This window comes from Euphorbia lathyris, chromosome 9 (assembly GCF_963576675.1).
Source record: "Euphorbia lathyris chromosome 9, ddEupLath1.1, whole genome shotgun sequence".
Classification (NCBI taxonomy): Eukaryota; Viridiplantae; Streptophyta; class Magnoliopsida; order Malpighiales; family Euphorbiaceae; genus Euphorbia; species Euphorbia lathyris.
The window spans coordinates 28,256,616-28,328,704 of record NC_088918.1 but is presented as its reverse complement, the minus strand read 5'-3'; the positions used below and the strand labels follow the sequence as shown (position 1 = coordinate 28,328,704).

The 72,089-nt window shown below is 36.5% G+C and overlaps 3 protein-coding genes across 6 annotated transcripts; all 3 read left to right on the top strand.

Moving 5' to 3' along the window:
* The first annotated feature begins 29,737 nt into the window (after nucleotides 1–29,737).
* Nucleotides 29,738–37,310, top strand: LOC136206475 (uncharacterized). 4 transcript variants are annotated; one of them, XM_065997534.1, is made up of 13 exons: nucleotides 29,738–29,816; nucleotides 30,648–30,786; nucleotides 30,885–31,090; nucleotides 31,191–31,280; nucleotides 31,520–31,608; nucleotides 31,685–31,821; nucleotides 32,042–32,176; nucleotides 35,043–35,186; nucleotides 35,902–35,969; nucleotides 36,080–36,130; nucleotides 36,228–36,287; nucleotides 36,379–36,810; nucleotides 36,941–37,310. In XM_065997534.1, the coding sequence occupies exons 1-13, from the start codon at nucleotides 29,814–29,816 to the stop codon at nucleotides 36,950–36,952; spliced, it is 1,566 nt and encodes a 521-aa protein (XP_065853606.1). In that variant the 5' UTR covers nucleotides 29,738–29,813; the 3' UTR covers nucleotides 36,953–37,310. The 4 variants fall into 4 exon arrangements, with proteins under 4 accessions (XP_065853606.1, XP_065853605.1, XP_065853608.1 ...); XM_065997533.1 differs by having other exon boundaries at nucleotides 36,925–37,310; XM_065997536.1 differs by lacking the exon at nucleotides 29,738–29,816 and adding an exon at nucleotides 30,409–30,482 and having other exon boundaries at nucleotides 36,925–37,310.
* Nucleotides 37,311–41,559: 4,249 nt separating this feature from the next.
* LOC136207313 (myosin-9-like) lies at nucleotides 41,560–57,926 on the top strand. The gene is made up of 8 exons (XM_065998593.1): nucleotides 41,560–41,610; nucleotides 56,121–56,243; nucleotides 56,343–56,484; nucleotides 56,580–56,785; nucleotides 56,873–56,961; nucleotides 57,038–57,174; nucleotides 57,406–57,540; nucleotides 57,781–57,926. Exons 1-8 carry the CDS (start codon nucleotides 41,560–41,562, stop codon nucleotides 57,924–57,926), a joined length of 1,029 nt encoding a protein of 342 aa, XP_065854665.1.
* Nucleotides 57,927–69,617: 11,691 nt separating this feature from the next.
* On the top strand, nucleotides 69,618–70,419 carry LOC136206692 (uncharacterized). The gene is made up of 3 exons (XM_065997837.1): nucleotides 69,618–69,656; nucleotides 69,748–70,179; nucleotides 70,297–70,419. The coding sequence occupies exons 1-2, from the start codon at nucleotides 69,618–69,620 to the stop codon at nucleotides 70,108–70,110; spliced, it is 402 nt and encodes a 133-aa protein (XP_065853909.1). The 3' UTR covers nucleotides 70,111–70,179; nucleotides 70,297–70,419.
* Nucleotides 70,420–72,089: the final 1,670 nt, after the last annotated feature.

Genomic DNA, 72,089 nt, shown 5'->3' with positions numbered 1-72,089 from the left:
AAGGCTTGATCTAAAAGCATAAGTAATACAGTAGGCACATCAGGTCAACGTACCTCTACCGTAACCACAAACAGAAAATGTGGCAGAATTACACGGTTCAAGACTGAAGTTGTGGACATGTGGCAGACCTTTCCACCTATCGGACAAGACAATCTCCATTCTATCAGAACGGTAACTTCAATTTCAAACGGATCTCTTGATTCCTATGCCTATAAATAGAAGCTCGCAAGCTCCACTTGAAGTTGATGAAATCCAAAAGCTCTCAAGCAAAATCAATCTTCACAAACAATTTACCTAGGTTGTAAAAGACGCTGGGCGCTAGTCGGGCGGACAAGGCCCTTATTGATTAATCAGGAATTAATTGGAGATTAATCGGATTTGTATTTTTCGTATTTATTTATTTATTATTAAATAAAATATTATATAAATACAATTAATATATGATTTATACTATGTAAAAATAACAATATAAAATATTTAGGATAGAAAATATACATATTTTAATATTATTTATATTAATGTCCTTAAAAAAATAACAAATAGATCAATAAAATAACATTTATAACAAAATGTGTCAAAGTAAAATAAAATTAATATTTTTAAAAATACATTTGATAGTTTTAGGTTTTTTCAGTTTTTTAGTTATTTAATATTTTTTAAAAAATTTAAAAAATTGACATAAAACTTAAGGGCAAATTTTTTCAAAAAGGCCGCCTAAGAGCCGCCTGGGACCGCCTAGGAGCCGCCTAGACTCGCCGAGAACCGTCTAGGAAGTAAAAAATCGGTCAACCGATTTATACCGCATGATTAGTGGAAATCGGGACGGTGTTCCAAAAATCACTGCCTAGGCGGCCGCCTTGGCCAATTTTTAGAATACTGCAATTCACAATATTCAACCATTCAACCATTATTCTTATTTTTATTCGTCCAAGGATATTGTTTAGATCTTCATTGCATTTCTTGCAAAAGAAAAATCATTGTTCATAATATTTTTCATCGGAAGCTCTGTTGTTTGCTTCGGTAATAGGCAAGCAATAGAAGTATAAATAGTTGAGTGATTGTAGAGGAAAGTACTTTACAAAGGCTTTATCTATTTGTATAAGGTTTGTGCTCTACTTGTGAAAGAGCGCACTAGTGGATTAAAGCCCAGAAGAAGGTATTTTGGGGACTGGATGTAGGTTGGAGGCCGAACCAGGATAAGTCTGCTGAGTAACTATTTTCTAATCTCTGACCTACTGCTTCTCATCATTTACATGCTATAACTGATCTTGCATAAAGCCGTATTACTACTTCTGTCTCGTCATTTATTTATCTAAGTAGTGCATTGTGTTCTGTCACTTGATAAATTTAACAACAAGCTCAGAAGGCAATAACGAAGATCAGAACTGTAAGGCTAAACAGTTTCCTGCCTACCTTAAGCCATCTTCTTATTCCAATTATTGTGCATTCTACGAATCTTATGCTAACTAAGTGAGAATCCCTTTGGAAATAATACTATCTCACTAGGGACCAACAGTAAGTACAAGAATTTGCATCCAGGAAAATAATTAATTAGGAATACAACATATAGTAAAAGAATAAGTTAATATATGGAAAAAAAATTGTTCTTGAATTCTTCTCCTCCTGTTCTAGAATCAAAATCCCCATTTCCACTTCCATTTTCTTCAACAAAATCATAATACCACAGCAAAAAAGCAAGAGTCAAAGAACCCATTCCAAACAGAATATCATCAAACCAAATCTCCGCCCAACTTCAAAATCACCTATCCATCTTCTTCCTTAACATATGAATTCAGATACCCTAGAAAATCTCCTGCTTATGTGAATATAAGAAAAAAAGTCGAACCCTAAAATATGGCCGACAAGGAAGTAGCCACCATAGGAGCTGTGTACCACCTGCTCGACGTCTTAACCGTAGAGACGGAGCAGCAGTCAGAGACAATGCATATTGATAAGCATTTTATGCCTTCCCTTGTGAGATTTTGCTGGTGGGCATGATTTGCTGTGATTATGAAAACTAGAGAAAGGGAAAGTGAGAGTTAAAGAGAGGAGAAAGAGAGAAAGTGAAAGCTAGAGAGAGTAGTATCAGAAAATGATGGAAGAAGATAAGGTCATTTTAGAGATTGTATAAGAATAAAGGTATTTTGACAATTAAATAAGGGTGAGTCCCACTTTTTTAAATTAGTAAAAATGGTGATGTGGTGCGTTGACTTCAGGTTGACCGGTCACAATTACCGGTTGTACACTTTAGTAGTAGGTCACCAAAAACTTATACACTTTTCTATGTAAAATTAAAAAGTTGTACGCCAAAGTGTGATAGAGGGAAAAAGTTGTACATCACATATGTAATTTACTCATACACATTGCATCAAACCTAGTTGTTGGTCACATAGTACGAACCCATCCTTTAACCTCCTTTCTAAGCCTATTAATAGAAATTCCCAGATAATCCTCATTTGGTGGAGTTTGAAGTTGAGATACAATAAGTTCAAAGGCATTAATGTATTCAGAAATCATACTAGTTTGCTATAGTTAGGATATTCCAAATATCCACAGAAGAAAATCCACATTAGAACTTCTCAGTATTGTTTTGGACCATAGTAGGATTTTTTTTATTATTGTTCTAGGCCACAATAGAATTTCTCATTGTATAGATTTTGAATTTTTTCAATTCACAGATTTGAGTAGAAGAAAATGCGTTGTTTCTCATTTTGAATTGTTTCAGACGCAAAGGTTGTAGTCGATGCCATTTCTTCCACTAAAGATGATTATTCGAAGTTCAAACTTTGTCGATAGATTCTTCAGCAACACGACAATTACTCAGTCCAATTTATTAAGAGACCAGCGAACAAGCTGGCACATGCTTTTGCACCGTCATCACTGTTTGAGTCGTATCAAATTTTATCAATCTATTCTGAGTGTTTATTTCGCCTATAATTTTACATTTTTGCCCTTGAGTGGCACATTAATTGAAAGCTCGATTTAATTCCAAAAAAAGAACAATGTATTTTGTGAAAATTATAATAGCATAATCTTATCAAAATAATAAAATAAATATAAAAAACTTTATGTAAAAACCTTCAAAAAAAATATACCGGATAAGGTACCAAAATAGGTCTAAAGTTTTTGGAAAAGTATCAATATGGGCTGCACGTACAAAATAGCACCAATGTAGTCTTAACGTTTAAAAAAGAGTACCAACTTAGGTCTCGATAACGAAATGTGATATGTCATTCATATTACTCCATTAAGTTATGATTTCTCTATCCTTATACAATTGACAGAACTTAACATAGTAATATGAATGACGTGTCATGTTCCGTTATCAAGGCCTAAATCGATACTCTTTTTAAACGTTAAACCTATATTAGTGCTATTTTGTACGTAGAGCCTAAATTGGAACTTATCCAAAATCCATAGACATATTTTGGTACCTTATCTTAAAATATATTTGTATTGTTTTTATATAAAAACAACTAAAATTTGTTGATTCATGAAGTCTAACCAAACACTATATTATATCTTGCTTAGGGTCTGTTTATTTTACCTACTGTTTGTTGTTTTTATTTGCTGTTACAGTATGTTGTTTGCTATTGGGAAAAGCTGTTTTTCGAAAAAGCACAGATTCCAAATATATTCAGAAATCATACTAGTTTGCTATAGTGAGGATATTCCAAATATCCACAGAAGAAAATCCACATTAGAGCTTCTCAGTATTGTTTTGGACCATAGTAGGATTTTTTTATTATTTTTTTACGCCACAATAGAATTTTGAATTGTATAGATTTTGAATTGTTTCAATTCACAGATTTGAGCAGAAGAAAATAAGCTGTTTCTCATTTTGAATTGTTTCAGACGCAAAGGTCGTAGTTGAAGCCATTTCTTCCACTGAAGATGATTATTCGAAGTTCAAACTTTATCGACAGATTCTTCAGCAACACGACAATTACTGAGTCCAATTTATTAAGAGACAAGCGAACAAGCTGGCACATGCTTTTGCACGGTCATCACTGTTTGAGTCGTCTCAAATTTTATCAATCTATTCCGAGTTTTTATTTCGCGTGTATGTTACATTTTTGCCCTTGAGTGGCCCATTAATTGAAAGTTCGATTTAATTCCAAAAAAAAGAACAATGTATTTTGTTAAAATTATAATAGCATAATCTTATCAAAATAATAAAATAAATATAAAAAACTTTATGTAAAAACCTTAAAAAAAAATATACGGGATAAGGTACCCAAATAGGTCTAAGGTTTTTGGAAAAGTATCAATATAGGGTGCACGTACAAAATAGCACCAATTCAGTCTTAACGTTTAAAAAAGAGTACCAACTTAGGTCTCGATAACGAAATGTGATATGTCATTCATATTACTCCATTAAGTTATGATTTCTCTATCCTTGTACAATTGACAGAACTTAACGTAGTAATATGAATGACGTGTCATGTTCCGTTATCAAGGCCTAAATCTATACTCTTTTTAAACGTTAAATGTATATTAGAGCTATTTTGTACGTAGAACCTAAATTGGAACTTACCCAAAAACCATAGACTTATTTTGGTACCTTATCTTAAAATATATTTGTATTGTTTTTATATAAAAAGAACTAAAATTTGTTGATTCATGAAGTCTAACCAAACACTATATTATATCTTGCTTAGGGTCCGTTTATTTTACCTACTGTTTGTTGTTTTTGTTTGTTGTTACAGTTTGTTGTTTGCTGTTGGGAAAAGCTGTTTTTCAAAAAGCAGAGATTCCAAATATATTCAGAAATCATACTAGTTTGCTATAGTGAGGATATTCCAAATATCCACATAAGAAAATCCACATTAGAACTTCTCAGTATTGTTTTGGACCATAGTAGGATTTTTTATTATTGTTCTAGGCCAGAATAAAATTTCTCATTGTATAGATTTTGAATTGTTTCAATTCAAAGATTTGAGCAGAAGAAAATACGATGTTTCTCATTTTGAATTGTTTCAGACGCAAAGGTCATAGTCGATGCCATTTCTTCCACTGAAGATGATTATTCGAAGTTCAAACTTTGTCGACAGATTCTTCAGCAACACGACAATTACTCAGTCCAATTTATTAAGAGACAAGCGAACAAGCTAACACATGCTTTTGCACGGTCATCACTGTTTGAGTCGTCTCAAATTTTATCAATCTATTCCGAGTTTTTATTTCGCCTGTAATGTTACATTTTTGCCCTTTAGTGGCCCATTAATTGAAAGTTCGATTTAATTCCAAAAAAAAGAACAATGTATTTTGTGAAAATTATAATAGCATAATCTTATCAAAATAATAAAATAAATATAAAAAACTTTATGTAAAAATCTTCAAAAAAAATACGGGATAAGGTACTAAAATAAGTCTAAAGTTTTTGGAAAAGTATCAATATGGGCTGCACGTACAAAATAGCACCAATGCAGTCTTAACGTTAAAAAAAGAGTACCAACTTAGGTCTCGATAACGAAATATGATATGTCATTCATATTACTCCATTAAGTTATGATTTCTCTATCCTTGTACAATTGACAGAACTTAACGTAGTAATATGAATGACGTGTCATGTTCCGTTATCAAGGCCTAAATCTATACTCTTTTTAAACGTTAAATGTATATTAGAGCTATTTTGTACGTAGAACCTAAATTGGAACTTACCCATAAACCATAGACCTATTTTGGTACCTTATCTTAAAATATATTTGTATTGTTTTTATATAAAAAGAACTAAAATTTGTTGATTCATGAAGTCTAATCAAACACTATATTATATCTTGCTTAGGGTCCGTTTATTTTACCCACTGTTTGTTGTTTTTGTTTGCTGTTACAGCTTGTTGTTTGCTGTTGGGAAAAGCTGTTTTTCCAAAAAGCAGATATTCCAAATATATTCAGAAATCATACTAGTTTGCTATAGTGAGGATATTCCAAATATCCACATAACAAAATCCACATTAGAACTTCTCAGTATTATTTTGGATCATAGTAGGATTTTTTTATTATTGTTCTAGGCCAGAATAAAATTTCTCATTGTATAGATTTTGAATTGTTTCAATTCACAGATTTGAACACAAGAAAATACGATGTTTCTCATTTTGAATTGTTTCAGACGCAAAGGTCGTAGTCGATGCCATTTCTTCCACTGAAGATGATTATTCGAAGTTCAAACTTTGTCGACAGATTCTTCAGCAACACGACAATTACTCAGTCCAATTTATTAAGAGACAAGCGAACAAGCTGACACATGCTTTTGCACGGTCATCACTGTTTGAGTCGTCTCAAATTTTATCAATCTATTTCGAGTTTTTATTTCGCCTGTAATGTTACATTTTTGCCCTTTAGTGGCCCATTAATTGAAAGTTCGATTTAATTCCAAAAAAAAAGAACAATGTATTTTGTGAAAATTATAATAGCATAATCTTATCAAAATAATAAAATAAATATAAAAAACTTTATGTAAAAATCTTCAAAAAAAAAAAAAATAGGGGATAAGGTACTAAAATAGGTCTAAGGTTTTTGGAAAAGTATCAATATGGGCTGCACGTACAAAATAGCACCAATGCAGTCTTAACGTTTAAAAAAGAGTACCAACTTAGGTCTCGCTAACGAAATGTGATATGTCATTTATATTATTCCATTAAGTTTTGATTTCTCTATCCTTGTACAATTGACAGAACTTAACGTAGTAATATGAATGACGTGTCATGTTCCGTTATCAAGGCCTAAATCGATACTCTTTTTAAATGTTAAACCTATATTAGTGCGAGCCTAAATTGGAACTTATCGAAAAATCATAGACCTATTTTGGTACCTTATCTTAAAATATATTTGTATTGTTTTTATATAAAAAGAACTAAAATTTGTTGATTCATGAAGTCTAACCAAACACTATATTATATCTTGCTTAGGGTCCGTTTATTTTACCTACTGTTTGTTGTTTTTGTTTGCTGTTACAATTTGTTGTTTGCTGTTGGAAAAAGCTGTTTTTCCAAAAAGCAGAGATTCCAAATATATTCAGAAATCATACTAGTTTGCTGTAGTGAGGATATTCCAAATATCCACATAAGAAAATCCACATTAGAACTTCTCAGTATTGTTTTGGACCATAGTAGGATTTTTTTATTATTGTTCTAGGCCACAATAAAATTGGCAGGGGAAGGCTTGCCCCCAGTACACACTTGTGGTGGGACCGGGCCGCCCTTTTTTTTGTTCTAGGCCACAATAAAAAAAATTCATTGTATAGATTTTGAATTGTTTCAATTCACAGATTTGAGCAGAAGAAAATATGTTGTTTCTCATTTTGAATTGTTTCAGACGCAAAGGTCGTAGTCGATGCCATTTCTTCCACTGAAGATGATTATTCGAAGTTCAAACTTTGTCGACAGATTCTTCAGCAACACCACAATTACTCAGTCCAATTTATTAAGAGACAAGCGAACAAGCTGGCCCTTGCTTTTGCACGGTCATCACTGTTTAAGTCGTCTCAAATTTTATCAATCTATTCCGAGTTTTTATTTCGCATGTATGTTACATTTTTGCCCTTGAGTGGCCCATTAATTGAAAGCTCGATTTAATTCCAAAAAAAAGAACAATGTTTTTTGTGAAATTTTTTTTTTATTCAAAGAAGGCCTTGAGAGCAAATGATCGCCAGACATCCCAACCAGGTTGGCACCCCTGACAAGCCACCTGAACCTGAGACCCAAATATATTAAAAAGAATAAAAAAGGAGAGTAACAAAGTTAAGCAAATCGGTAGATACACCGACCGCTGAGATTACAGCTGAAAGCAGAATTGCAAAAACTTGGGACTGAGTCCCACCAAGTGAATTGGGTAGCGTTTCTCCCAAAGTTCGCTAAGAGATCCGCCATTTGGTTGCCTTCACGATAGATATGAGAGACAGCCAGTGAAAAATTATCCACCTTAGCTAAGCACCGCAACCATTGCTATCTCACAGCCCAAGGGACCTCTGTCGATCGACTTCTAAGCAAGTGCACAACGTAAAGCGAATCGCTTTCAAGCCAAATACGAGACCATCCTCTGTCGATGGCAATGCTAATTGCGGTAACCGCATCAGAAATTTCCGCCTCAAAAGCAAACACAGACGACAAAGGATAAGCGAAGGCTCCGAGACAAGAGCCATCACTCGCACAGAAGATACCAGCACAACCCGCTGCCCCAGGGGTTCCAAAAACAGAGGTGTCAGTGTTTTTTTAATCTAAGCACATGGGGGATGCTGCCAAGTGACGGGAATAATCTGAGGAGCACGATGCAAGCGTCTTTCAATACCAAGCTCAATAAGGACATTGCATTCCGTATCCGAATTCCACATACTACCTTCAGCAAGCTAGCCAGCTTCTCTAATCAATTGCCAAAGCCGTCTTAGAGTGCGAAAGATACACGGATCCTCATTGTCAAAAAGTGCCCTGTTTTTGACATACCAGATGAGCGAAACACCATTAATGATCGCTGCCGACCAAAGAGCCCAAATTTGAGAACTGATCTGCTGACGAGCTGCCTCCATAACTAGCTCTGGTAACGAAGACTCCGATAGAATTCTCCTGCCAAACAGCGAGCTGATGCCTCATCAAATTTCTTTAGAGAAAGGACATTGGGTGAACAGATGCTCCGCAGTCTCAAAATCTTCTTTGCAGAGACCGCACCTGGACACAATAATCATACCCCGACGACGCAGGCGGTCTTGGGTAGGTAGAGCCCTGCGCAATTCCTTCCAACAGACCAAGGAGTGAGAAGGGGGAATGAAGGGCTTCTAGATAAAGCAACACCACTAGGGCTTTTCTACAGTCGGACGAAGCCAATTATAGAACAACTTTGGAGAAAAATAACCACTCACCGCTGGCCCCCAAATACACAAGTCCGTCGGATCATGCCCTCTAACCACTTCCTCGATATCCTCTCGAACAGCCGTGGGAAGCTACGGAAGATTCATCCAAACCCTCTCAGTAAGAAAATTCTCAACACTATAGAAGCATTTGCGTCTCTCCTTCGCCGTCAAATCCAAACGATCCGTAATAGACGGCTTGATCCAGCCACCATTCCAAAAATTAAGCTTAGAGTGTTCCTCGATCCACCAGAAGCAGTGATTATTAAGCTTCTCAAAGACCCATTTGATCGACCCCCAAATCGAAGAGTTTATCACCACACACGGCAGTCCCACTGGAGAGATAAACCTGGACCGAAGCAGATTAAAACCATAAGAATCCCCTTGTAGCACACCCCAAGCCATCTTACCCAGAAGAGCGGAGTTCATGAGGTTAAAGTCTTTAACCCCAAGCCCACCCTCTTTGATCGGATGACAACAATCCTCCCACGCAACAGTGATTGGCTTACGCTTGTCAATTAAACATGACCATATAAAGTTCCCGATTGCTTTTGACATGTGCTTCAGCAGTGCCGCCGGCCATTTGTAGACAATAAAAGAGTGAATAAAACTGCTTGTAATCACCGAATTAACCAGGGTTACACGACCGGCCATCGAGAGGCAACTACCCTTCCAACGCGCAAACTGACTAAGGATTTTATCCATTAATCCCCGCAAGTGCCTGCTGCGCGGGATACCAACAAAGAGGGGCACACCAAGGTACCGAAACGGGAGGTGACCCAAATTTATCCCAATTAAGCTTGCCAGCGCACATCTCCTTCTCTGATTCATGTTGGAGCTGGTGAACATTTCGAATTTATCCCAATTTACCTGCTGCCCAGAGCTAGCGCCATACCGGGTGAAGACATCATTGAGAGCATGAATGTTTCGGGAAGTAGCCCTACAGAAGACGAGCATGTCGTCCGCATAAAGGATATGTGACGGGAAGTTGCTAGAGAGAGAATAGCCCATGGCAGTCAGGCCCCCGGAATCCACCAACTGACTCAGCCATCTGCTTAGGAAGTCCTCTGCGATTCCAAAGAGCAACGGGGAAAGTGGGTCCCCTTACCGAACTCCTCTCGAGCATTTAATATAACTACCGATCCCAGCCTCTATCAGAAAGGAAATTCTCGCAGCATCCAGAAGGTTGTGAATCCAAGTGCGAAAACAGGTAGAGAAGCCAAAGGCCTCCAGTACAGTTAAAAGGAAATCCCAGTTTAAGGTGTCAAAGGCCTTCCTAATGTCTATCTTCAGTGCTAGATTCCCACCAAAACACCTCTTATTTAGGATGTTAATGCCTTCAGATGCAAGAGTTATCCCTTGATGAATGCTTCTCCCAGGGATAAACCCAAACTGATTGTCAGATATAATCCTAGGGACAATCAGAGCCAGCCTAGCTGCCAGGATCTTAGCGATTATTTTGTATCAAAAATTACTTAGGGCAAGAGGTCTATATTGCTTGATTGTAAGAGCGTTGTCAACCTTGGGTATTAGGACCATAAGGCTAGAGCTGAGCCCGGGGAGCATGAAACCCGAAGAGAAAAAGCCAGAAACCATAGCACAGACATCCTGTTCCACTATTTTCCAAAAAGCCTGATAGAAAGCCCATCCAAAACCATCTGGTCCTGGCGCACTGTCAGGGTTCATATCAAACACTGTTTTCCGAATTTCCTCCTTGCATGGGCACTCTGTTAGGCTCCTGTTCTCATTATCAGTAACTAAGCATGGAATAATATTGTTCACAAAAGTCAGCTCAGCGTCAGCGCGCGGCTCCTCACTAAACAGCCTCGTATAGAAGGAATCAATATGACTTGCAATTTGAGCGGCATCAGTGACCATCTCTCCTTCAATCTGAACAGCTGAGATACCAGGTGAAGCCATATGGATGGAGGCAACACGATGGAAGAAAGAGCTGTTGCGATCCCCGTCTTTGAGCCAGCGGATCCTACTTCTGTCCCTGAGATAAGTCTCTTTCCTCCGGAGAGCCAAGTCTAACTCGGCATGTGTAGCCAGTTCCTTGAGGTGGAGGTCGTTAGTTAACCCCCCTGAACTGATGTCCGCTTATATGAAAACCAAAGATGATTCAGCCGACGTTATGTTACAGTTCAGATCTCCGAAGACTTCACGGTTCCACTTCCGGAGGATAGGCCTCAGATGCTTCAGCTTATGGCAAAGCAATTGCATAGGCGGTAAGCGCGAGTGGTCCGCCTTCCAGAAATCATGAATGACCTCTTTAAGATTAGTATGAGTGAGCCACATCGACTGAAAACGGAAACGGGTCTGCTTTCGCGGATTATTCAAACAGCGGAAGATGAGAGGGCTATGGTCAGAGTGATGGCGGGGGAGGATAGTGCAGTTCGCGCTGGTCCAGAAATCCAAAACCTCCGGAGAGACTAAAACCTGATCAAGTCTACTTTCCACCCTTGCAGAACCTGCTCTGTCATTACTCCAAGTGAACAAGGGGCTATTGGTAGGGGCATCCAGAAAATTCCCCTCTTCAATAAATCCTCTGAAATCCCGATAGGGACGGTTCGCAGGTACCCTTCCTGTTTTCTCATGGGACCCAAGAACAACATTAAAATCCCCAAGCATGATCCAACAACCAAGCAGACTGTTGGGGTTTAGTGTCCTATAGTCAATTGTTGCGGGATACAAACTTATTGTAAATGAATTGTTCTTTATATCATTTGTTTTAATGAGATATATGTTTTATAACTATATAAAGGCAATCCCTTTTAAGCACTAAATAAAGTCTAATAAAAGGAAATCCGTAAGTTTGTTTAAAGTGATTATAAAGTGTTCATACAAGCATGAAGTGAGACAAAAATTTATAATAAACTAATAAACTTAAAACCACCCCAAGTCAAGTGATATATTTAGGATTGATATATCACAGTTGAGACTTGTATGTAACAATGTCTTCTGTCCGATAGAAAGCTGATCTCACAAGCTTCATATATACAGATATCTGGACAGTTACATAGATCCGATGAAACGTTGTTCATTAGGATTGGGGATCCGATTTGAGATAACAGGATGGGTAGATTCATCCTTGTCAACTGTTCATCTCATTGGTATTAATAGGTATAACTAATCCTCAGACTCAAAGGAATGTTAATTGGTCATCCTGAATTACTGAATGTGAGACTTTGATCCTGTGGTCCCACGATCCTTAACAGAGATGACTCTGGGGTGTGAACTGCAAAGGTTGGGTGTCACAGGAAGTAATTTCAGGGTAGTTATACATTGGATTGAGCATTTATCACTCCCGATTAATGGGAGATACATCCAAGGATCGCTTGTGGAAGACTTGACTCTAAACCCTTGCAAGGTGATAGCTTAAGAGTAGAAATTCGGATTTCACTTAACCTATCTTTTTGAGTTGACTCGGCCAATAACAAGTAAAATGAACGTCTCGCTATATGTGACTTGACATTACCCATAGTCATAAGATTCAGTTCAAGGATGTAGTTGATAAAGGATCGTATTATACCGTAACTAATACGGAAGGGTTAATGACAGAATCAACCTGTCTTCTTAACGGACTCTGGGGGAATGATTACGGACTTGCCAATAACATACTCTGTACATCATTCCGTTATGCAAGGGATTAAATATAATTCTTGAAGAAATTAATTTAATAGGTTGCATACGGCCAGAAGTAGTAAGGACCTAATGGATCACACATAAGACTTGGAACCAAAAGAGAGATGGATATGATTAATAGATGGAAGCCCAATTAAGCCCAGTAAGGCCCGAATACTAGGAGGGGGCCGAAATTTATATGTATTAGTAAGGAATTAATTTTATTCCATTAATCCTAATTAGATTAGGATTGTGAATTAAATTAATTAAGAGATAATTTAATTAGGAGTTTTAATTAGATTAATATACTCTTATTGTTATCCAATTAGGTTATTTATTATTATCCTAAATGTATTTGATATATTATAAGATAATAATTAGGAATCCTATTCCGAATGAAATTCCTATTAAGTAACCTATTCCTATCTAACTAGGGTTTAGATACAAGCTAATATATATACCCCCCTATAGTGAATTTTGACCAAGCCTAAATTCCTCCCCTTTGGTGATTTTCGAAATTGTTATATTAGTGAGAGAAAAGAATTCTATTCCTAAGTTCGTGAACTAGAATTCATACGGCATTCCATCGATTGATTAATCTTATTCATCCCTCTTTCTCTTTGATCTTGTGTTGGTTTGTTAGAGGCAATCTATTTTGGTTGCATCTCATAAGGGTTGATTTCATCTTAGCCTCACCGTATTAATCTTTGTGTTTGGAATCTCAGAGAAGAATTGTGGGCGCTTCTTTAACAACGGTAGATTGTTCATCGAAAGGTATTCCTTCTTATCCCTCTTTATATGAAATAACGATTAACGGATCCTATGGTTAAAAGGAAGTAGGCTAAAATTTTTATATTTCCGCTGCTATACCTTAGCCTTAATTTTCTTCAGTGGTATCAGAGCCATCGTTAAATCCGTTATTTCATATATGAAAATATAGAAGTTTTCAATAGGATTGAATAAATATTTATGGTTAGGATTAATTGACAAATAGTATTGATTGATTAATTCTAAAGATAAATAAAGTTTTGATTAATTGTTAATTAAAACTGATTATGCTTATGTTCCTAATTATTTCGGTTGATAATCATTATAACAAAATCTATTAGTTTTATAGTTAGATTGATAAAATTAGTTTTATTAATTCTAAATGATAAAACGGAAATCTATTGTAGTTTTTCCTATTTCTGAAAATCGTTTTAAAATTGTTTTAGAACTGATATATGTATATATATTTAATATTAAAAAAAAATATGACAGCAGCCCGAGTCGCGCCTCACGGCGCGACTGGCCGCTGTCACGCGGCTGCTGCCTCGCGGCAGCGGCCGCGTGCGACGCAGGGCGCCGCTGCGGCAGCGCCCCACGTGGCCAAAGGGGCTGCCGCCAATCGGCAGCAGCCCGCCCTCGGGCCCGGCCCGATACCCACTTGTTTTTTAAATATGTTTAAAATCGTTTTATGTTAAATGTAAATATATGTTTCAGAAATTAATAGTTTTCTGTTTTGACTATCGAATGAATAATTCGTTTAAATGTTTGTTTTTACCAATATGTAAATCAAAGTGTTAAATGAATTAAAATCAAAATAAATGGGACGAGCATAATCAACGTTTTATATGGTTATATTAATCTAAGGATTAATATAAAGATACAAAACGATTAGAAGTAAAATTGGATGAAAGTTAATTTGACGAGTTAATGTGATTAACCTAAATATTACATAAGCCGGTTATGTAATCAACCAATTAAATTTATTTAATTGAGTCTATGCATGTTTGGAGTTATGGACATATTTGGACCCTCTTTTAGTCTTTTGGTATTTTTGAAATAGGGCCTGCGTGTCCTGCCTTTCTACTATCTATTGTAATTTCTCCTCTCATCTAATTCCCTTCAATTCAGTTGAAGTTTTCTTATAGTAGTATAGAAATTAATATGTAATTTCAAGGCGCCAATGAGAAGACGGAGGACCTAAAGAGAAATATGTAATAGTTAGTATTTCCTTAGGTTTGGCCTTTTATTCCGTCTCTGGCTCGACGGAATAATTTAGATGATATGTCCATAACGCCAATGTATGTGAATGTATGTATGTCTGATGTATGCTAAAGCAAATCAAGACTAAGTTAGATTATGAGACTTAAATAAAATCCCTCATTAAAAAGTTAAGTAAATAAGTAAGTTATTAAAATCGGTTGCCCCTCCCTAATATTATAATTCAGCCGGTAGTACTGGGGGCCTTTGGGTTGTTGAGTAAACTCAAGCTCGGGGTCTTATGGTAACACCTGAATTATCGAAAATCATTTTTCATGAATATGGGGTAATACTTAAATTAGATTATGATAATTGGATGAGTAAACTCATATTGTCATAAACTAATGGGCAAAACGGTTGGGATTAATATGAATAGCATATTAGTTACTAATGTGGTTAGTAACCCAATAACCTAGGAATCACATTAAAGATGTGATTGATTGTATGAATCTACCTAATGAATGAGACTAGCTTGTTGAGTAAACTCAAGGCGAAATCTCAGGAGTTAGGATCCTAGCTCACTAAAGGATTTGTGAAATTCTTCGAATTAATATGGAGGGTTATTAATTTGGCAAAATAGTGGGAGCAATCTGAAATAAATTAAAAGGCCTATAATTTTAGATTGTTAAACTTTAAAGCAAATGAATGACATACGTTTACTCTTTCTCACTCTCAGGTTTTGTTTAAACACACACTCTTAAAATCATGACTAAAACCAATCTGCAAAACATCCTTACCGATAACAAATTGAATGGTTCAAACTTCACCGACTGGTTTCGTAACCTCAAAATTGTTTTGAAGTTCGAGAAAATTGGGTATGTACTTGATACATCGATACCCCCTGTCCCTGAAGATGATGCTCCCATCGAGGAAATTGATGCTTATCAGAAGCACAAGGCTGATGATGATCATGCCGCTTGCAATCATACTTGCATCGATGACATCGGAATTACAAAGGCAACATGAGGAGATGAATGCCTATTCCATCATCATGCACCTAAAGGAATTGTTTGGGAAACAAACCAGGTGCGAATGCTATGAGATATCAAAACTGTTATATCGTTGTAGGATGCAAGAGGGCACGTCTGTCATGACACATTGTGTCAAGATGATAGGCTATATTACCAAACTTTCTAGTATTGGATTTGTGATGGACAACGAATTAAGTACTGACTTGGTTCTTCAGTCCCTCCCAGAGAGTTATTCACAGTTCATCATGAACTACCAAATGAATGACTTACAAACCTCTCTTGAAGAGCTTGCAAACATGCTCAAATCAGTTGAGCCCAATATGAAGAAAGACAAGGCCATACCGGCTCTTGTAATCGAGGGATCGAGGAAAAGAAAAGGGAAATTTCCCAATTCTAAACATCCCAAGAAAGGTAAGAAAGATGTGTCAAAGGGAAAGGAAGTTAAGAAGCCCAAAGGAGAGTGCCACTTCTGTGGTAAAGACGGGCATTGGAAGAGAAACTGCAAGGAGTATCTAGCCACCCTCAAGAAGGGAAAAGGCGGTGCTTCTTCATCTCGTATGTTTTATATTGAAATAAATACGGTTTCATTGTCTGAATCTTGGGTACTTGATACCGGATGTGGATCTCATATTTGTACAAATATGCAGGAGCTAAAACAGACTAAGAAACTAAAGAAAGGAAGAATTAAACTTGCGAGTGGGAAATGGAGCAAGAGTTGCCGCCCTCGCAATTGGAGATTATGTTTTACTTTTGCCCTCTGGGCTTGTAATAGAATTAAGGAATTGTTTGTACGTTCCTGAGATGTCTCGTAACATTATTTCTATTAGCCGTCTCGTTGACGACGGTTTTCATATTTCAATAAAGAACAATAGTTGCAATTTTTATAAAGATTCGATCTTTTATTTTTCAGGAATATCACAAAATGGGATTTATGTGTTAGATGATAAAACTCCTATTTTTGCAATTGATACCAAAAGACATAAGCTAGATAATTCAACTTACTTGTGGCATTGTCGTTTAGGCCATATAAACAAGAGACGCATGCTAAAGCTACATTCAGATGGGCTTATAGATCCAATCGATTCTGAATCATTGGAAACATGCGAATCATGTTTAAAAGGTAAAATGACAAAGACACCCTTTAGCAATAAAGGTTAGCGTGTATCAGACACTCTAGGACTCATTCATTCAAATGTATGTGGCCCTATGTCAGTCCAAGCAAGAGGAGGATTCAGATACTTCATTAGCTTCATAGATGACCATACTCGCTATGGTTATATCTACTTGATGAGGCACAAATCAGAAGCTTTTGACAAGTTCAAATGCTTCAAGAATGAAGTGGAAAATCAATTAGGAAAGAAAATAAAGACACTTCGATCTGATCGAGGTGGCGAATATCTTTCTGATGATTTTCTGAATTATCTAACTGAATGTGGGATATGCTCACAATGGACACCTCCCTATACACCACAACACAATGGTGTATCCGAGAGGAGAAACCGTACCCTATTAGATATGGTACGATCCATGATGAGCATGGCCTTACTTCCAAAGACGTTATGTGGCTATGCCTTAGAAACTGCCCTCTTCACCCTGAACTGAGTACCAACTAAATCCGCTAGTTCCACGCCATATGAATTGTTCGTTGGTAGGAAACCCGTGTTCTCTTTCATGAGAGTATGGGGTTGTTCAGCATATGTCAAACGCGTTGCGTCCGACAAATTAGATTCTAAATCTGATAAATGTTTCTTCATTGGATACCCTAAGGAAACTATGGGATATTACTTCTATCATCCAGATGATCAGAAAGTAATCATATCCAAACACGCAACCTTCTTAGAGAAAGAGTTTCTCGAAGAAACACAAAAGGGAAGCGTGATTGAACTCGACGAAGTTCAAGAGGAAGAAACACCGACTGAAACAACGGAGGCGGTCGAGGTACCCGAAGAAGTCCCATTAGATGAGACTCCAGTGGCACCTATTCGTAGATCACGAAGAGTTCGTGAACTCCTAGTTAGATATGGTTTTCTAGTGGGAGATGATGACGAGGTTCCCGTGTTAGACGACGAACCCGAAAACTACGAAGAGGCTCTTACTAGTCCAGATTCTAAAGCATGGCTTGAAGCCATGGATTCTGAAATGGATTCCATGTATACTAACCAAGTTTGGACTTTGGTTGATCCACCCGAAGGGATAAAACCCATTGGGTGCAGGTGGATCTTCAAAAAGAAGACTGACATGGATGGAAAGGTTAGCACCTACAAGGCTAGGTTGGTAGCAAAAGGATATCGTCAAAAACAAGGTGTTGATTATGACAAAACCTTCTCTCCCGTTGCTATGTCCAAATCAATCAGAATCATGCTTGCAATTGCCGCTCATTTTGATTATGAGATTTGGCAAATGGATGTGAAAATAGCTTTCCTAAACGGAAACCTGCTTGAGGATGTATACATGATGCAACTTGAAGGTTTCATATCAAAGGATGCAAATAAAGTTTGCAAACTTTAGAGATCCATTTATGGACTCAAGAGCATCTAGAAGCTGGAACAAGCGTTTTGACGAAACCATAAAACAATTTGGTTTCGAACAAAATTGCGAAGAAGCTTGCATTTACAAGAAAGCAAGTGGGAGCTCTATAGCATTTCTCATACTATATGTGGACGATATACTGTTAATGGGAAATGACATTGCTCTTTTACAGTCAGTGAAAATATGGTTATCCGGTAACTTCTCAATGAAAGACCTCGGTGAAGCAGCCTATATACTTGGTATAAAGATCTACAGGGATAGATCACGTAGACTGCTTGGTCTTTCACAGGCTACATACATTGAAAAGGTGCTAAATTGGTTTAGCATGCTTGAATCGAAACGAGGTAACTTACCCATGGTACATGGAGTAAAGTTAAACAATCATCAATGTCCTAAAACTGATGATGACAAACGACGCATGGCTGTAGTCCCGTACGCCAGCGCGATCGGTTCGATTATGTATGCTATGCTATGCACTAGACCCGACGTAGCGTTCGCGTTATCTGTAACGAGTCGTTACCAAGGGAATCCGGGAGACGAGCATTGGATTGCCGTCAAGAACATTCTTAAGTACTTGAGAAGAACTAAAGATATGTTTCTAGTGTACGGAGAAGGAGATCTGAAAATACAAGGATTTTCAGACGCTAGTCATCTCACAGATGAGAATGATTTTAAATCCCAATCAGGATACCTGTTTATCCTAAATGGGGGCGCGGTCAGTTGGAAAAGTTCCAAGCAGGGAAGCGTAGCTTTCTCTACGACCGAGTCAGAGTACATCGCTGTTGCGGAAGCAGCAAAGGAAGCAGTTTGGATTAGAAAGTTCATTACAGAACTAGGTGTGGTGCCTGACATTGTCAATCCCATTACTCTGTACTGTGATAACAATGGAGCCATTGCGCAAGCAAAGGAACCACAGTCTCATAATGCATCCAAGCACTACCTAAAGCGATACCACATCATTAGAGAGATTGTGGCTAGAGGAGATGTGAGAATAGAAAGAGTACCTACAGAGGACAACGTTGCAGATCCGTTAACAAAGCCTTTAACCCAGAAAGTACATGATCGTCATTTAACTTCTACTGGGATAAGTTTTAGAAACAATTGGCTTTAGTCCAAGTGGGAGTATGTTGGGTTTTAGTGTCCTATAGTCAATTGTTGCGGGATACAAACTTATTGTAAATGAATTGTTCTTTATATCATTTGTTTTAATGAGATATATGTTTTATAACTATATAAAGGCAATCCCTTTTAAGCACTAAATAAAGTCTAATAAAAGGAAATCTGTAAGTTTGTTTAAAGTGATTATAAAGTGTTCATACAAGCATGAAGTGAGACAAAACTTTATAATAAACTAATAAACTTAAAACCACCCCAAGTCAAGTGATATATTTAGGATTGATATATCACAGTTGAGACTTGTATGTAACAATGTCTTCTGTCCGACAGAAAGCTGATCTCACAAGCTTCATATATACAGATATCTGGACAGTTACATAGATCCGATGAAACGTTGTTCATTAGGATTGGGGATCCGATTTGAGATAATAGGATGGGTAGATTCATCCTTGTCAACTGTTCATCTCATTGGTATTAATAGGTATAACTAATCCTCAGACTCAAAGTAATGTTAATTGGTCATCCTGAATTACTGAATGTGAGACTTTGATCCTGTGGTCCCACGATCCTTAACAGAGATGACTCTGGGGTGTGAACTGCAAAGGTTGGGTGTCACATGAAGTAATTTCAGGGTAGTTATACATTGGATTGAGCATTTATCACTCCCGATTAATGGGAGATACATCCAAGGATCGCTTGTGGAAGACTTGACTCTAAACCCTTGCAAGGTGATAGCTTAAGAGTAGAAATTCGGATTTCACTTAACCTATCTTTTTGAGTTGACTCGGCCAATAACAAGTAAAACGAACGTCTCGCTATATGTGACTTGACATTACCCATAGTCATAAGATTCAGTTCAAGGATGTAGTTGATAAAGGATCGTATTATACCGTAACTAATACGGAAGGGTTAACGACAGAATCAACCTGTCTTCTTAACGGACTCTGGGGGAATGATTACGGACTTGCCAATAACATACTCTGTACATCATTCCGTTATGCAAGGGATTAAATATAATTCTTGAAGAAATTAATTTAATAGGTTGCATACGGCCAGAAGTAGTAAGGACCTAATGGATCACACATAAGACTTGGAACCAAAAGAGAGATGGATATGATTAATAGATGGAAGCCCAATTAAGCCCAGTAAGGCCCGAATACTAGGAGGGGGCCGAAATTTATATGTATTAGTAAGGAATTAATTTTATTCCATTAATCCTAATTAGATTAGGATTGTGAATTAAATTAATTAAGAGATAATTTAATTAGGAGTTTTAATTAGATTAATATACTCCTATTATTATCCAATTAGGTTATTTATTATTATCTTAAATGTATTTGATATATTATAAGATAATAATTAGGAATCCTATTCCGAATGGAATTCCTATTAAGTAACCTATTCCTATCTAACTAGGGTTTAGATACAAGCTAATATATATACCCCCCTATAGTGAATTTTGACCAAGCCTAAATTCCTCCCCTTTGGTGATTTTCGAAATTGCTATATTAGTGAGAGAAAAGAATTCTATTCCCAAGTTCGTGAACTAGAATTCATACGGCATTCCATCGATTGATTAATCTTATTCATCCCTCTTTCTCTTTGATCTTGTGTTGGTTTGTTAGAGGCAATCTATTTTGGTTGCATCTCATAAGGGTTGATTTCATCTTAGCCTCACCGTATTAATCTTTGTGTTTGGAATCTCGGAGAAGAATTGTGGGCGCTTCTTTAACAACGGTAGATTGTTCATCGAAAGGTATTCCTTCTTATCCCTCTTTATATGAAATAACGATTAACGGATCATATGGTTAAAAGGAAGTAGGCTAAAATTTTTATATTTCCGCTGCTATACCTTAGCCTGAATTTCCTTCACAGACTTTCATGATGCTCATGAATACACCTAAACATGTCCACTCTCCTATTAGCCCAAATGCTACCGTAAACAACACAGATGTACGTAACATAAACTGATCATGAGTAAAGCTGACAGAAGTAGCATTAACTCTACGAGAATTGGCGAAAACCCAAAGTGAAGGCCTAGGCTTGTCATTACTACCCACCAACCGCATATCCAACCGATCCCAAAAGGAGGAGGGAATTGAATTGAAATTAACCATTGATTCAGATAGGCATAAAAAATCCGGTTTGTGCACTAAACATAAATTGGAGAGGTGTCTCTGAGTATCCAGGTTGAGAATACCCCTGCAGTTCCAGTAAAGCATATTCATTTAAATCGTTGGGGAATTTTACTGACCCTTTTGACGCGAGTCTTTGAAACACTTCCTTCTACTTTCCTGTCAACATGCTTTGCTCTCGTTACTGTTTCCCAGGTACCTTTCGACTCATCATCCACCATATCATCCCAAGATTGCAAGCTCGGCTGTTCCTCTGTAAGAGCCAGATTTTCATTACCCGGAGAAGGTTGTCTATCAATAGGATCAGTATCTTCCACAAAATGCCGAAGCTGAGGGCTCTCCATCGCCAACTGCACGCTTGGCTGCACCTCTGTCAGAGCAATATTTTCACTACCCGGCGAAGGTTGTCTATCAATAAGATCTGTGTCCTCCACATACTATCTAATCTGAGGGCTACCCATTGCAAAGCCATCCGGTTGTTCCTTCGCAGTGGCCGATTCCAATTCAGCACCCATATCAGATGTTGCCAACTACAATTCCCTTTGATCCTTATCAGTGATGAAATCCGTAACTAAATCAATAATAATGCGAGATGTTGCCTGTTTAACCGGGATCTCTAGCTGCATCTCAGCCCCAATAGTTTTCCTCTTAACATTAGTCGTCCCTGCAGACTCTGAGCGTTTCATTTCAACTGGGGGTTTCTTGTTTCTCCTGCAATCGTATGCCATATGCCCAATGCTTGAGCAGACCCTGCAAAAGCTAGGCAACCTTTCATACACAACCTCAATCCAGATTTGCTTTCCTTCCCTTTCAATTCCCAACTTAACAGGTAGTTCATAATTTAAATCAACATTTAATAGCATTCTAGCAAAATGCCCAAAATCCCCTTCCAAAGTGGCTTTATCAATTCTAATTAAACCCCCAATACATCTAGATATATCAGCTAGAATTTGAGTATCCCAGTATGTTGGTCCCGTGTGATTAGTTCCAAGGGGGGGTTAGGAACTAATATAACTTTTTCTCTAATTAGTCTTGCTGACTCAATTATTTTGATGAATTGATTAACTCAGCTTTGGTCAGCTTGGCCGAACTTAGCGTAAGACAGCTTTAGTCAGATGCTGACTAAGACTGTTTTACTTGAGAGTTGGGAATTAACACTTGTGTGGTCAGTTTCCAACTCAGCACTCCAATTTACTCAGTGTCAGCTTCTAACAGTTTATATGCTGAGTAAATATAACAATCAACACAAGCACATATATATATATATATATATATATATATATATATATATATATTTGAGAGAGTTAGAAATTACTCAGTATCACTTATCCTGGTTCGGCCTCTCTGCCTACGTCCAGTCCCTAAAGTCCTTCGGGCATTTAGAATCCAATACTAAGCTCTTTAAGGGTAGAGCACAACCCGATTACAGGCAGTTGAATATGCAAGAGTACCTTCCTCTATTCGTCTACTCAACTCCTACTAAGTGCTACAACCCAGCACCTAGATTTCTCTACTACTAAGTACTAAGTACCAAGTACTCAGCACACACGCTCTCAATATTACAATTGATCACACACTTGTTCCTTTTAAAACAAAGAACACTTTAGATGATTACAAACAATCAATCTAGCATTTACACAGAGAATGGAAGATTGGTGTAAGCTTTCTCTTTTGTTTTGAGTGCTTTGAATTTGTATCTTTCTCACTTGTAATTTTCTGTAAAATCGGCAATCTTCCAAATGAAACCTTTGTCCCTTTTATAGTTGAAATGTGAGGAACAAATCATTTGAATTTGATTTGTCTGTTGAGTCCAAAACGGCTCTTTTGGGGGGACAAACTTCTGGTCAGCTTCAAATGTGCAGCCCAATCCTGTCTTCTGAATTCTTCAGACGTCAGATTTGTCTTTTTCTTGCAGACTTTGTTTTCTTGCGGCAGTTGTCTTTTAGCAACGAACACTTGACCCATGCATCTTGGAATTTGGCTTTTGCGTAATTCAAAGCTACTATTATTGGTTCAGACAGTTTGTCGAATTTGTCTTTTAGGTAACGGATCATCCATGCTGTCTTGTTGATCATTCAGCTTTACTTTGATAGAAACTGTCATTGTTTGCTTGCCAAAGTTCATGCTGAGTCTTCTTTCACTCAGCTTCCTAGGTCAGCTTCGTTTTACAAGACTTTGTTCTGAAGCAGAGTTCTCTTCTTTGATGCTGAGTTCCAATCTTCACTCAGCTTTATCTTCGTACGTTTCTCTTGAAGATTATTTTCCTTCTATGATGCTGAGTACAACTTGTGTAGTATCATGCTGTCTTTTATCCTGTCTTTCTTTTTGATATATATATATTTAAACTCAACATTGAACAACCTGATTAGTACAATTAAATCAAAGCACTTAACTTTAATTTTTTTCTTAATCATGGATTAAACTTAAATGATTTTGTCAAATCAAAATCTTGTGGAAAGGTGTTTCAACACAGTATTCCCAAGGCAGAGAAATAAGACGAACCCATACCTGAGCATTTGATGATTTCTCTGTAGCTGGATCACAATCCGAAACCCATGGCGCCGAAATGTCCCAGGCTTCACATTCACAACACCTCTTGAGAGAACCGCCTCTCTCAATTTTTGAGATCCCAGCACAACGTGATAAAAACCTCTCCCAATAGAGATAAGCCGCCACGTACCCTGTAAACCCCAAACCTTCGCCAAGGCATGCTTCAAATTAGCCACTCGCCACGGGGAGTCACCCTCACTGTTTGAGTCGACTCAAATTTTATCAATCTATTTCAAGTTTTTATTTCGCCTGTATGTTACATTTTTGTCCTTGAGTGGCCCATTAATTGAAAGTCCGATTTAATTCCAAAAAAAAGAACAATGTATTTAGTGAAAATTATAATAGCATAATCTTATCAAAATAATAAAATAAATATAAAAAACTTTATGTAAAAACCTTAAAAAAATATACGGGATAAGATACCAAAATAGGTCTAAGGTTTTTGGAAAAGTATCAATATGGGCTCCCGTACAAAATAGCACCAATGCAGTCTTAACGTTTAAAAAAGAGTACCAACTTAGGTCTCGATAACGAAATGTGATATGTCATTCATATTACTCCATTAATTTATGATTTCTCTATCATTGTACAATTGACAGAACTTAACGTAGTAATATGAATGACGTGTCATGTTTCGTTATCAAGGCCTAAATCGATACTCTTTTTAAATGTTAAACCTATATTAGTGCGAGCCTAAATTGGAACTTACCCAAAAACTATAGACCTATTTTGGTACCTTATCTTAAAATATATTTGTATTGTTTTTATATAAAAAGAACTAAAATTTGTTGATTCATGAAGTCTAACCAAACACTATATTATATCTTGCTTAGGGTACGTTTATTTTACCTACTGTTTGTTGTTTTTGTTTGCTGTTACAGTTTGTTGTTTGCGGTTGGAAAAAGCTGTTTTTCCAAAAAGCAGAGATTCCAAATATATTCAGAAATCATACTAGTTTGCTATAGTGAGGATATTCCAAATATCCACGTAAGAAAATCCACATTAGAACTTCTCAGTATTATTTTGGACCATAGTAGGATTTTTTTTTATTGTTCTAGGCCACAATAAAATTTCTCATTGTATAGATTTTGAATTGTTTCAATTCACTGATTTGAGCAGAAGAAAATACGATGTTTATTATTTTGAATTATTTCAGACGCAAAGGTCGTAGTCGATGCCATTTCTTCCACTTAAGATGATTATTCGAAGTTCAAACTTTGTCGACAGATTCTTCAGCAACACGACAATTACTCAGTCCAATTTATTAAGCGACAAGCGAACAAGCTGGCATATGCTTTTGCACGGTCATCACTGTTTGAGTCGTCTCAAATTTTATCAATCTATTTCGAGTTTTTATTTCGCCTATATGTTACATTTTTGCCCTTGAGTGGCCCATTAATTGAAAGTTCGATTTAATTCCAAAAAAAAGAACAATGTATTTTGTGAAAATTATAATAGCATAATCTTATCAAAATAATAAAATAAATATAAAAAACTTTATGTAAAAATCTTCAAAAAAAAAGTAAATATACGGGATAAGGTACCAAAATAGGTCTAAAGTTTTTGGAAAAGTATCAATATGGGCTCCCGTACAAAATAGTACCAATGCAATCTTAACGTTTAAAAAAGAGTACCAACTTAGGTCTCGATAACGAAATGTGATATGTCATTCATATTACTCCATTAAGTTATGATTTCTCTATCATTGTACAATTGACAGAACTTAACGTAATAATATGAATGACGTGTCATGTTTCGTTATCAAGGCCTAAATCGATACTCTTTTTAAATGTTAAACCTATATTAGTGCGAGCCTAAATTGGAACTTACCCAAAAATCATAGACCTATTTTGGTACCTTATCTTAAAATATATTTGTATTGTTTTTATATAAAAAGAACTAAAATTTGTTGATTGATGAAGTCTAACCAAACACTATATTATATCTTGCTTAGGGTCCATTTATTTTACCTACTGTTTGTTGTTTTTGTTTGCTGTTACAATTTGTTGTTTGCTGTTGGAAAAAGCTGTTTTTCCAAAAAGCAGAGATTCCAAATATATTCAGAAATCATACTAGTTTGCTGTAGTGAGGATATTCCAAATATCCACATAAGAAAATCCACATTAGAACTTCTCAGTATTGTTTTGCACCATAGTAGGATTTTTTTATTATTGTTCTAGGCCACAATAAAATTGGCAGGGGAAGGCTTGCCCCCAGTATACCCTGGTGGTGGGAACCCTCCCCGGACCCTCGCTCAGCGGGGACGCGTAATACGACCGGGTTGCCTTTTTTTGTTCTAGGCCACAATAATTTTTTTTCATTGTATAGATTTTGAATTGTTTCAATTCACAGATTTGAGCAGAAGAAAATACGCTGTTTCTCATTTTGAATTGTTTCAGACGCAAAGGTCGTAGTCGATGCCATTTCTTCCACTAAAGATGATTATTCGAAGTTCAAACTTTGTCGACAGATTCTTCAGCAACACGACAATTACTCAGTCCAATTTATTAAGAGACAAGCGAACAAGCTGGCACATGCTTTTGCACGGTCATCACTGTTTGAGTCGTCTCAAATTTTATCAATCTATTCCGAGTTTTTATTTCGCCTGTATGTTACATTTTTGCCCTTGAGTGGCCCATTAATTGAAAGTTCGATTTAATTCCAAAAAAAGAACAATGTATTTTGTGAAAATTATAATAGCATAATCTTATCAAAATAATAAAATAAATATAAAAAACTTTATGTAAAAACCTTCAAAAAAAAATAATATACGGGATAAGGTACCAAAATAGGTCTAAGGTTTTTGGAAAAGTATCAATATGGGCTGCACGTACAAAATAGCTCCAATACAGTCTTAACGTGTAAAAACGAGTACCAACTTAGGTCTCGATAACGAACTGTGATATGTCATTCATATTACTCCATTAAGTTATGATTTCTCTATCCTTGTACAATTGACAGAACTTAACGTAGTAATATGAATGACGTGTCATGTTCCGTTATCAAAGCTTAAATCGATACTCTTTTTAAACGTTAAACCTATATTAGTGCTATTTTGTACGTAGAGCCTAAATTAGAACTTACCCAAAAACCATAGACCTATTTTGGTACATTATCTTAAAATATATTTGTATTGTTTTTATATAAAAAGAACTAAAATTTGTTGATTCATGAAGTCTAACCAAACACTATATTATATCTTGCTTAGAGTCCGTTTATTTTACCTACTATTTGTTGTTTTTGTTTGCTGTTGGGAAAAGCTGTTTTTCCAAAAAGCAGAGATTCTCTGCTTTTGTAAAAGACTATATTTCAAGGGTAAAAACAAAATGACTAACTAAACAACTAAAACTCTAATTTTTGAAGTGAAAAGACAAACATGATCAGAAAAAGGAGTTACCAAACACCCACTTAGAATCAAAAGGTGAAACAGTTCCGAAAATTAAAACAAACACTCCCTTGCTATTTACCTCATTACTATATCAAATCATCATTTAAATAATAAATCAAAATATTTAATTTAAAATTTTAAAATTTAATAATAATTTTCTAAATTCTTTTATATATTTTTCAAATATATTTATATTCTCTATTTTTTTGAGAGGATATTTATATTCTCTATTACTCACAAGACAATTTCACAATTTAATTTTTATATTTAAAAAATATTCATATAATTAAATTCATTAATCTATTTTTATGACTTTGGAAATGCCTAAATTACCCTTTACTATAGAAGAGGAAATCCAATTTAAAAGAAGAAGCTATTTGTATGGAGAACAAGAAAAAGAGAAGACCCAATGCTTACGAATTTGAACGATTAAGAAAAAAAATTAAGAAGAAGAACACTCAAAGTTGATTTTAGATGCATTAGAGTTTAAAGGAAAGGAAAAGAAGAACACAAATCCAAATTGACTAACAAAATCTTCATAAGAGTCTAATGACATGGACTAAACAGTTCACCGAGAAAAACGTTAGGGACTAAATAGTTCATCGAGAAAAAGGTTAGAGACTTTATCATATGTTTTTTAAAATACAGGGACTAAACAGTGTGTTTTGTCAAAATATAAGGACTAAATTAATTATCCTAAAAAGAAATATAATTTTATATAATATTCAATATTAGTTTAAGGTATTATATTAAATAATAAATAAAATGAGAACAAAAATTAATAAAATAAATAATAAATTTTTTTATATACTAATATGTATAAGTGTAAAAATATTAGTGTATATATACTATACAAATTTAATACAAATATGTTGATTAAATTTGAAAAAGTAAAAGACAAGTTTTTCACATATATAACTAAGGTTTTTTTTGTACTTTAATGTAGAAAAATAAAAAGAGAGACTAAACAATTGAATAATACAAAAGTTAAGGATCTTAAAATATATGTCTGAACTGACAAGTATAATAGGTAAAAACATAGAGACTAAAAAATTATTTACCATAAAATTTATCCTATGTTTTATTTACATAAAAATGCAAAAATTATTACTTTTCTGATTTTATTCTTTTTATTTCATTTTTATTTTATCAAAGTTTGTATTAAAATTTAGGATAAATAATTTATAATTCCTTATGATTTCACATATTATACTAGTTGGTTCTGCTTTAAACTAAATAATGCCAAAACTACACTTTCTTATATTTTTTAATGATAAATATTTTTTTCTATTTTTTTCCACACTTAATCTCTCCAAATACATAGTATTTGTTTTATTAATTTTTATTTCATGGAAGTTTAATTTAGCGGTGTAGATTTTGTTTCATTAAAAAATAAATGAAAATGCCTTAAAAATTATAAATTTAGGAGTAGAACTATATAAAATTGTAAATATGAACCTTTTATATTTAATAAATTTTATGGATAAAATAAAAAGAAATATAATTTTATATAATATTCAATATTAGTTTAAGGTATTATATTAAATAATAAATAAAATGAGAACAAAAATTAAGAAAATAAATAATAAATTTATTTATATACTAATATGTATAAGTATAAAAATATTAGTGTATATATACTATACGAAATTAATAAAAATATGTTGATTAAATTTGAAAACGTAAAAGACAAGTTTTTCACATATATAACTAAGGGTTTTTTGCACTTTAATGTAGAAAAATAAAAGGAAAGACTAAACAATTGAATAATACAAAGGTTAAGGACCTTAAAGTATATGTGTGAACTGACAAGCATAATAGGTAAAAACATAGAGACTAAAAAATTATTTACCATAAAATTAATCCTATGTTTTATTTACATAAAAATGCAAAAATTAAAATTCAGTATGAATTAAGAGATTAGGAAATGTTCTTTTACATATTGAATATTGACTTTTGTAACTATGAATTAAGTATTTAGCTATTTTAAAAAGTTAAATAAGGAAAGATAACAAAATCTAATAAATTTACATATATTGACTATTCACTATTAACTATGTCTATTCACACGTAACAGCTTTTTTATTTTAAAATCTTATGTCTTATAAATAGGGTTTTGTATCTACTAATTGAAAAGTTTTCTACTATCGACTCATATCTATTTCTTGCAAATTCTTGTTTTATCTTTGTTTTTCAACATGTTTCTTAAGGATTTCTTTGGTGTTTTTAAATTACCAAGCCTTTTCCCTCAACCTAAACCGAATTGCATTAGATGTGTAAATCAAAACAAGCCAAGCATCAATATGAGTTGTGGTGGATACCCTACTCGTCAGCCTTTGTTTGAAGTTACAAACGGATTTAAGCTTCTTGCTATAGAGGCTATGGGAGTAAAGGAACGAGAGGATGCAACTGCTCAGAAGTTGCAAACTAAAGCTACAATTGTTATTCAGTAACTGCAATAAGTTTATATGAATTGTTTGGAGTTTGTGGCATATCTGATTTGTCAAAAAATGCAGGCCCATTGGCGTTGTTATAGAGCCTCTTTGTACTATAAGAGGCTGAAGAGAGGAGCGATTGTGTCCCAAACCAGATGGAGGGGAACAATAGCCAGGAGGGAGCTTCGAAAGCTCAAAATGGTATGTATGCAAATGAGTATATCTTCTGGAAAAACTTCAGAATACTTGCATAAACATCCATTATGTTCTTTGTCACGTCCGTGTCCAAAATTTTCGAATTTTTATAAGTTGACATTAGATTATAACATCTTGAATTTATTATTTGAATTTTTTAAACCTGAGATAACATCTTTGGGTTTAATAAGTTTATTTCTTTTACTTGTAATTTTAACACGAATCAAAACTGGTTATATGCGATGAATTTTTATGATCGAAATAAATAAAGGTTCATATTGAACCCGATTAATTATTCGAGTTACTGATGAATTTTCAGTTCTTCAATGGATATTGAACAAATAATCACTTACTTTTTTTTTTTTTTGAAACAATAATCACTTACTTTTGATTTACTCTTAAAATGGAAATAAAAAAAACGAAAAATGAAGGCGAACAAATTAATGAATAATCACTCGAATTAGTAATTTGGAGGTTAAATTGAAATGTCAAAATAAATTAAAGGAGAAATTATAACATTAAGGGACCTAACCGTATATTTTAGTAACTAAGGGAATAAATTAGGAACTTTTCCCTAATTTTAAAAACACCTGTAAATCACGATTAGGTTTGGGAAATTGGAAGAACAGGTCTTGAAGGGGGGAGGGTTCAGCCCTCGATTTTTCTTCTCTGGTAATGGCGGTGGACTCTCTCTCGACCTCCCTTTCTCCCCGATTTCACTCTCAATTCCTTTCTCCTAACCGTCTGTTACTGTTCCCGATGTTACAGACCTTGTGGGTGGGTGACATTCTTTGATTAAAGATATGCTTATTCAATTCGCCTCCAAAAAAATTGCAGGCTGCTGAATTAGATGCAAGGAGAACTGAGGTACTCAGTAATGCAGCAAAAACCATCCAGCGGCGAGTACGAACTCATTATGCTCATAAACGGTTTATTACACTGCGGAAGGCTGAATACATACAGGCACTTTGGAGAGGTGATTCATCTTAAAAACTCAGTATGTGTGTGTATATATACATATGTCGGTCATAAATTTGTGTTTTCTCATTTTTTTTATAAATTTGAGTTCTCTAGGAAGACTTGCATGCAAAAATTTTGAAGGCATGAAAAGGGAGGCTGGTGCTATAAAAATTCAGAAGCATGTCCGCAGGTATGAAGCCAGAAAAGCCTACAAGAACCTACATGTCTCTGCACTTCTCTTGCAAACGGGTTTGAGAGCAATGGCTGCTCACAAGGAATACAGATTTAAGTTGCAAACTAAAGCTGCAACTATTATTCAGGTTATACCTGCAATAAGTTTACATTGTTTGGAGTCTTTACTTTGTGGCGTATCTGATTTGTCAAAAATGTTTCTCTTTTACTTTGAATAACAAAATGCAGACTCGTTGGCGTTGTCACAGAGCCTTCTTGTACTATAAGAGGCTGCAGAGAGAAGCAATTGTGTCGCAAACCAGATGGAGGCTCGAAATGGTCTGTATGCAAATCAAATATTTGTAATATCAGCCAAATGATTTTCATAATCAAAAACTTTCCATTTGCATAAACAAAACGTCCATTATATAATATATCTTCTGGTAAATCAAATATTTGCAATATCAGCCAAATGATTTTCATTATCTACCAGAAAAGAAAATCGAGTCTACAAAGTCTTTCTTTAGGTACATAACTGCAGAAATAGTTAATTTGACATCAGCTTTGTGTGCCTGCAGGCATCAGTGGATTCTAAGAGATCAAGGGCTGGTGAAATTAAAGAGGACACCGAGAAAAAAGTTGAGCAGCTTCAGGAATCTTTGCAGAGGTAATGTATTATGTTCAATTCAACCAATTATCTTTACTACTGGCAGAAAGTAAGCAAGTTTCCTTATGTGTATTAGGCTAGAAGGGAACATGCCATTGCCTATTGAAAGCACTACCGCCTTTGATCAGATCATCCCGAGAATAGGCCATGCTATTGATATGGATAGGATGCCCATGAAGAGGACTCTACCGGTCTCAAATCGGCTCAAACCGAGTTAGTTTGTTTACTACCCAAAACTTTAATTATTCTTTTTAAAAGTTAATAATTCCATTTATATTGATTTTTTAATATAATAAAATTAAATATTTAAAAAATTAAATAATATCAAATAATCATCTATTCTAATAAATCAAAATAGTTAACTTAAAATTTTAAAATTTAATAATAATTTTCTAAATTCTTTTATATAAGAAATTCTTTTTATATTTTTTAGGAGGTGGAGGAAGAGGAAGAAGCAGTCATGGGAATTACACTAACCAATGCTTGACCATGCACCAACCATGGGCTTCCCTGTTGATTTATGGAATCAAGCGCATTGAAGGAAGGTCTTGGCTGACTCCTATTCGAGGTAAATCGCCTCTTCAACTTTTAATTTTTGCTTACAGTTTTCAATTTTCAATTTAGGATTTTATCTTTTCTTTGCGGGTATTTAGCTGAAAGCCTGAAGCTTGCTTCTTTTTCGGTATTATGTTGTAAATAGATTGATTATTTTGTTAATTTTTCACTGCTTTTTAAAAGTGTTCTATGTAATTGGTGATGTGATATTGGTTATGAAAAAGAGATAATAACCAAATCAACAAGTTTTCCCGATCTATCTTAAGGAATTAATAGAATCAAATAACAAACATAAATTGGTGATAACAAACCAATCCCAAAGAATTAAAGACAATGAAAGGAGATCTGACCTTACACCTTCGAATAATTAAATTGGAACCTGAGTGTTTGGCGATTCACAAGTACCTTACCAAAATACTTGTTCACGATCAAGATAATATTGCAAGAATGATGACCCGGTCTCTCAAGCTCACAATAAAGAATTCAATACCGGATTGAAAATAATTCCCAAAGGAAAAGAAGAACTTTTGTTCATAAAAATATTGATTTCTGATTGATGAAAATAATGAAGAATACAAGCCTTTATATAGGCTACAAAATAAACCTAAACCTAAACTAAAAAGGAAGTTGAATCCTAGTGCACCAAGGTAAAAGCAATCCTAATTAGACAAGGAAAAACATTAAATTCGTTTTTGTCCTTTAGAGCCCAATTTCAGCCCACTAATTAACATTATTTGGGCCTTTTAATTAGCTAGAAATAAGCCCAATCAAACCTATAAGGTTATAGCATTAATTTTAATGAGTCCCAATGGGTTTTGCACATGCCAAACACATGCAAGTCCAAAGCTTCTCTTAAAATATGATCAACCTTTTTACATATCACTATTATGGGCTTGGGCTTGGATACAACACAAAAACACACCATCTTTAATGACTTCGCTAGAATTCATTCCTTGTTTAAAGAAGCTCAAGATGAGTCCATTAAGCATTTGTTGGTCTTTCTTTGCACGATTCTTCGTCATAGGTCCAATTGACAGCTCCAATGGATCCCTCATGCTTCTACTAGGCTCCTTAACTCCAAGCTCCTTTGTTCCATGCTCTTGTGCTTTTGATATCACATCAATTGGAATCTTGAAACTACTCTTATGTTTTCTTATTCCTTTTTCTGTTTTTCATTATAGTGTTGTGTGGGATACCCAAGTTTTGGATGATGCCCAGTTTGAAAAAGAAATTTACTGCTGATTTTCCCTTTCTTGCTGCCTATTTTAAGCTTGATATTTTAGTTCGTATGGAATGGGCACCCGTGTTATTTATATTATGTAAATGGGGATTCTATGCTTTTGGAGAAGTTTAAAATCGGAAGACAACTAGTAACATATTTCTTAGTCTGTTATTCAATGAATAGTCTTAGCAATTGACTTTAGCACAAGAAGAGTGTGAGGTGGTGTAGCTTGTTTAGGTCTATCACACTACTTGTCTTGGAAGTATTTGTTTAAAAATTTCAATGAGTCTCCATTAATTGTAATGCTGAATTTCTTTTTGTTGATCGGATAACTTTGAATTTCGGATCTCCTTACTTGAGTTTACAAGACCCATGTCCTTTTTTTGGTCTTCTTGAGTAAAAAGTCATGTTGGATGTCTAGTTAAACAATAAAAGAAAATGGAAATGTTTGTCTTACCTTTTTATTGGGAAATCATTCTGTTCAGAGATTTGGATGTTGAGTTTTTATCACAAGGATTAAAGCATGACTTGATATTCTTTACAGATTAGTAGTGAAAGAAAAAATGTAGAAGTAGGGATGATAATTTTTAACTCCTAACACATGCAGCTCATGTAATGAACTAGTGGAAACTCAAAATAGTTTTTTATTTTGGTGTTCTTTTCCAAAGAATATATGGTTGCAGGTGGTTAGGAAATGCAAGATAAATAGGGTTGCGTACAGATAGTGCAATTCATAAAAATAGAGTGGTAGTAGAGTTTGTTTTAGTGTAAATTGTATAATGATGTGTTGAAATTCCAATAGTTTTGATTGGAGTGTGATAGAGGGAGAGCCCATCACTAAGGAAAGTAAGATTTTAGCCTATCTAACCCATGGCCTAAGGAGGGTAATGATTATTCTTGGAAGAGACACGTGGAGGGAATAATTGAGTTGGTGCTGGATAACCGTATTTGCTGGGGAGAGAGTGCTGGTACAATTTGTTAGTTGTAAGGGTAGGCTGTACAGAGAGAAGGGGAGCTGTTTGAGAGATGCTTTTTTTTTTGGCTCTAGATTTTGCTAAGAGAGAGGGAAGGTTTGTCCTTGGTGCATTGCTATTGTTCTTATTTCATCTATATTGATATATTAGTAATATCTGAACTCTTTGATCTGTTTCTCTATTATTCTTCTGCTGTGGTTCTTTTCTGTTTTGTTGTTTGGTTATTTAGAGTTTGAGTTCTATCAACTGGGTTGTAACAGTTCAGTAGTTATTTGATTTGATTTTTTTGGCACTAAAAGTATGCTTTATTGACCAAAGTAAAGAGCATGAGTTGTTATGAGTTCCATTTAAACCATTAAACGAAATAAACTCATGTTCTGTCTGCATTCCAGTTTATGAGAACTTTAAATTGATACCATTAAAAGCTTCAAATGGAATAAAGTAAGTTGCATGTTCTGTAGACTAAAAACTTCCAATTCATGTGCATAAATTTTTAAGTTGAGAGCTAAAGCTGACCAAGGTTGATTAAAAGACTCTCCTAGCACTCTAGTGCTTGCTTCGAAGGCAAGTCTACAGCAGTTTCAATTTACTTAACGAAGGTTAAATAAGTGCACTTTTCTTCATATTCTCCTCATGACCAAGTATGTTATTTATTATGAATTATCATATCTTCTCTTTTGAAGGCCGCCTTTGGATTCATGCTGCAAGTAAAGTTCCAGAGGAAGCTACAATCAAAGCAATGGAGGATTTCTACAGGGAAATCTATGCAGTGAATGGAATTATAGATATTAAGTTTCCTGAACATTATCCTGTTTCAAGACTTTTAGGTACTCGGTTTGTTGTATTTTCCAGATTTTTATTTGTTTCATCTAGATGAATTGTGTTATCCTGGCTTGATGCTTCCCTGAGTCATTACATGTTTTTAAACACGGGTAATTTATGACCTTCTTTTATTTGTATTAATTACCTTTTTTTTTCCTCTTTTATTGGTAGTTTAATGTTTTAATGCAGGGGCTAGCTCCATTTGACTAATTCTTGTTTGTCAGCATTTTTCCACAGTAGAATGCATATTAATGGGTGTTTTTTTTTTTTTTTTTTGCTAAGGAGGCTGCATTGATTTCGTAAACAAGGAGAGGTTTCCATTAAAATTGATGAAATTTATGTTGTTTGTTGGATTGGCAAGCCTTATAGCAAGTTCTTTATTCAGGTTGATGGCTGACTTTGTATATGATACAATATTTAAACAGAGTCACCCTTCTCTAATGAATGCAGATGAATTTAATCCGCATGCTAGATTTACTGGATTACATATATATATATATATGGTATCTAGTATCTAGCCATCTATAAATGCTTTGTATGTCAATTATATGTCGTGATTCAAGCCTTGATATGTTGTAGTTCATTTTGATGAGTTCTAATCTTTTGCTACATGAATTATAAAAACTTTTTGGGAACTTTCTTTGCTACTGTCTGTTAGCTCCGTCTTTCATTTGGTCCAAAATTTCGATAAATTTAATAATATGTTTATGTATTTTATAGGGTGTGTTGAAGTGGTTGGCTGTGTTAGAGGTGAAGAAGTAGCAAGCTGGGAGGCGATACCTGAAGGGGTAGGCAAAAATTCGAGTTTCTGACCTTTTCTTAAATCCATTCACTTGGTTTCTTTAATTGATACACTGTAAACTATGTTCCCTGATTTGGGGCTTTTCTTAACCTGCAGGTAAGGTTAGAGGGACAATCAGATTTTTGCTGGCTTTGTGAACGGCCGCAGGTGCGCCCTCTGCACTTACCCTGACTTTTGGAAGTGTTCTTATTTGCTACTTTCTAGTTGCTCCAATTTTTATTGATCTTTTGCTTTTCTTTTTCAGAAATTGCTAGTTCCATTTGAGATGCGAGGCTTCAAAGGTGTTTATAATTTGGAAAGGAAGGTATGTGCTGTAAAATGAATAAATTTGCATCTAGCTGTTCATATGATGTTGTGCAAGTTTGATATTCATGCAAGGTTTGTACCTTTGACAGATACACGAGGCTGCAGTTAGAAGTCTGACCCCAGTGAAAGGTCCAATGCCAGTAAGATTTCCCCTTCCAAATCCTTGTGATCCTTTTTCCTTAAAACCCGGGTCTATATCCAAGACATCACCTCATAAAGCATCTCAAGCCGAGAAATCATCAAGTCTTAGTGCAGCAATTGCTGGTGCTCGTGCAGCAGCTACCCAGTTCAGCAAGAATGATCAAAATCGCCTAACAATTAATACCCAGAATAACAGTTCTAATCCCAGAAGCAGTGACCAAGTAAAAAGCAAACCACGGGATAGCTCAGATGAAGTTCCTAATGATGAATCTTCAGCGCTAAATGCTGCTGAGCGAAGCCATCACATTCAGGATCCGGGAGCAAGTAGCCATAATCGAACTCGTGCTGATAGGAAACAGACTGCTGGAGCTTCTCCTAAGGTGTGAACTTTGTTCAGATCACAATTAGCGCTTTTTGAAAGGAAAAATAGATTAATGTTAAACCTTTTTTTTTATATGCACCTGATTGCTCAATTCTTTGACAATGATCTCCAGATTTTTGCTGCAGCAGTTAAAGGGCTGAAGCTTTCCTGAATCATGTTGGTTCGTGCTTTGCGTGCTAGATATGTTGAAGAAAAAAGGGGCATTGAGAAGTTGATTACAAGTTGCAGATGTTCAAATCAGTTGAAGATCCAAGTTTTGCTTATCATTGCTTTGCTGTCATACTTGTTATCAGCTGTACGTGTAAACTAGTCTAAGGCTGTTTATGTATCACCGTGATTTAGTTGACTTGATAGTATAGTTGATACATTGTATTAATAGAAAAGTGCAGTTGAGAAACTAATAGATAGTGTATGAGGTTTGATATTGGATCACACTGTATAGCTTTTGGTTTGTACAGGAATGTTCACAGTATCAAGTAAACTTTAGTCTTCTCTTGAGATTGAGACAAAATAAGCATTAGCAATAACTGAATTACCATAAACAGATATTCTATTTTATCGTATGAAACCAGTGTTCGAAACATATGATACCGGATTCATTTGGTGTATGAAATTGACATGTTTAAAACACCGATTTCAAACTTGATGATTCAATTACAGGTTTGATACAATGTTAAATGTCAAATTTGATAATAATATTTTATTTTTCTCTCATTTACACCATGTTTAACAATTTTTATTAAAAAATATAATATATTCCCAACATTTATGGTCAAGGAGGATCACATATAATTAGTAATCAGAAAGTTAATACAATAGTAAGAAAATTTATTACATTTAAAGCTCAAACATATATATATCTCAAGAGTGCAATCTCCACTACTCAATGCAAATAAATAAGAAAACAATTATTGCTCATATGTTTAAAACTATAACCATGTTCTTTGTAGAATTCATTTATTTAAATTGAAGTTTTTAATTCATATTCTAATTTGGAAAATCAAAATAAATAAGATTTTAATATACCTTAACAATCTCCACCATGTTTAGAATTCTATAAGACATAACACTTTGAATTCCATCATTAATAGGTAGGGCATGTGAATAAAATTAGTTGATACAAGTAATTGACTTTTAATTCATTGACCTCACACAAATACATATAATATAGACTATGTATATGCATCTTTTTTCCCCTTATAAATACTGAACATTGATTCATTAAACAAAATGGCAACATTTAAATATGTAGTTGCAATAATGATACTAATTTTGGGGGTTATGGAATTAGGTCCAAGAAGTTGCGACGGAAGGAGATCAGATTTCCATTTGCATAAATTCTACAAAATGGAGCAATTGGACATGCACGTTTCGAAACGTCTGCAGATAATTAGAAGGACTATTCCTTGTCCACAGTCGTTTCCTGCTCCGGTCTCCTCTAAAAGTCAGCATCAAGGTTCTCCCCGACGGGCACCACCGGGAGTCAACAATTAATTTAACTGTACATATCTTAAAATTTGTGTTTCTCATCATTTTTCAGTCCTGTCTTTTCTCCGGTGTTTGTTAATTTGGGAAGGAGATTCATTATTGTTGTTTTTTCGTTTTAATGAAGTTCAATTACTTGGGATATGACCTAATAAGCTTTATAAGATGGTTTGAATCTTCACTATAAAATTCATAAACTGGGAATGGTAAAATCATAATCTAGGTGAAAACTACTGTGTAATAAATATACATTTTCTTTCCTTGATTTTTTAAGGAGTAATGGGAACAATAATCAAATTTGATTGAAAAAGTTCAGATTCAGCCTAAAATGATGCAAATTAAAAAAAACATATGGTTTCATAATTTACAAATAGATACTTGTGAATTTTTTTATTAAAAAAAAGACGACTGAAGTTTTTTTTTCCATTTGCAAATCCATGGCTTTTAAATTGACATTTTCAATTTGACCTATTTATTACTTCAAAATAAAGAATTTCAAGAATTAAATTTGTTTAGTATTATATTTATTATGGACTTTTTTTAATTAACCCTGAATAATTATATCAATTTGCATATAAATTTCTGGTAGTTTGGCTTCATTAAGTTTCAATTAGTTATAAAATTCTTTGAAGTTTGATTTCATTAAGTTTCATATCTTCATTTTCTGTTGTATCTTAAAAGCTATATTTCTCTCAACAAATCATGATTTTTTAATGATCTATGCTAATTAACGAGATGGAACTAAAGAACTAAAAGCTATATTTCCAAGTCGAAGTTAAAACTGTTTTCGACATTTGGCATTGCAATTATAGGTATGGTTGTGATGTTTGTAATGGTTATGAAGAAATTATGTTGGATGTAATGGTAGATTTAGTTTTTAATTACTTCAAAATTAGTGTTAGTTCTATTTATTAACAATGTTTGGCTTATACTGAATAATTTATTGAATGTGTAAATTACACATTCCTTGAATTGTTAAATATAATTGCAGATCTTGTCTTCCGAAAGTTAAAAACTTTATATGACGCGCAGTTTGGAATATCCTATCAGCCAATGTTAATTTTCATATTCGGCAAGTTTATGCTAATACTATATGTCCATTATGTCAGCAGACTGCAGAATCAATTTCACATGTGAAATTGATTTTGCAGCCGCTGACATAAGCTGTCCGATAACTCTAAGCGTGTGGAATCAGTTGTCGTTGACAGCAAACATACCGCAACCGGAGATGCTGGATTTTGCAAGATGGTGACACGAGATGGTGGCAAACGGTTCTCTGGAGACGACTGGTAACTGGGCTACGTACTTTGGTTCGTCTGGTATGGGATAAACCAACTGATTTGGGAACAACGATAGCTGATATCATGTGAAATAGCTTTCCGTGCGGACACCTTTCTACATTCCTGGCAACGAGCCGTGATACTGGAGAAGGTTCGAGTACAATGGCAAAACATGGAATGGAGTGGGTTCCTCTAGCATCGGGGTTGAAACTGAATTTTGATGCCTCTGTTTGGCTAGGAGACGAAAAATTTGGTTTTGGTGCGCTTCTGAGAGACACGCACGAGAACTTTGTGGCAGCCAGGTACGGATCAACTATGAGTATATTCCATCTGACGATTGCAGAAGCAATTTCATGTCAGGAAGCACTCAACTGGTAAAAGATAGAGGAGACCAAATAGTCGAGATCGAGGGTGATGCACAAACTGTTATCAATGCACTGTAGGATTGTGAAATCTCAGTGATTGTTATTAATGAGTAATGTAGTATATATACAGGTATAACAACTAACCTATCTTCTAGGCTATATATAAGGAACTGACTATACAATAATACAAATTGAATAACAGATAAATGTATATTCTAATACACCCCCATAATCGAAAGGTTCGGAGGCCGAACATTGAGGCTATGTCGAAAATCTTCAAATAGTGGTGAAGGTAAGCCTTTAGTGAAGATGTCAGCGATTTGATACCGAGAAGGAACGTGTAGAACACGGACTTCGCCTTTGGCAACCCTTTCCCGGACAAAATGGATATCCATTTCGACGTGCTTGGTGCGATGGTACTGAACCGGATTACCGGAGAGATACACAGCGCTGACATTATCATAGTACACTATTGAAGATTTCTGAATTGGACACCCAAGTTCAAGAAACAGATTGCGGATCCAACAGGTTTCGGAAACGACATTTGCAACGCCACGATACTCTGCCTCTGCGCTGGATCGGGATAGCGTTGGCTGACGCTTGGCTGACCAAGAAATAAGATTGTCCCCTAGAAAAACACAGTAGCCTGAGGTTGAGGGGCGAGTATCGGGACAACCCGCCCAATCGGCATCCTTGTATGAGATCAATTGCCCCAGAGGGGAAGCTACCAGTGTAAGGCCGAGATCAAGAGTGCCCTGAACATACCTGAGGATGCGTTTAAGTGCAGCCATGTGAGTTGTTTTGGGGTCGTGCATGAAGAGGCAGATCTATTGTACTGCATATGAAATGTCAGGTCTGGTAAGGGTAAGATATTGAAGAGCACCAACTAATCTTATGTACTCAGTGGGGTCGTGGTAAGCAGAACCAGAGGAGAGACTGAGCTTTTGCTTGGTGTCAACCGGAGTAGCAGCCGAGTTGCATTTGTCGAGACCGGCTTTTGCAATAATTTCGGATGCATACTTCCGCTGAGAAAGGAACATAGAGCCAGGAGATTGAGTTACTGAGATGCCCAAGAAATAGTGCAGAGGTCCCAAGTCTTTCATTGCAAATTCGGAATTCAACTGAGATAGTATAGAAGCCTGAAGCTTGTCAGAAGATGTTACTAGCATAATGTCATCAACATACAGAAGGATGTAGGCTATGTCAGAGCTGTGTCTGTATACAAATAAGGAGTTGTCAGAGATACTGTTTGAAAAATTCATCTTGATAACAAAATTGGCGAACCCGTTACCAACCAATCTTGCTTTATACCTCTCAAATGAGCTGTCAGATTTCGTCTTGTGCCTGAAAATCCACCAACTACGAATAACATTAGCACAATTTGGACGGGGTACAAGTACCCACATCTTATTTTCAATTAGAGCCTCAAATTCATCTGTCATGGCTTGTACCCAATTTGGATCACTCAATGCAAGGGAAGGTGATTTTGGGATAGGAGAAATGGCAGGCTGGGCTAATGTTGAGAGATTTAGCATACGACGGGGTTTGTGGATGCCATGTTGGGCTCGTGTGGTCATGTTATGAGTATTAGAATTGGGTAATGTGGTGGGCGGTGCTATGGATGATTCGACATCAGATGTTGTGCGTGTCGGGGAGATAGATTTAGAGGTAAGAGGAGATTGCAGGGAGTCCGATGTTGAGCGATTTCCGCAAATGCACGGTATACGCTTGTAGTAATAAAAGATATCGATCCCACAGGGAACGCTTTTTAAAAAAAACTGATTTTGAATTGGTTAAATATACTTTTAAAATTTATAATAAGGAAAATCGTTAAATCGGATTTGGTTTTCGAAATTGCTAGAATGAGAATTAGATTAGAGTATGAAAATGTTAGAAAATACTTCTGATTAGGAGTGAATTTGCAAGACAGGAACGTTTAGTACTTTTTAGAAAAGTAAGCAAATATATTTGTTTGCATTAAGCAAAGAAAACAACTTTAAACTTTGTATAAATTATGACGATGAAATAAATGACGAAACCTCTAATTTTTAGGCTTTGAACGCAACAATCCTCCTAACTGGTTTAGATTGTTTCATTAACCAAATTAAAACTCTACCGAGATAATAATTTTTCTAAGTGTTCAACAAAGTTTCCTTGTAAAGATTTTGAATTAAACTACGTTTTAATGAAAACACCAGCAGTCCACTTCGGATCCTTTACCAAAGTGCTGCATAAAAATCTATCGAATAGAACAGACTTTATTAGATGAAATATAAATTGATACAAGTTTACAGAGAACAAGGAGCATGAAAACATTCGACGGCGTGCAAGTGAACGGGTTGTCAATCCTTTCCTTGGGTTTCGTTAGAGTTTGTCAGGCTCAGGGGCGGATTCTCTACTCAATCTTCTCGCTGAATCTTCGGAATAGAGACTGGTCTATCTACTACCAAAATGTAAACTAAACATGAACAATGTCTAAACGCTACTGTGTTTGTTATTATTAAATAAACAATGTGTGTACATCATATTGTTTTGAACAGAAATGAAATCTAAATTCTGAATCACTTGACTCGGAATTTCTGCATAAGTTCTATACTAATCTCTTTCTTCTATATATTCAACTCTCCATCAACTCTTTATTTATAGATGTTGAAGAGTTGTGGTTGAAGTGTCGTGTCCGCTGTGAAGGATCGTGTCCGTTGTGAAAGGACGTCTTTATCCACCCGAACGAACGCGTTTCTTGGATTTTAACATGTGTTCATTGTACTTGGCAGAATTTCTGCACTTACCGAGAATGGCAATTCTCGGCCGAGAATGGGGGAGCATTTATTTGGTCTTCGGACGAAGGAAAGGAGAGCTGGACGCCGCGTGTCGCGACCGAGAATTGTGGATTCTCGGTCGCGGCTTTCATCAAATTCTCTATCGAGAATTCGTTTCCTCAACCGAGAATTGACATTTTCTTCTGTTTCTGACTTCGTCTTTGTCCTTGTTTTGGTGTAATTTGATCTTCGTCGTTTTTAACTCCTTTTGTAAGGTTTTTATTCTGTTTTTGAGCTCTTTTCGTTCCTATTTGGATTTTACCAAATATTTACGTACCTTGCAAGAAAGAAACATATTCGAGAGTAAAAGTATTCTAAACAGGTATAAATAGCACAAATTCGTAGCAATATTGATGTAATTATTGATGATATATTAGGTATATTTTGGGCTTAACAAATCTCCACACTTAATCTTTTGCTAGTCCCGAGCAAAATTTCACTGAATTTATTCTTTAATTAATCTCTTTATGAATATAGAACATATATCTTGGTATTACCTTTTAAATTAGTTAAGCCGAAAAGACTAACTTCGCATGGCAAATTTATACGCAAAATATCAAACTAACTTAGTATAATATACGATATATCATTTGTCTTGTATTTTAATTTTGAATTGAAGTATTCGGGACGATATAAGCACCCATGTTATTGAGTCTTTCATCTCAAGGCATTTCAAAGCACAAAATTTCCTTTCCCAAACCTAAACTAATATATAAGATATATTAAATGAATAAGTACTTGATTTTAATTTATTTGCTTAGTTACGCCCGAGATAAGGGTGGTCTTGATCGTAACCTTATACGTATTTTTATTGCTTTGTGTTCGCTTAAGAGGTATCGACCATGCCATGGGTGGACGCAATCGTTACTTTAAACTTAAACACGCTTATTATTATTTTTTTGCTTAAACGTTCCTTTCATACCTCGATTGTAATAAGGGTGGTCGCAACCGTGGCCAAAAGTAAACGGTACTTAATTTTCTTCCCTTTCATACCTCGATTGTGATAAGGTTGGTCTCAATCGTGGCCAAAAGTAAAGAATTCAACTAATTGATTAATTAATATGAAATATAAAATTGAAATTGTAATTTGGGAAAAAGAAAGATAGCACATTCATCATATATTGACTTAAAATTCAACATGTATTATGGCTAAAGTTTCTTTAAAAACTTCAATTGGTGTTAATGTAAGACGAAATCAAATCGAGCTAAAAATTGTTAGTTCAATTTAATGCCTATAAACCTAATTGAAAATGTAAAATAAGATTTATTGAATCATGAATTTCATGATATAAAATAGAGATTAAAATAAAGAATTTTTTTACTTAAATACATTAACTCGAGACAATTTTTATTTAAAATCGTATCGGAGATTTGTGAAAAATTTGAAAAATAATGTTGCCCGTATAGAAATATTATTTCTATAGATAATGATAACCTAAAAATAATAATCATTGTAACTTATTATTAAATTCTAATCATATGAAAATGTTAAGTTTATGAAAAATAGTGTGAAAATAAAATGTGTTGCAATATATGTTGTATTTGCATAAAAATTATTCGTTGCTTTAAGTATTTGTGCTAAAAACTAAAATTATATATGTATATCTCCTCCCACACTTAAATTGGACCATGTCCTCATTGGTGCAAAAATGGACATAACATGAAAAATAAGCACGAAATAAAACATACGAAAATAAAGATAGAATATTAGCAAATGAAAAAGCATTCAACATAAAATTAAAAATTGTACCAAACATATTAAAAAGAAATATTGTACCAAACTTAACAAGATAAAAATAAAAATAAAAGAGACAACCTAAGCATTAGGCGGGGAATCTGGAGGTGTCGGTAAAGTCTCCACATTTCGGCGACGGAAAAATGAAAGCATCTGATGCCAGTAGACCTATGCTCGCGCCGCAAAGTATTGAGGTTGTCATTCATCACCATGTTATTTTCCACCAAATCATCAATTCGTAAATTCATTTGACGATTATTGCCATTGATTTGGTTCAAAATCCGCCTCAAATCTACCGGATCATCCTCTCGAGGTGCTTGGGGTTGTGGTTGAGCTTGTGGTGCATTTCCCTCGCCTTCCGCCTCGCCGCCTTCATCGGTACCTACAAATTGAGAACTCGAAGCTCCGCCACCCATAGTGCCACGAAGATGGGCAATACGGGAAGCATATGATATAAAGACGGGAGGAACCGAAGTAAGCAATAAGTGAGCCCGTTCAAGTGCCGAGATGTCCAAAATTGGAACATACCCTTGGTAGGTGGACATGTCATAATCGGCCAATTCACCCCGTGCTCCCAACACAATAGCCGTAATAAAATTACAAAGAGGGACTTGATTGGTGTGAGCCCTCGAAGCGCGGAACAAATTATCGAACAACATACCAATGCTATCAACCCTCAAACCTTTAAACAAACTATCCAAAACAAACAAATCCCGAACTTGAATCTTCGAACTCATAACAACACCAAAAAAGGAAAAACTCAAATATTTGTGAAAGAAGAACACACAATTGTCCTTAATCAACTTGCTTGAAGTGTTTTTAGAATTAAAATATTCTTGGTCCGAAAGAGTTTGCCAAACGGAATCATTATCAAAATCTTTAGGCTTATTATAAAAATTAGTAGTAGGGAAACCAAACATGTTGCCCATGGCCTCATAATCTATGGTGTAAGTGACACCACTATTCCTAAAAGAAATTGATGTCTTCTTCTTGTTCATGGTCAAAGTGACCAAAAACTCCACCACGTATTCATAGATATGGGGAAAACGCATAGAAACGAACTCTTGCCAACCCAAAGCTTCAATAAAAGCATCAATTCTAGTGGAGAAGTTTAATGCTCTTACCGAATTGAAGTCAAGGAAGTGCATATCCACAAACTCTCGTTTGGAATTGGAAAAGTGAAGAAATCGATCGTCTTCCTCCTCCGTTTCAATATCGAAAAAGGCTCCGCAATGAATACGAAGGCGATTAGCTTCCGTAACCGGAGGTTTTTGACCCACACGCTTTTGTCTAGGCATGGTGATGGTGTTGGTCAGGGTTGTGTAAAGAAAAAGAAATAAAATAGAGAGAAGAGCAAAGGATGAAGATGAATTGAAATGGGTAAAAGAAGGTAATGAATTGAGAAGAGAGAAGAGAGGGGTAAGAATAAATTGGGAAGAGTAAAAGTGATTTATGGGGAAGAGTTTAGAGTAGGGGATTGGGTAAAAAGAGAGGTGATGTGAGGTTTGTGTAAGGGGTAGGTTTATATAGGGTGAAATAGGTAGGTGTAGAGGTAGAATAGGAATAGGTAAAGGTGTGAAAATAGGGCAAAAAATCAGAATTAATATTGCCTGCAGGTCACGTGTCGCGACCGAGAATGCTGAGCCGCGGTCGCGGCACGCGAATTTCAGAGAAAAATTTGCTCTGAATTCGGCCGTTTTTGCTGGACTTACCGATAATTTTAAATTATCGGTAGGGAATTGGTCAAAAATGGCGTTTTTGGTGCCTTTTGACTTGCTTTGTGCAATTTTGTTGGCAATTTGTCTCCTGAACTTAATATAAATTGTTCCTGCACTTAAAAACTAAAATAAATGGAATTAATTGTAAGGAAAACCAAAGGTTTAGCCTTATTAATTTGGAATTAAAGGGTGATAAATATAAAATGAATGAAACTTAAATGCCTATTTATGCATACAAGTTAAAAGAACCATATTAAGTGCGTATTAAGTGCATATTAATACATATTAAAGACATGAATTTAATCAATTGAATGAATTTGAATGAAAACTTAATATATTGAATCCAATGAATTAAGTTTTTGAAGGGGGGTTATGTGTTGAATAAGAAATCATATTAGTTTATTCTAATCATTTAATTATTGTCATTTAACCAATATATTTTTAACTATTAGCAAAGCAATAAACGAACTAAGATGAATAGAAAAGTTAATTCATTAATAGAACACATATGTACAAATACAAAAATAAACAATTCAATTACAACAAAATAAGAAAAATATGTACAAAATAAAATTGAAAAACCTAAACTATTCTATATATTCATCCCTATCAAACGGGATTTCTGTGGCCTTATAATGGTCAATTTTTAACTGCACGAAAGCTTGACGTTCCGGTGCAGAAAGAAAATGCGGGCCTGCACGAAAGACACGTTTTACGAGTCCTTCAAACTCTAAAAACTCATAGTCTATCGTCGGGAAGAATTCATCATCACTCCAAGGAATATCAATGGTACCCTTGGTACCGAGAATTATTCCACAGATTATATTGCCGAACCCAATCTTTTTATCCTTGGATCGAGAAGCGGCGACAAGACCCTCCATCAGAATTTTTGAAGAATCCACTGCATTGCCCTAGAATATATCTCTAAGAACATATAGATCGGTGTCACGGACCACACTACTAAATGTGCGACTGAACAAATTGTGACACAAGAATTTGTGTAAATACAGCATGGAATTGGAGTGAAAGGAATGATTGTAGGCGAGTCGAGGATTGAAACGCCAAAAACCAGTAAGCATTCTCCAAATGTCTATGGATGTCATGTCTTTGCTAGGGTGACGTTTGATTGTATCCCTCGGGGGAAAACCAAACCAGGCCTGCAACTCTGGATAGCCAAAAGTAAAGATTTCGCCTTCTCGACGAAAACTAAGACGGACCCGTCATTTGTTAATGAAACGAACGGTACAGAAAAATTCCAGAATCCAATCGCCAATGATTGGAAATCGCATTTTGGCGAATTTTGTCCACCCTAAGCGTTCCAAATAGCGACTCATGTCATCGCTTATTCCAAGTTGATCATTCAAGAAGTCATCCATTGACGGTTGTCGAATCCACCAAAAATAAATTATAACTTCACAGCCCTTAGGCTTGCACAAGGGTAAGCAAAGGTCGTACCCAAAGGACTAATACTGATCTAATTTGTAAATATAACCAAGCAAATGAATAAAAGGTAAAAAGGGGGGATTGGAATAGATGATTGCTAAATTAACAAAAGTAATGAAGTTGAGTTGAAATTGAATAAAATGATTAATTAGAATTTCAGCTAAGGGATTCTCAGGCAAGGAATTTAGTTAGTCTTGATCATTGACAGAAATGATATTTCTTCTAAATTGCATATCAGACTAGTTTGGTATATTCTTCCTAAATAATGAATTAACCAAGTAAGACTGTAGTTAACTCCTAATTAACGAATAACCTTACCTCAGCGGCTAAGATTCAACCCGTTAACAGCGTTAGGAATTAGAAGAACCTAATCTAAGCCAACCGATTCTCAGCGATATCGATTCAGAAACTTAATTACTCATTCACTTGATGTGATAAAGTCGAAAATAGACGTATTAATGTCACATGGAGAGTTCTCAGTTTGTCAATCTGATTATCCCCAAATACAATCTAGATTTCAACTTTATAGCATCAATTGCTACTAACTCGGATTTAACTAAATAATGACTCGTTGATTATCTAGTTTAATTAGACAGCTATATGCCAGTTTAATCAAATGAACAATCGGCCGTATCATTCAAAAGCAAACTAACAATTGAGATAAAATCCCTAAACACAGTGAATAAACAAATGATATGAATAAAGAGAAAATACTAGAAGAGAAACGATCTCACAATACTTGAAGATTCCTGCCTTCGAATTATCCCTTAACCGAAATAAAGGGTTTAGCTATGAATAGCCATAAAGAACAAAATAAGTGTTTGTAGTTTTTTCCGGGATGAAGAACGATTTCTGGGAATGTAAAAGTCTAAGAAAAAAAAGAGAGAGAGATAATCTAATCTAAAACCTAATGTTTTGTAGAGAAAATATATCCCTAAAAATTAGCTAACAAAATAATATATTTCCCAATCACAAATCTTTTCTAATCTTCTCATAATCCTTATTTTCTGCCTTCTTCTTTGAGTAGGAAAGAGTCCTGATCAATCTAAACATCATCAGTTCGGAGGTCTTAGTCTTGGGCAAGACTAACTCCAGTTCGTTTCAGCTCATCTTGGGCAAGACTAACTTCAATTTCGTTTCAAGTCCAAAGTTTCTTCAAATTAAGTCCAATTCTGCTCCTTTTAATCATTTGAGTCATGTGGAGACAAATCATACCAAAACAAGCAATAATATCCGAAATAACACTAAATTAATTAAATAACCTAGCACTAAAGTGGACATTTGAACGTTGAATTGGACACTTATCATCCATATATAACATTCCAACAAAGAATGTATAACGGAGCCTCCAGTAGCACCTTCCTTCATCGTGATTGAAGATAGGAAATGGCGCACCATATCGTTTAGACAAGTCTGGACGTTTGTTGCTTGAATCAGCATGTTTCTTTGAGGTTTTATGTTTAGTAGGCATGGTAAAGAACTAAAGAGACAAGGTTTCTGTAACTTAGTGAAAAATGGTGTTTAAAGAAAATCAGAATTTTGATCTGACAAAGATGAAAAGAATGTAACAGAACCATGATCCTCAAGGACTTATTTATAAGATTTTAGGATGAAATGAGGTGTTGTTTTAATGCGAAAAGGCATAAAATTATACCTTTCCGAATTGAAGAAACTTAATTTTTCGTTTATGAAAGGGTTCGTCTACAGGTTGAAGATGATTTAGGTCTGATGGTGTAAAAACAGCGCGTGTCGCGACCACGAATTCCGAGAATTCCAAATTCGCGGTCGCGACACGCTGATTTCCTTGCGGAAATCAGGCGTTGAAACCTATCTTTCGATTCTCGGCCGAGAATTTAATATTCTCGGTAAGATCAGAAAAATCCTAACCTATTTGAACAATTTTGAAAAGGAGAATTCTCGACCGAGAATTCCAAATTCTCGGTAGAGAATCGTCTGAAACTTCAATTTCGATCTAATTGCCTAAAATTAAATCTAAAATCATGAAATAAACATATTTTATGCATCTAAATCATAATATAAAGTCATATAAACATAAAAAATGGCATGTGTAAAATACAAATTTTAATAATTAATTAATTAAAAATAAAAAAATGGAAATGAACAAAAATTTAAAAGAAAATAAAACAAAATAAACTGTGTTAGAAAAGCTAAACGAACTATACTTCAGATAATCTTGTTACGAATTCAATGCCTATATTCGAAATATTTTCGTAATAAATTTTGCATCGATTACCATTAACTTTGAAGGGCAACTCTGTTAGGTCCTTCAAGTTCTAAAGAACCATAATCGAATGTTTTGACGACTAAATATGGTCCTATCCATCTGGACTTAAGTTTTCCTGGAAATAAACGAAGTCGTGAATTAAATAACAGCACCTTATCCCCAACATTAAAGTGTTTGACTTTAATCTTGGCATCGTGCCATTTTTTCACTTTTTCTTTATATATCTTTGCATTTTCATAAGATAGATGACGTAATTCATCTAACTCATTTAAGTCGAGCAAACGTTTCTTACCTGCTTGTCGTAAATCAAAGTTAAGTTCCCTAATAGCCCAATAGGCTTTGTGTTCTAATTCGACTGGCAAATGACATGCCTTCCCATACACTAAGCGGTATGGAGTCATTCCTATTGGCGTTTTAAATGCAGTACGGTATGCCCATAACACATTATTGAGTTTAGAAGACCAATCTTTTCTTGAAAATGAAACTGTTTTCTCTAGAATCCATTTGAGTTCTCTATTTGATATCTCCGCCTGACCATTTGACTGAGGATGGTATGGCATTGACACGCGGTGGCGTACTCCATATTTTTTCATAAGCATATCAAAACTTCGGTTTACAAAATGGGTACCGCCATCACTAACGATGACTCTTGGACAACCAAATCTACAAAATATATCGTCAAGAAAATTCACTACTACTCTAGAATCGTTTGTTGGGGTTGCAATTGCTTCAACCCACTTTGAAACATAATCAACGGCGACTAATATGTAGGTTTTACCATTAGAAGGAGGAAAAGGTCCCATGAAATCTATTCCCCACATGTCGAAGACTTCAACTTCTAACATGGTTGTGAGGGGCATCTCATCTTTCCTTCCTAAATTCCCTGTTCTTTGGCACTTATCACAACGGGTAATAAATGAACGGACGTCTTTAAACATCGTAGGCCAATAGAAACCACATTCAAATATTCTAGCTACTGTCTTACTAACTCCATTATGTCCTCCATAAGAGCTAGAATGGCATTCGGACATTATAGACTCATACTCATTTTCACTAACGCATCTCCTAATTATCCCGTCACCACATGTTCTAAACAAAAAAGGATCTTCCCAAAAATACTTTTTAATGTCAAAAAAAAATTTCTTCTTTTGTTGGAAAGTTAATCCTTCCGGAACAATATTGGCTGCAAGATAATTTGCAATATCCGCATACCATGGCGACATGACACTTTTTATTTGATAGAGATGTTCATCAGGGAAATCATCTCGTATACCGTTAGTTTCACCTATAGGACCATTTTCATCTTCGAGCCTTGATAGATGATCGGCGACAAGGTTTTCGACTCCCTTTTTGTCTTTGATTTCTATATCAAATTCTTGTAATAATAAAACCCATCTAATTAGAGGTGGTTTAGCATCCTTTTTAGCAAATAAATATCTTAAAGCTGCATGATCAGTATAAATAATAACTTTCGAACCTAACAAGTATGACCTAAACTTATCGCATGCAAAAACTACAGCTAACATTTCTTTCTCTGTTGTGGTGTAGTTTAATTGTGCACCAGAAAGTGTGTGACTTGCATAATAAATGACATGAAGTTTTTTATCCTTCCTTTGACCTAAAACACATCTGACAGCTAAGTCACTTGCATCACACATAATTTCAAAGGGTAAATCCCAATCGGGTTTAGCAATAATAGGTGCACTGACTAAAGCTGTTTTCAATGTTTCGAAAGCTTTAACGCAATCTTTATTAAAATCAAAGGTTGAATCTTTCATGAGTAAATTAGTAAGTGGTTTGGAAATTACAGAGAAATTCTTAATAAATCTTCTGTAAAAACCGGCATGTCCTAAAAATGACCTTACTCCCTTAATAGTAGTTGGAGGGGGTAATTTTTCTATTACTGAAGTTTTTGCTCTATCCACTTCTAATCCTTTTTCAGATATTTTGTGACCTAAAAAAATTCCTTCGTCAACCATGAAATGACATTTTTCCCAGTTTAATACCAAATTTGTTTCTTCACACCTAGACAAAACTTTATCCAAGTTTTTTAGGCACGAATCAAAAGAATCCCCATAAACTGAAAAATCATCCATAAAAACTTCCATGATATCTTCAATGAAATCATTAAAAATTGCAGTCATACAACGTTGAAATGTTGCAGGTGCGTTACATAGACCAAAAGGCATTCTCCTATATGCAAATTTTCCGTAAGGACACGTGAAGGTTGTTTTATCTTGGTCATCCGGGTAAATATATATTTGAAAGAATCCGGAGTAACCGTCAAGAAAACAATAGAAAGCATGACCGGCTATCCTTTCGATCATTTGATCAATGAAAGGTAGAGGAAAATGATCTTTCCTAGTTGCTTTATTAAGGTTCCTATAATCTATACAAACCCTCCAACCAGTGGTGGTTCGTGTAGGTATTAATTCACATTCGTCATTCCTTACGACTGTTATGCCTCCCTTTTTAGGTACACAATGGATTGGACTAACCCATTCACTATCCGAAATAGGATAAATGATTCCATTGTCCAGAAGTTTAGTAATCTCATTTTTTACTACTTCTTTCATATTCGGATTTAGACGTCTTTGTCTATCCGCTTTAGGCGGCTTATCTTCTTCTAAGTGAATTCTGTGCATTACGATGCTCGGATTAATACCTTTTAAGTCTGAAATTTGCCAACCCATACTTCCTATCCTATTTCTAACAACTTCTTTCAATTTCTCTTCTTGAACTTGTGTTAATTTGTTAGAGATAATTATAGGTAGAGAATCGGCTTCGCCTAAGAAAGCGTACCTCAAATGACTTGGTAATTCTTTAAGTTCTAATTTAGGTGGAACTATAATTGAAGGCGGAACCGGTCCATCTTCTCGAATCGAAGGCTCTGGGTCCTTATCTTCTAGTTCCTCACTCATTATAGGTTCTATTATTTCCTCTTTTTGAACAATGTCATTTACACATTCTTCAATTAAATCAAGTTTCATACAAGCAAAATCCTCCATAGGATATTTCATTGCTTGGTTCATATCAAACTCGAACTTATCGTCTCCTATTCGTAAAACTACTTTCCCTTCCGACACATCAACTAGAGCACGTCCCGTGTTCATGAACGGTCTACCAAAGATTAGCGGACAATTAACGTCATATGCAAAATCTAATATAACGAAATCGGTAGGAAAAATAAATTTATCAACTTTAACTAAAACATCCTCAATTATACCATATGGTCTTTTAGTGGTTTGATCCGCTAATTGCAAAACCATATTGGTACGTTTGATATCTTCTTCTAAGCCTAACTTATTAAAAATTGATAATGGCATCAAGTTTATGCTTGCTCCTAAATCACAAAGACAACTTGGGAATTCAATATCTCCCAATTTACACGGAATGGTAAAACATCCGGGATCTTTGAGTTTGGTGGGCAAAGTACTTGACACAATTGAACTGCAATCCTCAGTTAGTGAAATGGATGAAATTCCTTCCCAACTGATTTTCTTTGAAATTAAATCTTTGAGGAATTTACCATAATTGGGAATTTGCGTAATCGCATCCATAAACGTCAAATTAATATGCAAATTTTTAAGTTTGTCTAAGAATGTTAAAAGTTGTTTGTCATAGTCCTTATTGCGGACTTTGTGTGGAAAATGTGGTTTGGGTACAAAAGTTTTTGTACTTGAGTCAAGTTGTGCATCTTTTTGATTAAATGTATCTTCTTTGGACTTTGGTAAATCAGTTCCTGGCAAAGTTGAATTTCCGGGCATTTCCGGACCTAAGTAATTTTTCCCTGAACGAAGAGTGATTGCCTTAACATGCTCTTTCGGATTTTCTTCCGTATGGCTTGGAAGACTTCCCTCTTTTCGGGATGGAATTGATTTAGTGAGTTGTCCAATTTGAACCTCCAAATTATGGATGCTAGATGATTGGTTTTTAATAAGCTGATCAAATTTATTCTCGATCCGTTTAAAACCATCGTTGTGATTACTTATTTTTCCGCTCATAGCATCAATAAATTTGTCGATTTTAGAAGATAAAGTGCTAATCGTATCTCTTGATTGATTTTGATAATTAGTGGTACGATTTTGATTAGCATTAGCATTGTTATTGTTATCTCTCTAGTTAAAGTTAGGATGATTTCTCCATCCAGGATTATATGTATTGGAGTAAGGGTTATTAGTTTGGTTTTGCCCTTGGACAAAATTTACATGTTCAATTTTGCTCATACCTTTATAATCCACATCCGTTTGGATTTGCTGACCATTAGGATCGCACGGTGCCATAAACCTATCAATTTTGTGCGATAAGGCAGAAAATTGGGCTTGCAACATCGCAACTGGATCAAGATTCACTATACCTTTAACTGATGACGTAGTTGAGGATGATGGTTTCGCTATTGGTACGTGTCCACGTTCTGCGGGCCACATACTGCTGTTGATTGCCATTTCCTCCAAAAGTTCTCTTGCTTGGGCAGATGTTTTCTTCATGAATAAACCTCCAGACATAGCATCCAGTGAACCTCTAGTTGTAGGATTGAGTCCATTATAAAATATTTGCATTAAAAGTTCAGCGGGCAATTGGTGGTGTGGGCATAAACGTTGAAGTTCTTTAAGATGTTCCCAAGCCTCATAAAGAGAAGCTGTTTAGGGTCCGGTTTGACATTTATACTCAAACAGAGCGTCCCCTCTAGAAGGATCCATTTTCATCTTTTTCCTCACCTCCCTCCCTCTCTCTTTCATCGACACTGCTTCCTCACTCCTCTCTCTCTGGTTCGGCTTCTTACTCCTCTCCATGGCTATTGAAGAGATGATTTCGTTCATCCCTGTCTTGGAAGAAAATCACTCCAATTCACTGCGGCTATCTGGTTTTGGGCGATTTCGAGTGTCTCCTTCTACTTTCGAGCTATTTCGGTGAGTTTTACTCACTTGCATTAGGAGGAAATGAAGAGGTTAGCGTTGGTTCCTCGTAATTTGGGTTGTCCGGGGTATTTTGGCCCCTGCCATGGGAGATCAGTCACCGATCTGTTCCCTAAGACAGGTTTCCTTCGGTCAGATTTCAATAAGTCTAGTCTGGTTGATAGTAATTGATTAATTTCATAACTCCATGATCTTTGCTTGCATTTTTGTCTCAAACAATTCTAATTAAGGTCACGTTGAAGGTGGCTAATTCATGAAATTCTCAGCCATTGGAATTAGTAGTCAACTGCAAAAAAAAAAATTAATATATCAAATTGATTTTGTTAAATTGTGGTTCATTAGTTCATGAATGGTGGTTGAATAATTTAATAAAGATACAAAGGATAATTGATTAAAGTGATAAAGTGGGTCTTTTGTTTTTTTAGAATAAAACTCCATTCTTTAAACTCTCAAGTTAGCAAATACATTTTTAATTATTGTCAAATAGACCCATTAGAATTTCTTTAACTATACATAGGGTGCTTGATTCCATCAATATCCTTTTACACACTTGCTTTTATCCAGAGTTTGGAAACTAGATTTGTAGATAAATAAATTGACTAATCATAATTAGAGAAAAGTTCAATTTGGCAGAAAAATCTCCTTCCTTGCTACCTATATATGAGATTACTACTTTTGGGTTTGAAGTCTCTTGTTTGCGTACCGAGATTTTCACCATGTTGTGTCCATCCTCGACATTTTTTCTTTTTCTTGTAAGTAATTATCAATTATTGGATAGTTTATAAGTAGATTGGTTTCTATAAATTTTGTACTATTGCTGGTTTGTTAACTATAGTATTATTTGATTATTTGGTTTAATTATTTAAGTTGTGCTGAGAACAATCGAGCTAGAAACTAGATTTATTTGTGACTAGTTAGAACTACGTGGCTTTGATTCCCAAATCGTAACGTAGGAAGCTTGATAATAAATATATTATCAAGTCCAAGCCGATTAAGTAAACAAACTCTTATATTTCCTTTATAATTAAGAAGATTCGGGTAGACTGTAATATTTTGAATTGGACAGTCAAATTAAATATTCGTTAAGATTTTATTAGACTATTAGGTTATAATTCATATATATATATATATATATATATATATATATATATATATATATATATAGAAAAATAGGTTCGACTTTGGACTCTTATGTTCGTTATTTGGTCTTCCTTTCATACCCGATGCCGTTTAGGGTCGGGTGTGACAGTTTATATAAATTGTTTGGAGTTTGTGGCATATCTGATTTGTCAAAAAATGCAGGCCCATTATTGGCGTTGTCATAGAGCCTCTTTGTACTATAAGAGGCTGAAGAGAGGAGCAATTGTGTCCCAAACCAGATGGAGGGGAACAATAGCCAGGAGGGAGCTTCGAAAGCTCAAAATGGTCTGTATGCAAATGAGTATATCTTCTGGAAAAACTTTGGAATACTTATGTTCTTTGATTAAAGATATGCTTATTCAATTCGCCTAAAAAAAATTGTAGGATGCTGAATTAGATGCAAGGAGAACTGAGGTACTCAGTAATGCAGCAAAAACCATCCAGCGGCGAGTACGAACTCATTGTGCTCGTAAACGGTTTATTGCACTGCGGAAGGCTGCTATATACATACAGGCACTTTGGAGAGGTGATTCATCTTAAAAACACACTCTGTGTGTGTATATACATATGTCACTCATAAATTTGTGTTTTCTCATTTTTTTATAAATTTGAGTTTTCTAGGAAGACTTGCATGCAAAAAATTTGAAGGCATGAAAAGGGAGACGGGTGCTATAAAAATTCAGAAGCATGTCCGCAGGTATGAAGCTAGAAAAGCCTACAAGAACCTACATGTCTCTGCACTTCTCTTGCAAACGGGGTTGAGAGCAATGGCTGCTCACAAGGAATACAGATTTAAGTTGCAAACTAAAGCTGCAACTATTATTCAGGTTATACCAGCAATAAGTTTACATTGTTTGGAGGCTTTACTTAACTGCAGAAATAATTAATTTGACATCAGCTTTGTGTGCCTGCAGGCATCAGTGGATTCTGAGAGACCAAGAGCTGATGAAATCAAAGAGGAGACACAGAAAAAAGTTGAGCAGCTTGAGGAATCTTTGCAGAGGTAATGTATCATGTTCAATTCAACCAATTATCTTTACTACGGGCAGAAAGTAAGCAAGTTTCCTTATGTGTATTAGGCTAGAAGGGAACATGCCATTGCCTATCGAAAGCACTAGCTCCTTTGATCAGATCATCCAGAGAAAAGGCCATGCTATTGATATGGATAGGATGCCCATGAAGAGGACTCTACCGGTCTCAAATCGGCTCAAACCGAGTTAGTTTGTTTACTACCCAAAATCCATTTAATTATTCTTTTAAAAAGTTAATAATTCCATTTATATTGATTTTTTAATATAATAAAATCAAAAATTTAAAAATTTAAATTATATCAAATAATCATCTATTCTAATAAATCAAAATATATTTAACTTAAAATTTTAAAATTTAATAATAATTTTCTAAATTCTTTTATATAAGAAATTATTTTTATATTTTTGAGGAGGAGGAGGAGGAGGAAGAGGAAGAAGCAGCTATGAGAATTACACTAACCAATGCTTGACCATGCACCAACCATGGGCTTCTCTGTTGATTTATGGAATCAAGCGCATTGAAGGAAGGTCTTGGTCGGCTCCTATTCGAGGTAAATCGCCTCTTCAACTTTTAATTTTTGCTTACAATTTTCAATTTTCAATTTAGGATTTTATCTTTTCTTTGCGTGTATTTAGCTGAGAGCCTGAAGCTTGCTTCTTTTTCGTTATTATGTTGTAAATAGATTGATTATTTTGTTGATTTTTAACTGCTTTTTAAAAGTGTTCTATGTAATTGGAATCTTGAAACTACTCTTATGTTTTCCTATTCCTTTTTCTGTTTTTCATTATAGTATTGTATGGGATACCCAAGTTTTGGATGATGCCCAGTTTGGAAAAGAAATTTACTACCGATTTTCCCTTTCTTGCTGCCTATTTTAAGCTTGATATTTTAGTTCGTATGGACTGGGCACCCGTGTTTTTTGGATTATGGAAATGAGGATTCTATGCTTTTGGGAAAAGTTCAAAATAGGAAGACAACTAGCAACAGATTTCTTAGTCTCTTATTCAGTGAAATAGTCTTAGCAATTGACTTTAGCACAAGAAGAGTGTGAGATGGTGTAGCTTGTTTCGGTCTATCACACTACTTGTCTTGAAAGTATTTTTTAAAAGTTTTCAATGACTCCATTAATTGTAATGCTGAATTTCTTTTTGTTGATTGGATAACTTTGAATTTCGGATCTTGTTACTTGCCAGTAAGGAAGTTCACAAGACCCATGTCCGTTTTTATGGTCTTCTTGAGTAAAAATTCATGTTGGATGTCTAGTTAAAGCATAAAAGAAAATGGAAATGTTTTATTCTTTTGAGATTCAGACCTTTGTATTGGGAAAGCATTCTGTTCAGAGATTCGGATGTTGGGATTTGATCACAAGGATTAAAGCATGACTTGATATTCTTTACATAAGAAGTAGGGATGATAATTTTTAACTCCTAACACATGCAGCTCATGTAATGAACTAGTGGAAACTCAAAAACGTCTTTTATTTTTGATAACTTGGCGAATTTGATTGGATAATCCTCTTTGTAATTACCTGTAAAACAAAACCGGAGACATGATCTCCGGGAAAACTCTCCGACGATCAAGTCAGTTTTGGGGAAATTTAGTAGATCGATGAACCCATTAGGTTTAAAAAATGAAGCTACCTCTCTTCTGGGCTTCCCTATTTCTTTTATAGGCATCTCAAGGTAACCGCCTTTGGTGGTTACTCCTCCTATTCACCCCTCCTACGTGGCCATGTGCGTGGTCCTTTATAACTGTTTCCCTGAGTGGGCAGTTAGTGTTTTATTAGGAATCTACTTGAGTTCGGTTAGCCCTTTATTAGGAGCCCGTTTAACTTGAGGTGTGGGCTTAAGTTATCTTAGATTGGGCCCGCGTCTTAGATTCGGCCCAGTCAGCTTCGCGCATCATCAGATGCCTCCCCCTTGGTTTGATAAGAGTCCTTTAGGGTCTTTTCATACGTTTATGCAACTCTTCACATTCGTCTGGGTGTTGAAATTCGGGGGTTTTAACCAGTGGCTTTTCGTTTTCTGTCATTTCCTCTCCAGTATCAACCCTCTCTTCTTCGTTCTTCCCCTGCGTTCTTTCTCACATGTAAGTTTCTTTTTCTGTAACTCCTTCAACAGTCTTTTATTCCTGTATATTCCCTTCGTTGATATGTCAAACCCCGAACTCGATTTCACACCCTTCGATGAGAATTATTTGCGCGAGGTGTCCAACGAAGTTGATGAGATGATTGATGAAGCCTCAACTAGCTCACCTGGGTCTGATTCTCATCCTATCGAGTTTCTCCACCTGGCGAATACGACTGATGAAGTCCCAGGTTTTGACCCTAGGAAGTTGATTCCACCACCTATCCCAACTCCCCGCTTGTTATCCAAGAAGGATAGGTTAGGAAGTTTAGTTTGCCGCGAGACGATTGACGACCTGCGGGAGCAGTATTCTTGGCTTCAATGCTTGGAGACCGGCATTCCTGGGGAAAATAGAGGTCCCGGTGACTTCCTGAAGGGGTATTTTACCATATTCGTTGCCCAAATCATCTGCGGTTTCACATACCCGTTGGCGGATGAGATTGCTTCCATCCTTGATGGCTATGGAATTGCCCCTGGGCAACTGCATCCCAATGGATGGGCGGACCTGACCCTTGATAAGTTTTTGGCGGATTGTCTGGAGGTCCCCTTCTCGCTCCAGGTCTTCTCCAAGCTTCACAACTTCAAAGGATCTGGGGAGTATTTTACCTTCACCCGGCAGAGCGGTTACTACGGCTTTGATGAAAAGTCGAATAAAATCCGCGAGTGGGACAGGTCTTATTTCTTCATCAAGTTTAATGAAGAGAACCCAAACTTCCTTCGCTACTGGGGTCGACCTAATATAAAGAGTCTGAATTTTGGTTATCCGAGCAAAGAAGAATCCGCCATTGTAAAATTCTTGAAGAACACTCCCCCTTTCATATGGACATATGATCAGGCATTCCATATGTTAAGGAGCCGAGTGGCGATTGCTTATCACGAGGGGGATCATGTTGTCTATATCCCTTATCGTGTTTTCGTACAAGGTATTATTAGCTTATTTCCTATTTGATGAATTCTTTTAACCCTTTGCAGGGGTGACCCTTTATCCCCAACTCGCTGCAGATCGAGAAGCGAAAGCTTTGGCGAGGAGGAAGAAGCGGTCGGCGGAAACAACTTCTACCGCAGGGGCGAATCCAACTGTGGGGGCGACTCCTTTTGTTGAGGCGGCTCCTACCACAGTTGCTTCCGTTCCACTGGACCCTGTCTCTGAGGACCTTTCATTAAACCGGAAGCGGAAGAACAATGCGGATGAGGAGTCTTCTCGCCCCAAGAAGAAAAACACCTCTATACCCTTGCCTGCTGGTGGCACGCCTGCGTCCGCCCCATCAAAAGGAAAGTACAGTACTCCCATCCACGAGGTATCATAGTTTGCTCTCTCTTCCCGTTTTCTTTATTTTCCACCACATCTTATCAGTTACCTTTGATTCCCCTGATCCCTTTCTTTATGTGTTCGCAGCCGCTTCCTGATATGAGCGGATGGTGGATTACAACATTCGGTAAGGCCGTGAGCTTTTCCTGCAAGGACATTGTTTCTTCCATATGCAATGTCCTTGGACGACTCCCATCTGCTTCTCGCATCCGCGAAAAGGTGCCGCTTCCCACTGCTATAGAGGGAATTGAGAAGCGAGCCATAGAGGTATACTGCCTTTCACTCATGTTCCATCTTTCAAATACACGTCTCCTTTCGCTCTTTTATTCATGTATCGTCTTATGTGCAGATTATCAATTTTGCGGAGGGTGCCTTCTGTAGGGATGCTGAAAGGGCGAGAGAGCTGGAAAGCCTTGGTACTGAATTGGCGACTCAGAAGTCGCTTCTTGATGATGCCCAAGGCAAAGTAAAGGCCCTCGAGGATGCCCGTCAAAAAGCTGTCAGCGAGAGGGAGGAAGCCCTTAAATCACTCCAGGCTAAATCCAATGAGCTTCAGAAGGCAATTGATGATTTGAATTCGTCTAATGAAGCTTTGGAGACGCAGAAGAGGAAGGCAGAGGAGATCGTAACCGAAGATAGTTCCCGCATCTACTGGTATGGAGAGCGGATCCATGCAGCCTATGAGCGTGGGCATCCAGAGCGTATACTCAATCGCCCCAAAGTTCCCATTCTTGATAAGGATTTAGCTGAAAAATGGGACAAGTTGGAGGCAGAAGATGCTGACATGGATGAGGTACTTCTCCTGGACTGGCAGAGTTTTTACGACTCTCCAATCGGCCGCGAAACCCCAGACCAGAATGTGGAAGAAGGCGCGCCGCAAAATATTTCTCATGCTGAGCCAGAGGTATCTCACCCTGATGCGATTACTGATCTTACTGTTGGGGATTCGCTTGAAACAAATCACCCCATTGAAGAAGATGAGGGAGCCGCTGGAGGCGAAGGGGGCAACAGAGGCGAAGAGGAAGGAACTGTAGAATAGTTTCATTCACATCTTTACTTTTGTATGTAACAAACTTTAAGTATATTTTAATCGAACGACTTTACTTTCTTCGCTTGTCGTTTTGCTTATATGTGCAATTTCTGTGGGATTTCTATTCCTTGTCGCCTTAATGCCGGTTACTTTCGTATGCGACCTTTGCCTTTTGCCGACTTCATATTTGTAACTTTTTCGTAGTTAGTTTTGTTTTTGTTTGGGTGGCCAAACCCTTTTCGCAATGTTTAGAGTACTCGTTTATTCGCTTAATTTTATGCCTTGTAATTTTAAACAATCATAAGGTTTTGCGAATGATGCGTAATCATGCATCCGCCTTTCTTTTTGTAGGCAACACATTTATGTGTTTTTATTATCGTTTGAAAAGGACATGCACTCAGCTGTTGCATATTAGATAATTATAACCTTTGAATATCTTTATTTTGCTATTAAAAAAGACTTCACTTTACATGGATGCATAAACTGTGCGGGATCAAAGCCTCATTAAAACCTTTTACTAGAAAACCCAGTGGGATAAAACTTATAAAAGGAAAAAGAGTACTCTTCATCTCCCTTAACTATTCAGCCTGCCTATATAGGCGTAAGTTCTCCAGATTCCAGGTGCGCGGGAGCTTTTTGCCGCTCATTTCTTCTATTTCAAAGGTTGCGGGTCCCAACTTCTTGGACACCCTGTAAGGCCCAACCCAATTGACACCTAATTTTCCCTTGCCTTCTCTGGATTGTATTTTGTCCGCTTTCTTCAAGACCAAGTCTCTCTCGTTGATTATCACCTTTCGCACCCTTCTGTCATGATACTTTTTGATTCTATTGCGATATACTGCCATTCGCATGTAAGCTTTTTCTCTTCGCTCTTCAACAGAATCCAATGCATCTTTAACATTGATAGGATTCTGGGTGTCACAGTAATAAATCACCATGTCTGTAGGTGACTTAATTTCAACAGGAAGGACTGCTTCGGCCCCATAAACCAGCGAGAAGGGTGTTTCACCTGTTGCTGCCTTTACTGAAGTTCTGTACGCCCATAACATATGCGGTATCTCATCCGCCCAACCCGTTTTCTTATTACCGAGTCGCTTTTTGATGCCCTGGATCATGGCTCTATTTGTGACCTCTGTCATACCATTCGATTGGGGATGATTCACGGAGGAAAAATGATTCTTGATCCCCATGCTTTCGCAATATGCTTTGAATTTGACACAGTTGAACTGGGTACCATTATCGGTTATGAGCAGTTGCGGGATTCCAAACCGCATGATGATGTTCTCTCGTAAGAACTCGATCATTCGCTCAGGCGTTTGAGCAGTCACCGCCTCTGCCTCTACCCATTTACTGAAGTGATCAACCGCGACCACTAAGTACTTCCTTTTCCTTGTTGCTTCTGGGAACGGGCCCACTATATCGATCCTCCATGTTGCGAATGGCCACGCCGTCATAATAGTGACTTGTTCTGCTCCAGGGACGTGTTTTTCATTCGCATGGATTTGACAGCTATGACATTCCGCTACCATTTTCTGGGAATCCTCCACTATCTTTGGCCAGTAATATCCCAGCAACTTCACTTTTCTTGTCAATGCTGCGGATGCTTCATGTGCACCACAAATTCCTTCATGGAGTTCTCTCAGCACTTAATCCCCTTCATTGCGGCTAACACACTTCAGCCATGGACATGTATATGATTTCCAGTACAAAGTTCCATCTCGAATTGAATATCTCGATGACTGTCCAACTAGCTTCCTGGCCAAACCCTTGTCGATCGGCAAATCCCCATTTTCCAGATATTGGCGAATGGGCATCCGCCAATCTTCATCATCTTCCAGCTCTTCAATGATCATAATCTGGTCGGCTTCAAATGCCGGCGACGACCTTACTTCCAAATTACATGCTTTTTGACTCCATGGGTTCCTACTTGTCGCCGCTTTTGCCAACTCATCAGCCTTTTCATTCTGGCCCCTTGGAACATGCACCATCTCCCAGACGATTCCTTTATGTGTTAACTCCTGTGTCAATCTACCAACAACCTGATGATATTTGACCAGATCTTCCTGTTTTACCAGATAATTTTTTGTGATCTGATTTATCATAAGCTTAGAGTCGCTGTAAATTACCACTCTTTCTGGCATAAGTTCGTTAATCAATTTCAATCCGCATATCATTGCTTCATATTCTGCAGCATTGTTAGTAGTTTTGAATGTTAACTTTGCTGCATAGTACAGGCGAATAACGTCCGGACCTTTGATAACGACTCCCAGTCCGGCCCCATCTGCGGATAATGCCCCATCTGTGAACATACTCCACTCTTCTTTTTGTGTTTTTGGACATTCTTTTTCATCCCATGTGAACTCATTCACGAAATCAACAAGTACTTGACTTTTTAAAGCTGGCCTTCCTTCATAACGAATGTCGAACTCTCCCAAGTGAATCGACCATTCCATTAGTCGCCCGGATGCATCAGGTTTCTGCAATACCTTTCGCATTGGAATTCCCGTTCTCACGATAATAGTATGCGCCTGGAAGTATGGCTTCAACCTAGCCGCTGTGGTTATCACCGCGAGGGCCATTTTATCTAACCTTGAATATCGAAGTTCTGCATCCTTTAAGACTTTACTCACATAATACACCGGATATTGTTGCCCTTCCTCTTCTCGCACTATTACAGTACATATCGACGTGCTGGTGACAGATACATAAAGAAATAAATCTTCTCCATCCATTGGCCTGCTCATCAAGGGTGGATAACATAGTAATCGTTTTATCCCCTCGAATGCTTCTTGACAATCCGGCGTCCACTCGAAGGACTTAGATTTTTTTATGGCGTTGTAGAAAGGTAGACATCTTCTAGCAGAGCACGATATGAATCGCCCTAATGCCACCAACCGCCCATTGAGTCGCTGTACTTCTCTTATGTTCCTTGGAGTCTTCATCTCCATCACTGCTTTAACCTTCTCAGGATTCGCCTCAACTCCCTTGCCACTAACAATAAAACCCAAAAATTTCCCTGCTCTTGCGCCAAACGTGCATTTCTCCGGGTTCAATTTGAGGCCATAGTTAATCAATACTTCCAGAATTTCTTTAATATCCTGCGGATGATCTTGCATTTTTTTGCTTTTAATGATCATGTCATCTACATAGATCGAGAAATTCTCACCTGCCTTGTCTGAAAATATCTTGTTCATCATCCGCTGATATGTTGCTCCCGCATTTTTTAGTCCGAAGGGCATCACCTTGAAGCAATAAGTTGCCTGATGAGTTATGAATGACGTCTTGATCTCATCCGCTTTCTCCATTGGTATCTGGTGGTAGCTGGATTTCACATCGGTGAATGACAAAGCTTCGAATCCCGCAGTCCCATCTACCAGTATATCAATGTTAGGTAGCGGATACATATCCTTCAGACAAGCTTTATTCAAATCCTTGAAGTCTACACACATTATGTATGTTCCATTTGGCTTCTTAACCAGCACTACATTGGCTAGCCATTCCGGATAAGTGACCTCTCGGATTGCATCTGATTTTAGCAAATCTGCTACTGCTTTTTCAATCGCCTTCTGCCGCTCTGGAGCATGCCCCCTCTTTTTCTGCCGCACCGGGGTTGCACTTTTATCCACATTCAATCGATGTGTTGCTATTTCTGGACTTATCCCTTTCAGTATTTCATCCGGAGCGGCGAATGCCGACTCGCATTGGATCAACACTTCGGTAATGGCCTTCTTCATTTCTTCTGGGAGTCCTGCCGCTATCCTTACTTTCTTGTCATCTGAAATGGCAAACAGCTCTGTTTCTCCTAACGCCTCAGCCGGCAACTTCTCGTCAACTTTATCCTCTTCGTCAGGCTTCATTTCAAGCGACATTGTATAAGCTTGTTGAGATGTAAGCTGATCACCCTCAATAATCACTCGCCCTTGATGTGTAGGCAGGTGCAATGTCAAATGCTTCATCGAAATGAGCGATTCTGTTTCCGATAGGAACGGACGCCCCAGAATTATATTATAGGCCAACGGAAGATCAACAATTGCAAATTCCAGATCACCTCTCCACTTTAGGTTCTTATCGCCCATTTCTGTTTCTAGCACAACCTGTCCACTTGTTTGAGATGATTGACCTCCAAAACCAGTTACATCCATGAAAGTATGTTCTACTCGCTCATCATGAATCCCCAACTGGTTGAATGCAGTTTGAGTAACAACATTGCAAGAACTGCCCGTATCTACAAGGACCCGCTTGATGTCCCATCCTTCAATGGCCACTGTGATCACCAATGCATCCGCATGCGGCTCCATGATTCGCGCAAATGGATAATTGAGGGCATCTCCCCTACTTGTGTTGCTCTTTCGCTGTTCACGGCGAGCTCTTTTTGTTGGGGGCGCATAGATTCCGCCAGCTATTACGTTAATCACCCCCTTTTTCTGCTTCTTCTATGGTCTTGCTTCTGTCTCACGTGGGACTATTGCCTTGTCATCAATCGCTTCCTTTCCAACAAATTGACTTAGCTTTCCCTTCTCAATCAACTTTTCAATCTCCCTTTTCAATTCGTAGCAATCATTCGTGTCATGGCCATTCAACCTGTGGAATCTGCAGTATTTATTAGGATATCGCCCCAAACTGGTTCGACCTTTTGCCTCGGGAAACTGCACATCTTTCTTTAAGGGGTTCTTTTCAATCCAAAGTAACACCTCATGGCGAGTCGTGTTCAATGGTGTTTGATGTTCCCCCCCCCCCCCCCTTGAAAGGAGCGATCGCCTTTTCGGACAAAATTACCCTTGGATTGGGTTTGATTTTGATGGCGCCGATTGTCTGAAGTGGATCTAGCAGCATCTCTCTCTCGCCTGGTCTGAGCTCTATGTTCCCTGTTAACATCATCCACCTCCATGAATTCCTTTGCTATCTTCATCAGTTCGGCCACCGTGCGTGGCTTATTGCGAATGATTTCCTCCCGCATGCTCCAGTCTGTGGTTCCATCTGCCATTATGTTGCGAATGCTTACGATATCTGGATTCTGCAATCGCACCAGAATATCATTAAATGCCACGACAAATTCCCGCAGCGAAGTATAATTTCTCTGTTTGATCTCTTTTAGTTGTCTGTCCGTCACATCCGCTGCTTTACAACCCACGAACTTTGCACAGAAATCACGACTGTACTGAGTCCAGTTGTGAATAGATTCGGTAGGTAGAGATCGAAACCAATCGGATGCTGCTCCGCCCAAAGTGGTCGAGAACAGTCGACAAATTATACTTTCGCTTGCTCCTACAACATCCATTATCTCTCTATAGTTCCTGACATGCGCCTCAGGGTCAGAGTTCGGATCCCCATAATATTTAGGCATCGCCGGTGCCTTTATTCTGTGATCTGGAATAAATTCCCGCAACGATGGGGCAAAAGGCGAATCACTCTGCACAACTGCTCTTGCCCTAGGGGTATACCCCATTCGCTCCATCATGTTTCGCATTTGATCCTCCAATTCAGTATGGGGTTCCCGCTGAGTTTCTTCCATTCGCTGCTGGTGAATTCTGGGCGATATCCACCTCCCATATTGTGTTGACACTTGTTCTCGTTGTGGTTCTAACCGTTGTCCAGTTATAGGATCAAAATTCCAGGTGTGTTCCCGCCCAGACATATTCGCTCCAGATGTCATCAACTCTGAATGTCTGTGAACAAAGGGTTCCGTTTGTTGTAGCGGAAAAAACCCTTGCATTCCTGACATTGGTTGGGATGCCTGCCAGGTCGAATGGGTCGCCATATTAGGATCTTGGTATGAGTAGTTGCCTGGATTGCTATATGGTGTCATGCGGCTACTCTGACCCACCCGATTTGTCTCTCGAGATGACTGCGGAAGCATAGATACGGTAGGAATCGTTGATGGTTGTGTTGTGGTGACAACGGGTTCTTGAGGAGCAGCCGCTACGGCTGTATTGCGATCAGCGACTGCAGTTAATAAACTAATCATTCGATCCCCAGCCGTTTGGCTCATATTCGCAGCCAAGACTTGTCCTGCCATTTGTACGAACTCACTATTCGACATCTCCATCTCAGTTTGCACCTGGACCTCCAATAATGGGCTCAACCGTCCCGAAGGATTCGATGAGCTGGGTACCACAGGCTGTGTACTCGCAGGCTGCGAACTCACAGTCCGTGGACCCCTTGAGTTCGCACTGGTTGATCTGGTTGTAACTCCGGTTGTTCGTGATGGTTCTGACATGTTCTTGGTGTACCTTTAACCAGATGTTGGTAAAAAAAGGCTCCACCTTCACCGCACCAATTGATAACTTGGCGAATTTGATTGGATAATCCTCGTTGTAATTACCTGCAAAACAAAACCGGAGACAGGATCTCCGGGAAAACTCTCCGACGATCAAGTCAGTTTTGGGGAAATTTAGTAGATCGATGAACCCATTAGGTTTAAAAAATGAAGCTACCTCTCTTCTGGGCTTCCCTATTTCTTTTATAGGCATCTCAAGGTAACCGCCTTTGGTGGTTACTCCTCCTATTCACCCCTCCTACGTGGCCATGTGCGTGGTCCTTTATAACTGTTTCCCTGAGTGGGCAGTTAGTGTTTTATTAGGAATCTACTTGAGTTCGGTTAGCCCTTTATTAGGAGCCCGTTTAACTTGAGGTGTGGGCTTAAGTTATCTTAGATTGGGCCCGCGTCTTAGATTCGGCCCAGTCAGCTTCGCGTATCATCAATTTTGGTCTCCTTTTCCAAAGAATATATGGTTGCAGGTGCTTAGGAAATGCAAGATAAATAGGGTTGCGTACAGATGACATAGAGATTTAGCTGTCTTAGTAGAATAAGTGCAATTCATAAAAATAGAGTGGTAGTAGAGTTTGTTTTAGTGTAAATTGTATAATGATAGAGAGGGAGAGCCCATCACTAGTGGAAACCCTTAGCCTATGTATCCCATGGCCCTAAGGAGGGTAATGATTATTCTTGGAAGAGACAAGTGGAGGGAATAATTGAGTTGGTGCTGGGGGGGAGAGAGTGCTGGTACAATTTGTTAGTTGTAAGGGTTGGCTGTACAGAGAGAAGGAAGGGAAGAATCATCCTTGAGAGATGCTTCTATTTTGTTTGGCTCTAGCTTTTGCTAAGAGAGAGGGAAGAATCATCCTTGGAGCATTGCTATTGTTCTTGTTTCATCTATATTGATATATTAATAATATCTGCACTCTTTGTTCTGTTTCTCTATTATTCTTTTGTTGTGCTTCTTTTCTGTTTTGTTGTTTGGTTATTTAGAATTTGAGTTCTATCAAGTCGGTTGTAACAGTTCAGTAGTTATTTGATTTTCTTGGCGCAAATTTTTTGCTTTATTGACCAAAATAAACAGCATGAATGGTTATGAGTTCCATTAAAACCATTAAGTGAAATTCCGTATGAGAACTTCAAATTGATAGCCAAGGCCCAAATTGTCATGGATTCCATTAAAAGTTTCGAATGGAGTAAAGTAAGTTGCATTGTAGACTCAAAACTTCCAATTTATGTGCATAAATTTTTAAATTGAGAGCTAAAACTGACCAAGGTTTGTTAAAAGACTCTCCTAGCGCTCTAGTGCTTGCTTCAGAGGCAAGTCTAGAACATTTTCAATTTACTTAACTAAGGCTAAAAAATAAGTGCACTTTTCTTCATATTCTCCTTTTCTTATGACCAAATATGTTACTTATTATGAATTATCATGTCTTGTTTTTTTGAAGGCCGCCTGTGGATTCATGCTGCAAGTAAAGTTCCAGAGGAAGCTACAATTAAAGCAACGGAGGATTTCTACAGGGAAATCTATGCAGTGAATGGAATTACTGATATTAAGTTTCCTGAACATTATCCTGTTTCAAGACTTTTAGGTACTTGGTTTGTTTCATCTAGATGAATTGTGTTCATGAAATGTGTTATCCTGGCTTGATGCTTCTCTGAGTCATTACATGTTTCTAAACATGGGTGCTTTATGACCTTCTTCTACTGGTATTCATTACCTTCTTTTTTCTCATTTATTGGTAGTTTAATGTTTCTAATGCAGGGGCTAGCTCCATTTGACTAATTCTTGTTTGTCAGCATTATTCCACAGTAGAATGCATAATAATGGGTGTTTTTTTTGGCTAAAGATGCTGCATTGATTTCGTAGACAAGGAGAGGTTTCCATTAAAATTGATCTTTTGAGATGCGAGGCTTCAAAGGTGTTTATAATTTGGGAAGGAAGGTATGTGCTGTAAAATGAATAAATTTGCATCTAGTTATTCATATGATGTTGTGCATGTTTGATATTCATGCAAGGTTTGTACCTTTGACAGATACAGGAGGCTGCAGTTAGAGGTCTGACCCTAGTGAAAGGTCCAATGCCAGTAAGATTTCCCCTTCCAAATCCTTGTGATCCTTTTTCCTTAGAACCCGGGTCTATATCCAAGACATCACCTCATAAATCATCTCAAGTGGAGAAATCATCAAGTCTTAGTGCAGCAATTGCTGGTGCTCGTGCAGCAGCTACCCAGTTCAGTAAGAATGATCAAAATCGCCTAACAAATAATACACAGAATAACAGTTCTAATCCCAGAAGCAGTGACCAAGTAAAAAGCAAACCACGGGATAGCTTAGATGAAGTTCCTAATGATGAATCTTCAGCGCTAAATGCTGCTGAGCGAAGCCATCACATCTAGGATCCGGGAGCAAGTAGCCATAATCGAACTCGTGCTGATAGGAAACAGACTGTTGGAGCTTCTCCTAAGGTGTGAACTTTGTTCAGATAACAATTAGCGCTTTTTGAAAGAAAAAATAGATTAATGTTAAACTTTTTTTTTTTTTATATGCGCCTGATTGCTCAATTCTTTGACAATGATCTCCAGATTTTTGCTGCAGCAGTTAAAGGGCTGAAGCTTTCCTGAATCATGTTGGTTCGTGCTTTGTGTGCTAGAGTGCTAGATATGTTGAAGAAAAAAGGGGCATTGAGAAGTCGATCACAAGTTGCAGATGTTTCAGATCAGTTGAGGATCCAAGTTTTGCTTATCATTGCTTCGCTGTCATACTTGTTATCACCTGTACGTTTACACTAGTCTAAGGCTGTTCATGTATCACCGTGATTTAGTTGTCTCGATAGTCTAGTCGATACATTGTATTGATAGAAACTAATAGATAGTGAGATTTGGGATTTTGGAGTCGAAGAAGTAGAGAAATAGCGTATGAGGTTTGATACTGGATCACATTGTATTCACCATAAGATATTAACTTGTGTATAGCTTTTGGTTTGTATACAGCAGAAATCAAACAGTTTGCTTCGGAAAATAGAAAATCGTTCTATTAAGATAGATATTAAAAACTGTATGAAGATTGTTGACCCTATGGGATGATTTTTTGGAGGATAAAATCATATGTTCTAGATATTTTAATATATAAATAGAAAAGATAAATAAAATTTTTTTCTGAGTTAAAGGTTTTTATTTTATTTTTTGTTATTTTCACAGCATTAAGTAAACCTTAGTCTTCTCTTGGGATTGAAACAAAATAAGCATTAGCAATAACTGAATTACCATAAACACGACATTCTATTTTATTGTATGAAACCAGTGTTCGAAACATCTGATACTGGATTCATTAGGTATATGAATTGACATGTTTAAAATACCGATTTCAAATGTAAAAAACCCCGTGATTCAATTACGGGATTCTGTACAAATGTTAAATGTTAAATGTTAAATTTGATAATAATATCTTATTTTCTTTTTCATTCACATCACATTTGACAATTTTTTTTTTAAAATATAACATATTTCCTACATCTACGGGCGAGGAGGATCGCATAATTAATTAGTAATCAGAAAGTTAATACAATAGTAAGGAAATTTTATCATTTACTATTAAGTTCTTACTCTCAAATTTAATGAGACCTAGTTACATCTAAAGCTCAAACATATGTATATCGCAAGAGTGCAAGCTCCAAAACTATCAATGCAAAATAGATGGACTTGGCCCATTTCCAACGGATTAATTATTCGGCCCATTAACCGAATAATTCTAACACTTTATAACATAGTAAAATATTAATAATATTAATAAAAATTGTGATAATGAGATTAGTATGTCTCAAACATTTTTTGTTACTACAATCCTTCACCTGGGAAAAATCGATTTTATAAAGGGAAAAAAAAGTTGATTCATCAGTTCCAAAAGGTGACCAAGCCAAATTTCATCTTAAAATGGTAGTAGATCTACTAATGTATGACTTTCATTTTCCATATCACATAGAGAGTTGGAAAAACGAACTTGAATTTGATGAACAAGAATAGACAGGAGCGGATGTCGGGGGTCAAAGGGGGCATTTGCCCCCCCTCATCCCCCCAAAAAAAAATTGTTTAGTCCAAAAAGAAGGGTTAAGGTGCAAAAATACCCCTAATGTTTTGGGTCAGGCGTAATTTTGTCAATATGTCTTCTCGGTCATGAATCTTGTCATCTACACTTCACACATACGTTGATACAAATCACAAACATATGTTGGGATGTGGAAAAAATATACTGTCTTTTGTACGAATAAGACAAAAATCACCGAATTTATAAATATTAGTCTCCAGTTTTATTATTAAATTACAAAAAACATTATATCATTTTTTAGAACAAATTGATATGCAATTGGTGCAAAATAAAA

Bases quoted from the DNA above. Each gene is read 5' to 3' on its own strand.
- LOC136206475 (XM_065997533.1), top strand. The intron at 31,822-32,041 runs GTTAGTTTGTTT...TATATTTTTTAG, and splicing joins CTCAAATCGGCTCAAACCGA to GAGGTGGAGGAAGAGGAAGA. The intron at 36,288-36,378 runs GTATGTGCTGTA...TACCTTTGACAG, and splicing joins TTTATAATTTGGAAAGGAAG to ATACACGAGGCTGCAGTTAG.
- LOC136207313 (XM_065998593.1), top strand. From the start codon at position 41,560: ATGGATGATTCGACATCAGATGTTGTGCGTGTCGGGGAGATAGATTTA. The intron at 56,485-56,579 runs GTGATTCATCTT...TGAGTTTTCTAG, and splicing joins CATACAGGCACTTTGGAGAG to GAAGACTTGCATGCAAAAAA. The intron at 57,541-57,780 runs GTAAATCGCCTC...TTTTCATTATAG, and splicing joins TTGGTCGGCTCCTATTCGAG to TATTGTATGGGATACCCAAG.
- LOC136206692 (XM_065997837.1), top strand. From the start codon at position 69,618: ATGCGAGGCTTCAAAGGTGTTTATAATTTGGGAAGGAAG. The intron at 69,657-69,747 runs GTATGTGCTGTA...TACCTTTGACAG, and splicing joins TTTATAATTTGGGAAGGAAG to ATACAGGAGGCTGCAGTTAG.